The 60,948-nt window shown below is 41.8% G+C and overlaps 1 protein-coding gene across 1 annotated transcript; it reads right to left on the bottom strand.

The window, feature by feature from the left end:
- Positions 1-15,070: 15,070 nt before the first annotated feature.
- nptx1l (neuronal pentraxin 1 like) lies at positions 15,071-18,867 on the bottom strand. Its single transcript, XM_020102988.2, has 5 exons — positions 18,333-18,867; positions 17,800-18,007; positions 16,953-17,197; positions 16,683-16,862; positions 15,071-16,279 (listed from the first exon to the last, which is right to left on the bottom strand). Exons 1-5 carry the CDS (start codon positions 18,768-18,770, stop codon positions 16,058-16,060), a joined length of 1,293 nt encoding a protein of 430 aa, XP_019958547.2. The 5' UTR covers positions 18,771-18,867; the 3' UTR covers positions 15,071-16,057.
- Positions 18,868-60,948: the final 42,081 nt, after the last annotated feature.

Raw genomic sequence — 60,948 nt, 5'->3', positions numbered from 1 at the left:
GGAATAATTCATGGATCTAGATGAAACAATTCTGTCCTTTCAGGAGAACTTACATCTATGAGGTTGTGAAATGTGGTGCAGCTTGATTGCATTTAAGGAGACTATTGGGCATTGGCAGATGCCCCATTGTAGTTTTATTTGTGTGATATCCATATTGATATCAAAGTTCATCATCTCATATTTGCTCTGGTGTTCTTTTGCAGGTACAGTCTGAGGGAGTATTAGATGACTGTGAAATAGTGACTATTGAGGACAAACCTGCAATAGGAACTGTTCTGCCTCAGCTGTCATCTTAATAAATGGCAGTCACGCTGCTCCGCACCGTTTGTTTACGTAGTGTAGTTGTCACTGACATGTTTGTTTGCAAAAATACGTGATTTGTGAAACTTTGAAAATTGAATCAGCCACAAAGCAATTTGGTATTGAATAAGCTGTTAGGAAGCAGGGGGTTAGCGAGGCACAGTCTCGTTAGCATTTTGAATTACACACATCAGAGCTTGGATAAAAGCAATTGCATGTTTTCATTAGCGGCAGGCTGTTGGTTGAAATGTGGGGGAAATAGGTGATGAGAGAGAGAAGGACAATTTACACGTCATGCCTCTTCAGATCTGTAAAAATGATTTCAACAAACATACAACACTTGTATTAGTGATCAGGTTATAACAACTGGACACAAGTTTGACGTGTTAACTTTGACCCAATATCAAGAAAACTGCAGAACATGCTTCAAGGAGTAATTAGGTGAAGGATAATTTCTTCATTGACACTTTGTCATGTATAGTGAACTCCTCTTGTAGGAATAAAAGGCAGCATTTTTATCCACAATGTTTTTTAACAGTCTGTTTATGTTTGTAATGACGGTTTCCTTTGTCTGTTTTTCACGACACAGTCGTCTGATCTTCATTTCATGCTCCCTCCTGTGATTTGACTCAGACAGAAACTGGAATAATTTGTTTCTATTTTTTATTCATCAGCTTTGCAATAAATGGATTTATCCTCCCTGCTCACCATTCTGCTGGTGATGTAAGAGCACCTCCAAACACAGTGACTGATGAGGCTCCACCCTTGACTGCGCTATTCTGGACGTTTTTAATCACTACTTACCCAAAAAGTGAATATTATGTAACGTAACGATGAGTTTGGACAGTCGATAAAATGACCTTGGATTAGAACCAGGCTCCTTCATGCTGACCTGGGGGTAGAGCCAATGTCCTGGGATTATGGTAAATCACCACCCGCCAAGATCACACACAGGATTATTCACCACCACATATTTGTCGACAGGCAAATCCCAGCAGGATTTAACACACATTTGGAGTTTGGGAGATTTAAGAGTCAAGGACACATCAGTTTTTGTACCAAACTTACTTTTTTATAAGTTAAAAGAACACTACTGTGTGTCCCAGACAGACACAAACTGTCAGTATATATTACTTTGATCAGAGTCACATAACAAGCTTATCAAAGCAACTTAGTGTTGAGTATTTAATATATCCAATATCCTCAGCAGCTGTCGTATCAGATGCTCTGAAATACAGACTTGAATTCCCAACACTGACTCATCTGAGCATGGAGCAGGTGTGAATGGCATGAGTCACTGTCAAATCTCATTCACAGCGAAGGCTTATTTAATTTTGTCATATTTTATTAAAAAACTATCAGTGAAATGCATCAGCCATATTTTTTTAATATACCTACAGATATTTACACTATGACATATTAAGCAAATTCAATATAAACTGTTAAAACAGTAACAGTTCAAATGTGTTTTGAGTTGAAACTTGAAAGCAGCATTAAAAGGAGATCACACAGAAAGGGAATGTCTTGATTTTTTTTTTTGGGCAGCAGCTGAGAAAACTTGAACATTTAGTGGTAAAAACAGTTTTTGAAGGATCTCATCTGTTTTTCTCAAGACTTTGTATTCAAACGACAAGATTTTAATCTTGTCTAACCCTTGTGCCGTAAGGGAGGCAGTGAAAGGAAGCCATCAGAAAGAATCTGAGGTGATGCAGCATCATTGGATTAAATGAGGCTGGTGCAGTAAAGGCGTGGATATTTGTTGAGGTGTGGGCTGCACATCAAAGTGGAGCATTTGCAAAAGATTCTGAGGCGGTGAAAAAGATTTACAGTAAGACCATGGTTTGTTTGCTTATTCAACCTCAATGCTGAATGGAAAGCGATCCAAGGTTGTTGCATATGGCTTGATGAAAGAATATAAAGGTACCCAGGTCTGGAGTTACAAGAGCAAGTAACATTTATATGATAAGTAAAACAACTTCTGATATTTTCTCACTGAGTTTTCACTGAGAAGTTCAGGAGCTGAATGTACCAGCATGCTTTTAGGTTTAGTTTCCCAGGTTGGTGTCGGTGGAAGCGTATCACTGCCACATTGGAAAAGAAAAACAGACCAGTATCATAGTTACAAGATATTTTCACATTTTTCTTGTCACAATATAATACTTAAGAACTATTTCCTATAACGTGGTGAATTGCCCTATTGTTATAACCTGAAACTCATAATTTACAAGTTATAACTTTGAATGATGAAAAGTGTGTGGAGAAGCATCTAGATCAATGGATATGGCTCATTTACACAGTCTGATTTAGTTCTACCTCATTCTTGGGATGAAATGTGGTGAGATTCTGCTGTTTTTAGCCTGGTGGATGATTCTGTGATGACTAAGAAACAATGAGTCCAACCCTCTGGAGATAGCATCCTTTCTCATTGATCAGCTGGAGGAGCACAGATGGCTCCATGGTTACAATTACGCTACGTCTCTGCTGCATATAATCTGGGTATAATAATAAATGCATCACATCAGGAGATTTCTCCATTTCTCAACACCACGGGGACCTATAGAAACTTTAACTGTAGGGTCAGACGTATCATTCTTTATGTCCCAGGACCAGAGTGGGAAAGTCATTTGACCTAGACTTAGACTTATCTGACTTATCTGCAGGGACGATAAAAAGTGATGGATTTTTTTTACATTCCACTGATGCCTCAATCCATCAAGATTTCTCCCAGTGTTATCGATAGCCAGTCCAATTTGAGTATGCATACACCAATAAGGATTTTAAAATGCATGGGGCTGTAAAGAGGGAAGAATGAGCCTGGCTCTCTGGAGATAAAATGCAAGGGTTGGACTCATTCTTCCTTCTTAGTGAGAGCAAACTCATCACAGTGTCCTCCACCGTGCTAAATAACAGCAGAATCTCACCATGTGTCACACCAAACATTAAGTAGAACTTAATCAGATAGTGTAAATGAGCCATATCCATCTATTTATTTGCTCTCTGCACACATTTCATCATTCAAACATGGGTTTCAGATTGTTATAAAGTGGGATGTGTTATGTTCTACCAAGATAAATAATATATATTGAGAAAGAAAAGGTTTCATCACGTTTCCAGAGCCAGAGGAGACATCTTGAGATTGTTGATGACATCAAACTAATATCCATGTTTGAGCATCTGGAACGAATTTAATGACATATATCAATATATAACAATAATTTATGAAGATGAAGTTATGAAGAAGTTGACGATTAATTGAACTAGCGTTTGTTATTGGATTTTTCACTCAGCACCACTTCCGATTACCTGCTGTTGATGCCAGTGGACAAGTGGAGACACAGGAGAACTTTAGTTTGTGAAGTGGTGGTAAAGAACATCACTGGACTGCAGCTACAGTTTGATTGACAGGCAGTCGTTGGCTCCTGACGAGCTGTGGCTCCTGTGAGACCTGATAAAGTTCGCTGGGTGCTGCTGTTGATGCAGCAGTTAGCTGGCAGTAGAAATGACCTTGTGCCGAGGGAGACGTACCATATGCACACATGAATATGAAACAAGATTCTGGGAAATATGCCTGGTAAAACATGCTCTTTACTGGACTATGTTAGGATGTATGCCCAGATGGACGTGTGCACTCCCTCACATCCTCAGTAAATGATTTTTTTCTGGATCATTAGTCCTGGACGTGTTGTCCCATCTCCACTCCTGTCACAGAGGGAACCTAATTGTGCTGAAACCTGTACTGTCCAAAAGCCACATCCCATATTCAGCACAACACAGTAACTCACGGGGGAGCCTGAGGCCAGTCTCTAACGAAACCCAACTTTATTAACATTTTCTTGACAAAGCCACTACTTGCCTCGGAGGGAGGACCCAGACAGGTTGCAGCAGGAAAGGGCAAAACTGAGTGTGTGACTTTTATTGAAGGATACTGCCAATCTCGCATGTGCTTAAAGGTTAGATAAAGTAAATGAGGGTAAATTACTCTTATCCTGAATTCCAAAGCACTATTGCATAGTCTCCTTTTATTCTACAGAGAGCATGAACATGTTCTCTGGTGGTGCCATAAACAATCTGGTTATTTTCCATCTCTTCCACTTACAGTCCAACAGTTAATATATTCAGATCATGATTTATTGAAGTGGTTGACTGTTTCGAATGGTATTTTTTGAGTTCAGTATAAAAATACAGAATTTCCTCCAGTTTATGTAACAGAAGAACCTAATTTATAAACAGAGCAAAGTTCACTATTTGACTTGACACTAGGTCAATGAAGATGTTTCCGCTCTCTGTGGAAGCAGCTATTAATTGAAGAGGGATTATATTGAAGTCACTGGCTGTTGACCATTAGTGTTATGATGATCCTCCATGTACTAGTCTCCTGTGTCAATTAGCTTGACATGATCTCGTCGTTCTATTTGCACTTTGAATGGATCTTTTGCATCTTAACTTCCAGTAATATTTAAGAGGACAGAAAGACCAGTCACTCTTAGACCCCACTACTACTTCAACCTAAGGAAACATAAGGAAGACAGCTCTCTTCCACATCTCGGTCTAGGTATAATATTTACATATATTGTAGAGAATACAGTCTCATCATCATTAGCATTAGAGATGTTGTCCAATCACTCAGCTGCAGCTTCTCAGTTTTAGCTGTATATGGCATCAGCTAACCAACTAAATTACCTGTTGTCAGTTTGTGTGTGTCTTCATGATGTTTGTCAGCGATCAGTGGTAATGATGGCATTTTCCCACAATGCACTCGCATTCATATCATTTTAACAAATTAAGCTGATTTTGAACCCGGACTTTCAGTTTTTTGGAACAAGAAGCTCATTAAATGAAGGTGTGAGATATTCTACAGTTGTTGTTTCAGTGTGCCAGAAACTTTCATCAACAGTTTAATAACCTAAATTACGTATCCGGGTGTTCCCAGCTGTTGGGGCGAGGGGAGGGGTCACGATGTCTGGCTCCACAGCGTAACGACTGTCAGCCACCGGCGAGCCCCGTCCATCTGCCCAACCTCGCACACTACACTGCACACTCATTACTTCTAAATCAGGTCGTCTCTGTCACGGTTAGACCCGAGCACGATGGGAGTTTGCGCACATAGGATGTCAATGTGGGTGTGGGCAAACAGCCAGGAAATAATGCTGAAGAGTTGGAGGAGAGTCGTAAAAGGTTTAGATATACACACATGCACACTCGCACACACTCTGCAGGTTGCTCATTAAGTGTGCTACGGGGAGTAGGAATGGGAACCTGGCTGGTGCTGCAGAATGTCGAGGGATGATGGGACAGTCATTGCCAGAGGAATGTTCTCCAGCCGGCAAAGCAGGTGACTGTGCTATTATAGTCTCCCTGTCAGAAAAGAAAGGAAGGGAAGGCATATATATACATATTTTTATACTCTAGAGACTGTGGCATCTATTGTCTGAGCAGCTGCTAATGTATTGGTGATGAATGTCGATGTGTGTCTGATGAATTGGACAATGTTTCCTTTAGTTGTAAATGAACTGTCCTTGATTTCCTCCATGATGTTGGCATCATCAGGGCGGACGGACTGAATGGACAGAATAGTCTGTTCCGAGTGTGAGGTGTCATTTCAGGGTTTAGCCATTGGAGACAGAATCAGCAGGTCATGGGTCAGTGGCTGAAGGCATTAATATTTAGGTTTGTCCGTCCATCCGTCTATCTGTACCATTCTTTTGAACACGATACCTCGAGAATGCCTTGAGCGACTTTCTTCAAAATATGGTAAAAACACTGATTAGAACTTAGTGGTCAAAATTCAAAGGTCACGGTCTCAGTGACACTTTTTTTTTTTTGCATTGTGAAGATGGTACCTCGGGAACACCTCCAGAGAATCCTTTCAGATTCAGTAAAAACTTTCACTTGGACTCAAGGATCAACTGATTTGCTGGTCAAAGTCATTCTGTTTGTTGGCGGAGGCATACAACTGCAGAGTAGTCTCTTTGTAGGATGTCAGCATTATTAGAATATGACGCATATGAGGGTAGAGCTGCTGCTGATCAATCAGTCGATCAGAAAATGAGTCAGTACCTATTTTGACAAGTGATGAATCATTTGAGTCTTTTTTTCAAGCCAAGTTTTACTTGTTCCAACTTCTCATATGTGAGGATCCGCTGCTTTTCTTGTCATTCATAATAGAAAACTCAATATCTTTGACTTGTGACTGTTGGTTGGGGGCGGTATGAATACATTGCCTCGGGCTGTGTGAAATTATAACATTTCTCTCCATTTACTGAATTTTTTTTCTTCTTTTTTGCAAAACTTTGACTCTGGAAAATAAATCAACAGAATAATCTTTCTTTGAAAGTGACACATTGTGAATGTACTTCCAAGTGTATTTTGTACAAATTCTGTATTTTATGCCCCCAAATAGAGAACAAAGCATGAAAGGCTAACAGCAGGTTGTGTGTCCGTCCGTCTCAAACACACAGACTCACTTATCTATGATGACAAATTTGAGAAATTATATAGAACTTCCCTCCAAAAAACCACCTCGGGTGGTGGGTAAAGCAACCAGGGGTGTTACTGTTGTGCAGCTTCTCACACTGTCTGTACACGTAAACACCTGTGTTGTGACAGTTTGTTGTAGTGAAAGCCTCTCACACAGAACCCAGAGCTGTTCCCGCTGCCTCGGAGGTCATGGGTTATTCATGAGATATGCAGGGAGGTGATGCAGTCCCATTGTGTGGCTCATATCCTGGTGAGTGTGACAGAGGCGTTTGCATCAGGTCAACAGAAAATGTTTTGAAAAACTAGTTGACCTGAGTTCAGCTAAGTTCGTAACAGGGAGCGATAACTGTTCATGGTCACTGGTTAGTGATGCTGTTATTTGTTGTTTCTTTCATGTTGGGTATTTTGATTTTCTTGTGATCCCACGGTAGAGAAAGATTTGATGTTTTTATTGATTAATGTAGCAACTGATCTCCTTTCAATTCTTAGTTTTATGCATTGCAGAAATAAAACGGTGTTTTATTTATTTTGTTGTTTACTTTCTGTGTATTGAAATGATGATGAAATAATCCTGTAATATCTGTACAGGTTGTTGGCAGAAGGAAAAGGTGGATTGAGCTGTCTCAGTCAGTGGAGGAAACAGAAGATCTTAACAGTTTGTTACCTGAGTGCTACATGCTCACATGCTTAGTTGTTGTTCACATACCAATACAATTTCAGGTAGAAACACTTGATTGTGGCATGTGACCTTGAGTGCTGGAGATTCATTGTAGTCTTTGACTCACAACTGCCACTGGTAATTTGAAGTTCTGTGTCTTGGCTATGGACAGACACGCAGGCACACAGACTGAAAGAGCCCGAGATCGAACCACCGACCTTCTGGTCAGTGGAAGACCCGCTCTACTTTCTGTGCCACAACAAAAGTTCTGCATTGGTAATGATGTCTTATGGTAATCTCACTTGAACTATCGACACTCCTCTAAATGATTTCCAGTGGTACGTCTCAGTTTTGTCTGTTTTGTATCTGTATCATTGAGCTTTCAGAGGACTTGCAGAGTAGGGAAAGTTGGCTCCGTCTGTTTCCATAATGCAGAGTGTAAATGAGTCTTAATGAGCAAGACAGTCTTTGTGGTCACTGACCTCCCCAGAATGATGATCATTCTGAAAACGAAGCTGCCAGTCAAGATCAACTTTATAATTGCCCTCTTTGCCAGTTCAGAAAAGACTTGATGGATTCTATGGAGCTTTTTAAAATCCCTTTCCTGCCCTGACAAACAGACGAGACTTCTAGCATCTCACCCAGGTGTTTTAAAACCTGTTCGTTTCATATTATCCCGTTGTGACAGTGAAGTCTTACATTACGACAGGAACATGAATTGTGTTCTCTCTATGATCTGGTACTTTTCTGCACTCTAATCTTCCAGCTCTCCTTCATCTCTTTAGCGAAGCTCTCCTCCACAGTGTCACTTTCAGTTTTTTAATGTTTTTGTCAGTTTCAGCCTCCACTCCCCTCATAGTGATCAAGGTCTGAATGTGCTTTTGTGTAAGACCCTCATTTTGTCATCATTGTTCTGATCATTGTCCTTCGCTTTCCTTTCATCTTCTTGGACTCCCTTTCTTTTGCCGCATGGTTTCTTCTATCTTCATCTTGGTGGGACATTCTACTTTGAGCTGTTTAATTCCTTTTTCAGCTGTAGATATGAAATTGTCTTCATTATTGAAAAACCTGATCTGGTTGATCTTGATCTTTTGCATTTTTGAGCACAGTATGTCGTAAAATAGTGGAGATTTCCTTCGTGGATTTCTTGTTCTCTTTGTATGTGTTTTTCTTTTCTTTTCTTCTTGCTAGTTTTCTTAACAGCCTGGCTTGACCTTCAGTTTAGTTGTAAACTTTCTGGACAATCTTGTGTGTAAACTGTTATTTTCTTCCACCCAGCTGAAATAATTTTTGAGTTGAATTAGTTTTTGTTGAGCTCCAGTTTCAGAGGCCAGTGTCAGGCCGTCTGTTTTTACATCTGCACGCAGGAGCAGTTGTGCCAGATGCTTTTAGTTGTTTGGATTTTATCGACGGGCAGCAGCAACATATTGCTCTTTAATAAATGTGGTTTAAAATGTCTCCTCCATCTTGTGCCATACTTGATTACTTTTAGTCACCTTGAACTTTTAGTACATAAGTTGTTGAAGAATAATGTTGTGAATCACATTACTGCCAAAGGTGAGAGCGCTGAGCAATCTCTACATTGATTCCTATACAGATCACCGGTTAGGTACAGTCAAAATAGCTGTCTAAAACTGTGGGGGTTGTTGTGGTAGGTGAACAATAGGACCAACTTCAACACAATCAGTCCTCGATAAATAAATCCCTTTTCTCTATCCAAGTGTCCTTGCCTTTATGGGCTGCTGTAAAGTCCTTCAAATGCATTTTGAAGTTTAAACCCTCCTCTAACACCCCCTCCACACTCTTTCACTTTGTGAGTACACTTTGCGACATGGTGCTTTTCAAAAGCTGAAAGATGTCTGCTTTTACTTTTACATAGCAAATCACACGACCTTCAGTTGTTTTGCAGGATAAACCAACGCTGAAGTTTTATGCTGTGAATATTTCAAGCTATTAGGTTTAGACTGATATTGGTTTCCCCTTAACAGAAATTTCCTCTGTTGACTGTTGATGTTTCCACTCATTTCATACACACCCACGTAAACACCACATCAAATTCTCTGATACACACGACCAAAAGCAAACTGTACACAGCTCTGGAATGTTTGGATTCCTATTGTGCTTCGCTGGCATTATACGAATGACTTCACGGCCACCTTTTGTCAGGCGTCAGTTAAATCTAAACTCTATCCTTCAACACAACTTGCATTGCTGTGCTATGGGCAAGTCTGTTCATGACTTCCATGTTTTTAGAAACAGTAGAAGTGGAGATCACGACTCTTGCATAGCAGACCTCCTTACTCTGCTCTACCTGGAGTGTGTGGGGCGGAGTTAAGGGATGGATGGCTCTGCGGTGCCTGTTTGTGATTGACCTGATTATGGAAAACAGCCCCTGGCGTTCCTCCCAGTTGGTGCAAGGATTGCGGTGTCTCCATGAAAAATATTACTGTCGGGCCTACTTCTGTCACAAGATGCATGAAAAAGGCCAGTCCTGGCAAAAGCCCAGCCATGGCAGACTGTCAAAAGAAAGACTGTGAGAGGGGGAGCGAGAGGGAGATAAACGTAGGGGAAGACTGGGATAGAGGGAGATAAATGATGAAGAGGAGACAGAATTATGCAGCATTTATGTCATCTCAGATTTATAGTGAATGTTATTGGTGTCTGTAAAATGGTAGTTACCGTCAGGGTATTTGAGATGTGTTTGACAAGCTTCAACACATTATTCTTCCCATCACACATTTTGGAAGTGCTTCAACAAATATGGCAAATACAGCAGAAGATCCACAGTGGCAAAAACCTGAGTTCCACTTTACCAAGTCTAAAATGCATAGACTAAACAGCTCATCATTATTTGTAATTAATACAGTGAAACACAATCGTTCTCTTCGTGTTCTTATCAATGCCCTGCAGAAGTGATAAATACGTCCTACTTCCTACTTCCCAATTACACTCGATCATTGGAGAGGAAAAATAAACCTCTACTCCTCAGTGTCCAAGTGCAATAAGCAACAACCTGCCGAGGGTGGCGCTGAGCCAGAAGAAGGAAGGCAAACAAAAAGTTATGCCATTAATCTGCTCCAGCACCAGTGAGACAAGAGAAACTGCTCTGAGATGTACTGACCACACAAGCTCCAACTCCAAACTTTTACCTTTTTGAGTAATAATATCGGACTCTTGCACTGTTGAGAGGTTTTTAGTTATTAATGGATGTTAGAGATATGCAGTCAAGGTTGTGGCCTTCAATTCTTTATGCTACTCTGGTCAAGTGCACAAGCTCTTGACTCACTGGGGAGTCTGAAGGAGTCAGAGTTTGTCCATCAAGTCTACACAGGCTTTGTGGATTCAGAGAAGGATTGAGTCTGCCAAGGCTGCTGCTCCCCATCATCAATCATGAGTTAGTCTCAGCTGTCAATCCTGATGTTTCACACTGTTTTATCGCTTCAAAGCGCTAATTAAAACTAAACCTTATCAGAAAAATAAACACTTACATCTTTGTGATAGGAAGTACCGAAATTGATATTTGAAAATGATTTACTTTTTGGTTTGGTCCATGTCCCATCCACTAGCATGGAGGAGGCGTGATTTCAGACCTTTATTGGAGCTTCACTTTTTGGGGCGCTGTCTTGTTGTACATCTTTAGTCTCTCTGGTGCCAATATGCTTCAACAGAAGGGCCCCCCAGGCCTTTTCACTGTCAGAAATAGAATGTTTTTGAGAGGTAGCTGGAATAATTAAAAACTACCGTATGTATTTAGATTAAGCTACAAATATGATGTCTTTGATGTGGCCTGTCACTGTTTGCTCAGTTCACGTCCCTCAATGTTCAACTCAGACTTCATTATGTGTGTAAAGCCGCTTAAAAAATGAGCAGCTATGAAACTATTTAAAACGACCTGCCCATCTAAGGAGTGAGGATTCAAGACAAATGGTCTGAGTTTTGTGTTTCCATTTCCCTGCACAAGACGGAACATTCTCTGCATCTATTTTTTCTGAGGCTGGTTGGGTGATACTCTGCGAGGGAATTTCCCACGTCGGGGGGAAATCAGTTATTCATTTTGCGGCATGGAGAGTTGAGCGCCGCCCTGACAACAGCAGACGTAGCTCTGAGATTAAGGACAAGTATGGATGGATGTGGGCCTCATGTATAATCTGTTCCAAACTCTTCTTCCCTCCCCTTCCTGCCGTCAGCAGCTTTTAAAACAGACAACTACTCTGCTACATTATGCCGTTTATAATCGTTTAAATTGCTACAAATGGAGTGAAATGAGTCCAGCAGCAGCACAGTGGGTCGAAGCCTTGGTTTAACGAGATCTAAGTGGAGCATTAGGTTATAACTCACAGTACCTGTGAGATGAGAAGTGGATCAGAATCAACACAAAATTATGAAACAAAAAGCAGACTTGTGTTTTGTGGGAGACCTGTGATATTGGATTGTATCCGAGCCAGCTCTTTATAAATCTTATTCTCCCTGCTCCACTCTCTGAGCCATCATTCGCTAGAAATCCGGAAAGATTAAAACATGTTCCAGAGTTTTTCGCAGTGAGCAGCATATGATCCAATAAAGATATACTCATGGTTTTGCCTGTTTGTGCACATAATCTCTTTACCATTAAAAATGCATTTCTTTCAACATCATTTATCAACAGACTGCCTGTGTCAATATTACATTTTTTCAGCCAAAACAGTTCTTTTTCAGCATCAGTGGGACAGCTTCATTTCTCTCACACCCACAGAGTTTTTGTTTGTTTTCTTATTCACTTGTCATGAATTTTTCATCAGCCTTTTGATGAGACGTTTAATGTGTTTGCCTTAAAAAGCACCGGAACCGCCATCGGGCCGGGATGTTTTTTCATCTGTGCCACTTCTACAGTGGCTTTTGAAAACATGAGACGTTGTCTGTTAGTGACTGGTTGTCTGTTTACCTTTGTTTGTGTTGTGATAAAAGACCTGTAAGTATTCAGAGCAGGTTTCAATTATTTGGGTGAAACTTGAGTTCTACACTTTTGTACAAGAACATCCCATAAATTTGGCATCACATTCCTGTTGCGTCCAATTCGGAGCAGCAGTGTCAGAGAGGCTTTCGTCATTTGGTTGTGTTATGCAAGTTGTGACTCCGGATCCTCAAGCCACTAACGTTAAGTAGAGATGAGGATCAGACTGCAAAAGTCTCAACTAACTCGCTTCTTTTCAACCCAAGAGCTCCCAGATGTTTTTCACTTTTAAACTTGTAGCCTGAAAAATCAATGACGCCGCTTCAAAGAAGTGTTGTTTATAACAATTTATCAATTTTTCTGATTATGTGCAACTCTCCACATCGTTAGAATGTTTGCTCATACAGGCAGTCGTACTCCCAAACACCTGGAAACAATCTTTGATTGAAATAAGAGTAGTTCTGCTGTGATTCTCATTGCATCAAACTATCTGGTTTTATGATGAGAGAAAATTAAACTTTATATCGGCCAATTATTTGTTGCTGATGTTTTGCTCAATGAACTGAGCTCTGCCTATTTAACCGAACCCTTACCATTGTTCTCGACTCTATGTTTGGGTTTTTTGACTCTAATACTAGGGTGTCATTCTCAGCTTAACTTCATTTTCTGGTTCAGCATGAGCAGGGTTGGGTTATTGATGTGAGTCAAAGTAAAATGTATGAAAATAAGTTTGGAGCATTGGTATCTTCAACCACAACAGAGATAGGTTTTCCTTTTCGCAGAAATTACAAAGAAATTACAAAGAAACACAGTCTGCAGTATTTTAAAGCAACACCTTGAACACCTGTTCTTGCACAATCTCCACTGACAAGTGAGCAACTGACGGATAGCCGCAGTGTGAATTGCCAGAATCAGGTCCAGCAAGTTCAAGAGAAAGTCTGAGTTGAAGGATGGTGGATTTGTTACAGTGCCAGCTCTTCTGGTATCATGAGGAATATGCACCTCATCAGTCGTGTGTCGGTTCAGTCAGTGGGACAATTCTGTCAGAGCTCTGGCAAGAGATTGATGGTCTGTGTTTTTTATCTCTACCACCTGGTGTGGCTGCAGAGGGCGCTGTTGCTCAGTAAAGTTATATCGTGCTGCTTTAAGGACGGCTACATTAGTACACAATAGTAATTTCAAACAATCGCTCACATGTGATGAGTTCATGTCATGTGCGATACAAACAGAGTGAAGCCAGATGTGGTCTGGAAATAAACCACTTCACTCCTGACCTTTCCTCTAAGCATATTTGAAACAGAGTGCATGCAGACATAGACCAATTAGATCTCGGGGAAGTTGGGGAGAGGTCAACAGGCTGACTATTATCAGGCGCTACCAAATATACACCTGACAAAATCTGGGGCAAGATTCAGGTCAAGAATAAAAGAGTATTTGGACAGAACGTGGTCTGTAGGTCAACAGGGTCGGGTGGATAAGGATATGGAAGTCCATTTCTAACAAAGCCTTCGGTGGACTCTCGGGAGGAAATTATATTGTGTGTACGTGTGTTTGTCTGTACATGTTTGTGTGGGCTTATAGGTGCGTTCCTGAGATTGTACGTGACTTTGGTTTCTCCCCTTAAAGGATTTGCACTGAAATCCAAGCCCAGGTGTATCACAGTAGCTGCCTGTAATGGCTGTGCCGTTGGTGTGAGCTGTAGTCATTCTGTTGTCTGGGGAAAAAGCTTATTGATGTGAAGATGTTCCGCTGCTTCAGAGGTGGAGAATAGAAACCAATTTGCGGGACATATGACTCTACTGTGGTGGTCCCACATAACCTCACTAACAACAGATGGAGGACCTTCAGACCCTGCTTCTTCTAGAGTCAGCAGTGCAGCTATAATTAATAAGCAGGGAAACCGTATGGATTGAGATGTATGACCTCTTGTTAGTGACCTCGATAGCTGTGTGTTTACAATATAGTGTGTGGAGTTAGTCTATGTGTATTGTTGTGTGTCTTCACTTCTTACCAGATGTGGTTTCTGTTGACGCCAGCAGATGTTTTCTTGAACTTCTTGATCTTCACCTGAGATTTTGTTCTTCACTGTCTTCATTCTCTCTGCTATGTTTTTGTTAAATCTGAAATACACGTTATATCTGTGACTTATTGAAAGTAATGGATGCTCATTGCTCCACCTCATTTGCTTCTCATACCATTTGTTTCCATGTGTTCTCTGACGCATCCTTCCAGTTGTCTGTTCTTGGCCTGCCTTCATTCATCCTATTATTGACTTTAATGCCCGACCTTTCGGTAAATTTTCTGCGTACCTTGGATTTGTTATATCCTTCTTTATTTCTGTAGAAAAGACTCTTTTCATTTCTGTTACATCTACCTCCTGAGCAGCTCTCATGGGTCCCATCTCTGAGAAGTATGGCTGTAACCATACATTCCATCATTCAATCAATCATCATTCCAGCTTTTAAATCGTGAGGATTCATCTTATGTAATGATTAACTGAAACTCTTTTTGGTTTTACCAAGCCATTTCAAGAAACCATAGTGGGCTGTGTGTAATTATTCAAAAAATAAACAAAACATTCTGTCAAAATGTTGTGGTCCAAAACACAAAAAACTCAGGAGAAAATCTGTACAAGATCTCATGTAAATTCAGTAGATGAAAGTCATAATTGACTGTCTCCCGGGAATAAATGAACATGTTTGCACTTGTTAATGATTCAAGTATGACAATTTATTACAAAAACTAGAACTTTTTTCATCTGTTGGTGTTGCCATGCTTTAAGCATATAACAATACAGTATAAAATCCCAACCCAAAAGTAGGAAGGTAAAAGCAAAGATCATAGATGCTGACGCAGCATTTACAGAAGTTAAGACATGCTGTTACTGTACAGAGAACATTACCATTGAGTATGAACATCTGCCAAATGCGCCATTGCCATCAATGAATTGCATTTTACACTAAACAAACCTTATTCATCCTCATTCAAAGTGTTACAAGAAGACCTCTTTTGAAAATAATTTACAGAAAATAAACACAAACACTCTGCAAATCATAATGAATGTGCTGAGATTTTTTTTTCAACAGCCCAAGGCACTCAGGCTCGAGAGTTGGCAATAAATACATCGTCATTCTTTACACGAAAATCACGTCAAGCAGGTGGTGGTAGAGAAAGAAGAGTGAGAGAGAGAAACAACGTCATCTACTTCAAAACCTCTTGGAGATCACGTTCCTTGTTAAAGAAGTCCACCTTGTCCTTTTTCACAGTGAAAATCCCTGGCAGTCGAGACAGAAAAGACGTTCAAAGAGGTCAAGTTGTTTTTTGTCGATTTGTGTGACATCCATTGGCTATACACTACACGACCTCCTGCTGTATGTCTGACGCCGGCCTGTTGTTTCGGTCTCCGAGAACATCCTCTGCTCTCTGGACTGACAACAGCTGCTCTTTCAAAACAAAACCACAAGTAGGCCTGGTGTGCAGTCGAGCAACACAGGACGTCAAAGTGTCCACTTCCAGTGAGCCGTCGCTCGTGAGGATCTGGTAAAAATCTATCATGGTGTCCACAAATGATGCTTTCAAATATCTATAACAAATCCAGATGCTATTTATTGACACGCTCCTCATCTTTCAAATGAGTTGCTGCGACAACAGTGGCTCTGACAACTGCATTGATCTTCCTCTTCCCTGCAAGTTCAGTTGAGCTGGCGACAAGCTTCAAATGTCCACTTCGAGGCACCTCCGTAAATATCAAGGCTCGTCTCCATCCATGCAAAAACATTGCCCACTTGCGCTTTGCTGCTGCAAGTAGCTAGATTATAAATCTCTCCCACAGATAGTTTCCGATCCCAGATGTGAAAATTTGCCAGGTCTCCAACAAAGGCTTGTGTGGCGTCAAATCCTCCTCCGAGCGTGTCCTGTGGTAGAGACAAATGGATTTAATCAAGGATGATATGATTTCCTCCCCTTAGGCTGCTTCATGCAAAGAACAAAATTACTTCTTGGATTATGAAGATAATTTTTGACTGATTAAATTAAATGAGGAAATATGCGTCGTTAAACCACTGGGATTCTTGATGAGTTCCAGTTAAAGGTCTAATCACATTATTAAAGATATTATATGAATTACTGCAAAGGATGGATTGGGAAATCGAATCGATTTTTTTCACATTCAAATGGGACGATGACTCCAGTTTGGCTAATTTTCTGTATCTTGCATAAATCGCTTAAATTTAACAAAGTGATGTCTTAGTTCCTGCCCCAGCATAAGTGAGTAAAGTAAGAAAACATAACACAGCATAATTTGAAACAGATGTTTACCTGCTCTTGTCCGAGGATCAGCAGGCCTTGTGGTTTGATTGGATGATACGGAGCCAGGTTCTCTCCGCTCCCTCTCTTGACACCATCTTGGAAAGCTTCCCAAACACCATCACGAGTTGTCCAGGTCACGCAAATGTGATGCCACTTCCCGTCATTGATGAGAAACGGCAGCTTTGCAACCTTGAGTGGTTTCAAACACAAGAGACTCGAGGTTAAGGTTTGCCACCAAAATGACGGCACGGCAACATTCCCACGATGTTTCAGACCTACCTTGTCATTTATGAGTATCTCCATTGGGTTGTTTCCCCACTCGATGAGAACCAGCTCGTTGGCTTGGCCTGGAACTGCATAGGAGAAAGGTGTGCCCACTCCAGGAGACGCGTTGGACTTGAGCCACATGCACACGGTGAGGGCGTACATCTCCGGCAAACTCTTCTTCACTTTTGCGTACATGTAGTTGGTTCTCAGTGGGAACGTGAGCTGGAATTTATCCAGGGGCCTGTTTTCTCTTTGACCTGTGAGGAAGAAAACATGACTTCAGCCACTTTGCAGAATGCAGCATGTGTGTGCTCCTCATTTTTTCCCTCATTTCTTTAAACACAGATATGTCATTCCCAACGCACACATCCATGGGATTTACATAGGAATTATATGTTACACAACAAATCCACAAGCCTGACGCTCCAGATTTGCTTTAATCTCCCATGTTAAATCCATCACAAGAGTAATAGTAACGTTGATAACCTTCATCTCTCATTTTTTCCTTCCTCAGTCCACACTTCCCCGTTTTACCACCACACAAGCTATTTGCTGCATGAATTCATAGGTGTCTCAAAGCCAGAGCGCACGAGTTCTGAAATGGCTCACGGCGCAAATGGAGGGATGGGTTTTACCCTGCATGTTTGAAACGGTTTAATCTGCATGAATTATAACAGGAAACTGCAGAATACACTGGACACGTTCAGCTTTGTAAGGATAAGTAAACTTGAATTAGACTGTTGAGGTCATTACAGCCTTTAATGCCAAACTGGATAAGGTTTTTTTATTTTCATTTTCTGCCATCTGATGGCTCCTCTCCATCTCCACATCCATCCTACAACTCTCCGCACACACCCACCTTTCTCCAGGTCTGTGATCCTCTGGTGTAGAGAGGTGAGGGTGGACTCGACTCTCCCACGCTGCTCGGTCTCATTCCGGAGTCCGGGTTTGCCCTCCTCGATGCTGTTCACCCGGGACAACACCTGCTTCTCTAGGTCATCGATTTTACTTTGCAGCAGGTCTTTGAGGCTGTTCGCCTGCACCGAGTTGTTACTTCTGCTGAATTGCTGTCGGGAGGGAAGAGATGATGATTTAGCTCAGTGTAAAGAAAAAATTTCAGTGGTTGTAAATCAGGATTAGCTTCTTTTTTTTTTTTTTTAGAGGGAAAAGTTAATTTGCTTCTGTCAATTTTAGTTTTTCTTTCTTAATTTAGTATTTGCAATAATTTGCAGACTCAAAACCCCTATTATCATAAAAATTCTTATTATATTTTATTATTATTGTTGTTTTTGGTGGTACTCATTTGTCAGCACAGGAGCAGGTATTTTGGTTGATGGAGCTTTACGCACAGCCATCGCAAAATGCCCTCAGCAGCAGGAGCAGCATCCCTACCTCCAGATTTTCTAATCTCTGCTTCAGCGACTGTAAAGTCTGTGATAGTTGCGTCAAAGTGTCAGCGGGGCCCCTCGATACGTCCCCCATTGTATTTTTTGTCCCAGCTTCTTTCCTCCTGCCCCCGGGCCGCGCGTCCTCGGCGCCGCTCTGACTCTCGCACCGAGCCAACTTTGAGGTGAGTTCTCTGATCGTCTCCTTCTGGTTCATGATCGTCTCCTTCTGCTGCAGAACCGTCTCCCGCAGCTGCATGACCGTGGTCTTCAGGTCGTCTCCCGGCACACTGTTCTGCAAAGTGGCCGCGCATATGTCCATATCCTTTGGCACGGAGGTGCAAATGAACTGCGTCTGTCCTCCAAAGTCTTGAGAGCAACTCTCCAAAAACAGGCAGCAACACAGGAAAAGTCTCCAGCAGATCGCCTTCTTTGTGCCCTGCATGTTGGCGTCAGTGCCGGGTTGTGTTTTCTAGTGTTTTGGCTGATGAGCCGTTGTGAGTTCGCGCTCTCGTCCTCTTGTTGTACTCCGCCTGTGGAAGCGCAGCCGCTTTTATACAGCGAGCCTGGTTCTGCGCAGAGCTGCTCCACTGCATCACGACGGGAGGGGGGGGGGGTCTGTTCAGGCTGCTCCAGAAGCGGCGTCACATTCAAGAGATGAAACCAATTTGGCTTCCAGGCTCCGCACGCGTTAAATCTTTGATCACTTAGACTTTTTGTCATTTCTCGCTCTGTATTATTCATCTGGAAAACGCGGATTTGTAGGGGGGGGGGGTGCTTGTGTGGCGTGGTGCCAAGAGAGCCAGCTGTGGTGTTGTGCCGTTTTGCGCACACTGAACACACACACACACACACACACACTCACACACACTGGATGCAGATCAGAAGTTGCAGCAGTTTGAGGTCCCTGCTGATTCAGCACCATGGACAGCTCTGATCATCTTTACATCACTTTTAATTTTTCTCTGTTTCCTTTGTTTATTTTTTTTATAACAGATTTAATTTGACTGGTTCATCCCCACATAATGTGACCACGAACAGTAATTCAGGTCCCCACAACACCAGCGTTCCACCTCATTCCCACAGACCCTCTCTTGCAGTGGTGATCCACTCTTGCTTTCCACATCTCTGCAGTAATCATCTCAATAATTCAGTTTCTAAAATGATAATCTGTCCCCAAGCAATTTACCATATCTATTATTCAGGACGGACTATTTTATTACCTTTTTTTGTTGCCGACTCTGCTCTTATTTATTCAGTCAATGTTGAAAATAAAATGAAAACATTTTGAATAAGTAATGAAAACATATCGACTCTCAAAGTAAAATAGATTTCTTTTGAAAATTCGAGAACAGAGCGCGACAGACAAAAGTCTGCATGTGACAGAAGGATATTAGATGTCATGACATATTTACTGTCATCTGTACTTCCCTGAAGCAAAATGATTTATAGCTGCAGGTGCCTTTTTGCAGGCCACATATTAACACTGAAGGAGTAAAGTGTTGTCAGGAGTAGGGACCTCATTCCAGTACACTAAGAGCATAATTTAAGAGCTGGTGTAATACACTGTATGACTGTACAAATATCATTAAGTGGGAATGACTATAAGCCACTAGAAGAGAGTTTTAAACAGAATTAAGCTCTCAAATATTTCCTGTGACAACACATATGTCCATGGCATTATTCATCCCAGTCTACTTTATCACAATGAAACAGCTTTTTGATTTTATGTGAGTACATCAGCATGACACAGCAGTTTTAAAGTGTATTAGGTAAAGCAAACAAATATGTGACATAACTTGTAAGCGTTTCCGTATTCTTTATTTTTTGCCCCCTGAACCTTTTGTGTGATTTATTGTTTGTACAAGTGACGCAACAGCATCTTAGAGGAATGAAAAGAGAGAGAGGGGTTAAACAATATCTCTCAGTGAGGCGTGAAACTCATAAGAAAAAGTGGATTTAGGTGACGTAACTGTCCACAGTTTGTTCAACACAGATGCGGCTGGAGATGTGTTTGTGGTTTTTGAGGAAAACAAGACATTAAGCAATGAAGGAAAATACAGATCAAGGGTCAACAACAAGAAAACATAAATGTCACGAAGGAATAAAATTCAGCAGCACGAGCAGTGAATGTGGAAAGCACTTTCTTTTAGCGACATCGCTCTTGGGTAAAATATATAAACCGACAAAATACTGAAACTTTATCAGATTTTATGCAACATGAAGTCATGTACTTTAACTTTCACTTGCAGAGTAAGGAATGCGAGTACCACCTTTTTCACTCCACCATATTAAGCACCTGGTACATTTGTGCTGGTTATGGAATAAATGTGATGTCTGCTTCTTTGCAAAGTGCATTCATTATATATTATATTATATTACCTTCCTGAAGGTCATTTGCCACATTATTTACTTCAGCTCAAATGTTTTCATCAATAATGATGAGAATAGTGAAAAGACTGAAGTATAGTTTCATTTTCTTGTGATTTCATTTCTCCTACTGTGTTTGTACTGTAAATGCAAGCAGATGAGTCGAGACATCTTCTACCCAGTGGGACCGAAGGAGCGAAGCAAAATGTCCTAAGTCTGGTTGTCATTATAAATTCATTATTCACTGCCTCCTACACAAACAAGTCTCAGAGCTGTATGCTTAAAGTAGATCAACCTTCACTACTCAGAAACAAACTGTACCACTTTGCATCACCTCTACTACTCCAACCTTCCATCCTCTCCTCTACTCTCCTCTCCCCTCCACACACCCAGCACATTGTTGTGTTGCAGCCTTTTCAGTCTCTTAAATTAACATATTTCTTTTCCTCTGGATGCCACAAGTTCACCCTGCGCTTCTTATTGTGTTATGCTGTGATTTAAAGTAAAAAAAAAAAAAAACTGCAACAGCTGTTGAATTTATAATGCTGTTAGCTGTGGAGTGCATGAAATAATAATAGGGTTTGGATGAAATGATTATTTGTTGTTCAAGTCATTGCGCCAGACATGTGTGACACTAGAGATACTATCCTCATACAAACAACTGTCACTATCACAATCCGACGCTCAGCATCGTCTGGGTTCTGTTAGAGCTGTGCCACTGGGCCGCTGTCCACCTGTTGTGGTGAGCAGCATCTCCTTAATAATGCATTCAAACACAGTGGAAATGCATTCTCCAGCACCAGAAATCAATAGTTGTAATTTCACATATTGGCGACCTGCCTTGGTTCACTTTCTCTCCCTGACTTCTACCACCTTCTGCTGTAAAGTGGTATGGGCCATTTGAAGGAAAACAGCATCCAAAGCCTCTTAGTTTGACAATATCTGTGCCAAAGAGCATTTTGACATTAGAGCTGGGTGTCTAACTTCTTTTTGAGCATTGACCAAAATGTGACTGCAGCATTGATCACTTTACTCTGGAATGGAAATGTGTCTCTTCTTCTCCAAAACATAAACGTAGAACAAGTCGTAACATACAGAAGTAGAAGGACACTTGGAGAGAACATACCTGCAACAAGGCCCAAACGTGTTGAACCCACATTCTCAAGACCCGGGTTTTTATTTCGATCTGCACCAAATTGCACACACTCATAAATGTCAGTTTATTTTGGTGCAGTGCTGAAACATTGCAGCAAAATTGAATGGATCCAAACCATCCTAACAAAAGCAGACAAAAACATTTACCTACCTATTACATCTTGGCGAGATAATCGTAAACAGTAGATAAACATTGAATATGATTAAAATACTTTAAACTGCTAAAAAAAACTGCATTTTCAGGTTCTTAGTGATTATATTTAAAAAATAGTTTTCAATATTTTAAATTTGCAATGAGAAGTTTTGAAAATAAAACTGCAAAAACCCATTTGATATGTTGGCACCAGTTCAAATTCTGTATTATATCTACTGGTAGTTGACATTGAAAGTGCTGCTGACTCTGTTTTTCATGTATAAGATAATTACAGTGGAGATAAATACTCCACATGCGTACCACAATAATCACATTAAACACTGAACCTTTTCTGTTTCAATCATAACAGTTAGAGAACGAGCTGAGCAGCTGCAGTGTAAAATATTTGTTGTATGCCTCAAGTTACAGCCACTGTAACCAAAGGTCACGGACATCTAGCATTTTCCATTTCAATTGTAACCGCTGGCAAAACTGTGTCTTATAACCACTAGAAGGTATTTCATCATTTCTATGAACGAAACCATAATTAAGCTGCTCTTTGTGCAGGGGGCCACAGCTATTCTCTCCATTCTAGAGGAGGAAAACACATCTGCCATTTTGGGGTCACTGGAACTTTAGTGTGCAGTCGCTGGTTAGAGCGTAGAAAATGTCAGGCAGCACGTTGTAAAGAAATAGCCCAGAGAGGCTAATTAAGACAAAGACATTTTTACTCATCACTTTTCTTTATTTCCCTCACGGTCTGCAGATGGAGTTTTTCATGCTGTGTGATTGCTTTCCTTATGTTTTATTAAAGGTTGTGATTTAATTATTGTTCCCGCTGCATGAGCTGAGCAACCATCTGAAATTGATATAATGCATCATCTGACACTGGGATCGTTTTCTGTGCTGATGTGACAGAGTTTTCCGGCTGCAGGAGACGACGAGGAACAATGTGCACTGTGAGGTCTTTATTTTCCCTCCATCCGTCCTGTTGCCCAGAGTATGTGATGATTGGATACAGTATCTCTAAATCTACTGTCGTGCACGGCCAGTGAGATCCTTTTACGACTCACTCATTCATCATTTAATTCCTCTGATCTCGTCCGCTGTCAAATACAAGCAAACTGCGACACACTCACATATTCATGGGAAGCTTTATGACCCAATATCTGTGTGCGGATAAACAAACTGGCTTCTCGTTATGTAGCTGGCTCATCGCTGACTGCCTCTGCTCTCATGTACATGTTTGGACTATATAGATGATCAGTTTTTATTACTTTAATACTCATATTTTCCCATTTCTCCTGTGGCTCTGTTTGCTTTTTTAAATATGTATATTTTATTCCCTTAACTGTCTTTAAATTGCCTTTTTAAATATTAACTTCAAATTCATAAAACTGTAATTAGGAGCATTAGGAGCTCACTGGCTATTGTCAGTTTCTTTTAAATTCATAAAAAAGTAGGCAAATACCAGTGACCGTCAAAATAACAACAACGCTGAATTCAATTAGTAATTATGCACATTAATCAATATGAGGAGTGTCACTTAGCTTGTGAAATTAATTGTTCATTCATAATATCTTCTGCAGCTGTCGTTGGGATTTCTAAATGAGAAAATAAGAAGATAATCACATAGCGGACCTAATTCTGACCATCAGTGATGCCAACTAGCGATCTGGAGGTGTGATCCTCTTGACCTGCTGGGAAGCGTCCAGGAAACCGAGGTCTTTGGAGAATGTCTCTGTCCATTGCAATTCCTCAAACTTCATGGTAGTTAAAATGAACCTTTTAACATAAAGCAGTCATATTGTTTGAGACAGTTTCTGATCATTTCTGCACGTCGCTCAGCTACACATGCAAGTCCTCTAAACAAGGACGTTTTCATTAGTTTATCTACTTGCTAGATTACTGCCGCATACTGTTCTAAGCCCTCAGAAGGCAGAGTATAGATTTGTATTATCCATCAGTAGGAGAACTTGGTTTGTACAGTGCATCGATCTCTCTTTGTCTTCTCATTGCCCTTGCTATTGTATTTGACTGTTGTTTTTGGAATGAATCCAAGCGGCACCGTAGCCTTTCAGCACCTGAAGCGATCTGAATCATTCTGTGTCTGACGCCTGATTCAGACTCAGACACGGCCGTGCAGATTTGATTTCAATCTCGGTACAGATCCCTTCACCGCTGCTGAAGGCTGACCGCAGTCTCTGCCTTTCTTACATTTATTGCTTAACATCTAATACTTCTTGATGCCGCCCCACAGGAAATCTTCCTTCTTGTAAAAGATTGTGTGATGATTTTTTACAGCAAATTGACAAACGCTGTAGCTGCTGTGAATTTTGATTCAACAACATACCCAAACCACCACACTGCATACACAGTATTTTACATTTTCCCTTGGGATAATCCACAATTGGTTTTCTGTTTTGCATGTTAAGTGACAGATTTAGGTGAGGGTTCTGTATAATGTACCAATGATATGTAAATGTAGAACAGTACAATGTAAATTCAGGCCTCTTACTCCGGCGTCATCTGTGTCTCTTCTCACCTTTAGTTAGCAGCCTTTTTGGTTTCCTGAGGTTGTTTTGTAAGTGTGACTTTACCAGCCAGCCTTTTGTTACCACACAATATGGTCTATAGTGTTGTGTATTCTATATGTTTGTGACATGTGTTCATGGCAATAAGCAGCCAGCCAGGCATGAGAACTGTGTAGGTGGGAGCCTCATGCTTGTGCACTGTTCACTTGTCAAAGGAGCCGTGGATGCATGAATTGCTGTCAGGAGGGTGCAGTCTAATGAAGGGATGTACTCTTGCTGAGCAACACAAAAGGAAAGTGACTGACTTGCTCAAGGCCACTGTCTGGCACCTTCTCTCTGCAGGAGAGATGGAAGACATCATTCTGGATCACGTCTAGCAAGAAGAAGAAAAAAAACACACAGTAAAGGTTGCAGAAGAAAAAGTTATGCCTTACAAACTCTTAAAAAATTCAAACCCTCTCACACTGCGTCAGTAGAGAGAAGATCCCTTTTTATTATCGACACGATTACAAGTGCAGAAACACACAGAGACACTTTGTGAAATGCAGCCGAGTTTGTGTTCAGTTGTTTCAAGCACATTTTTCAAATGTACTTTTGCAGTTATCTGTGAAAGGAGAGTGATGATAATGATCATCCATCCATTTATTTATCTCTAACGCTTGTTGTTTAAGGGTTGTAGGGATGCAGGAGCTAATCCCAGCTGACATTTGGCAAACGGCATGTTACGGCCTGGATTCAAACCAACCTTCTTGCTGTGAGGCGACAGTGCTACCCATTTCCCCACCGTGCCGCCTGCAATATCAATCAGTTGCCACTTTATTTTAAATTCATACACTCTAATGCAATGTAACACAGAAGTGCATCATGTTTTGGTGACATGTTAATGCACAAATGTAATAATGATGAAAGTAAGATGAAGTGCTCACCAAAGAGGACATGGATATTTATGCTGAATGTTCATGGCGATACATCTAACTTCAGACAAAGTGGAGGCTGACTCAAGGCCCAACATTGCTGTGCTGCTAGCATGACTAAACATTTTAGAACCTCAGGGAATAAACTAAGAGGGGAACTCAGAGAGCACATATACATTGCATGCACATTTATCAAGGTCAGATACATCCGGATCATTATACACCTCCACACCAAATTTCGTTTTTTTATAAAGAAAAAATAACCCTTGTCTAATATAAGTATAATGTTGTAGAAAGTGTTTAATTAAATGCACTCCAGAGGTTAATGGCCACGTCCCCGACTCATACTCCACCCTTCCACCTTATCCTGCTCAACATCTTCTTATTGCAGGACATAGTCTGGAGGAAGTCATATGGTCCATGCTGAAGCTTCCATACATTATCAACGGGTAAAAGACTTGAGTCTAAAATAGCCCTCTGATGTTTTATAGTGGTGACTGCAAGACGCCAGCACGCTATGAAAGTACAGCCGCATGCACACAGTCACGTACTGTAAGATCTGAGAGTACTTGGTCATATACCAGTGTTTCATTTTTACCTAATGTCGTTCAACATTCCAAACTTAAACCGCGAAGTACGCTGCACTGTGCTGTCAGATCACTTGACCTGACACAACTATATGTAGATTAAAGATCCAATTTCCCCAAAGCTCAGGTCGGACGTGCAGCAGACTCACGGCTGCATTTGATTACTCCTCATTAATCCACATCCATAAGTATTGTGGGCATTAAAGGCTTCCAGCTGCATGTGATGTCCGACAGGCACGGCATGGACGAGTCCATTCTGGAAGTGAATTACGGCACAGAGGATATTACTGTGATGTAATGTGGACGAGGATTATATGAGGCCACGCAGGAAAAGATGTATTGATTTTTTTTTTTAAGCACATCAAGGTCGCTTCCTCTCTCCATGTTGTTCCGTGTGTTTGTGTGTTTGTGTTTGTGTGTTTGTGTATTTGTGTATTTGTGTAGAGGGCAACTGAAGATAAAAACAGCACAAATAAAATGTCTTTCTTGACTCTGGCATAACTGAGCTAGAGACGTCACGACTCACATTTACATAGACTCAGGTACTTTTGATGCTCTGTACAGTCACAGTGAGACACGTTCTGTACTGTTCTATGACAGACTGGATGTTTTTCCCTGTAAACTGCAAAACATTGCAAATTTAGAAATGTTGTTGAATTCCAATTCACACTTTAGGAATAATAAATAACCTGGAATGGAAAGACAAACGATTTATGTACGTTCCCACCGGCCACTCGGGACTGGGCCGCTGTCAATGAAGATGAAGTCTGTTTACTTTCACGAAGCTAAATCAAAGGAGAACTCACAAAAATGTGACAAAACAGCCAAAGAAATTAATGAGCTTACATTTCTGTCTGGTTGGTTGGTTGGAAGGAGGAGGAAACATCAGAGGAGCAGCTCAACCAACCTCCCTGTTTTCTGTCACCTTTCACCATAACTGCCTTCAGACATGCACTCAACTCTGAATAATAATCCAGAGTCAAAGGCTCCGGACTTTGTATAATGTCCGAATGAGCCTGTGTGAGAATACAGCAGGAGATTATTCACCGCAAGCGAGTGGGTGCATGGCTGACCTTTGTTATGCAAAGCATGTAAAACTGAAGAAAACAAAATCAATGAGGAGCCAATCATGTAAAAGATGCAGACGGAAAATATCAAATTTGAAAGACGACAGAATTCCAGAGCTTTCGATGATACTTTTGGTGCTGTGAACACTTTATACGCTACGTCCTGCCTCGGCATGCTGCACCAGCCGTCACGTGTGATAGCCAAACTCTGGAGAAAGTCCTGACCCAGTTGTGCAGACATTTCATGGAGTTTGTGTCTAAAACCGACAGTGAGAAAAAAGACGCTGCGAGAGCCTGAAATTTCAGAATCCTCATCGCTACAACCTTTACGCTGCAGAGCATGGAGAAATTCTGTACGACTCCAAACTGTGCGTCTCAGAAATCGTGTCTAAAACTGTTTGAAATCGTACGGTGTGCGCCGAGCTTTAACAGAGTCGTGAGATAAAAGTGTGAGCCTCTAATGGTCAGAGAGAGAATGACTCATCCCTTTGGCGCTTGCAGTTGATGCTGATCGCCAACGTGATAACAAACACTGCGAGCCCCGTGACGAGGGATAAATCAGCGCTTCAAAGATTTTCCCACATCTCTTCTCTGAACTTTGTAACTCAGCAAGCTTGCTTAGAAGTGTGTGTGTGTGTGTGTGTGTGTGTGTGTGTGTGTGTGTGTGTGTGTGTGTGTGTGTGTGTGTGTGTGTGTGTGTGTGTGTGTGTGTGTGTGTGTGTGTGTGTGCAGGATCAGTGGCTCCACATGAAGGCTCCCCCCCTGAACCACTGCCAGAGAAGAGCCAGCCTCGCATCTGTGTGGAATAATAAAACCGTGTCAAAAAGTGCAGGCAAATATTTCTGTGCACCGACGCTCTCTCTGAGGAGAAAGGACAGCAGCAGCACTGCCCAGATTTCACTGTGATGTTCTGAGATTTTCCATCTAAGAAACGTCTCATTCTGTTTTAATGGCTTCGTTTTATTGTGTTAAATTGAATGACCGGTCCCCAAAGAGATCAACTATCACCACACAGACACACACACACACACACACACACACACACACACACACACACACACACACACACACCTCCACCAGGCTTCTCTCAGCCATGAACCAGAGAGCCCCCACTTGCACAGCAGCATCAATAATAAATCTGAAGCCCCACCACCACTTGCTTCTAAAAATAGATCTCCTTTTTTGTTGAATATTTCATTTGCCCCTTTCTATCCCTCCAACTCCTCCTTCTCCTTCTCCTTCTCTCTATTCATTGTCTTTTTAATGGATGATGAGCAAACATGTCAACAGATGAGTCTCCACTTCCAACTTCCCACTTATATCCCATCAGGTATTCTGTCCCCCCCCCCCCCCCCCCCAAACTGCGTTTCAGCTGACCCACATCTCCTCTCAGGCCTTTTCAGTTCGTCTCAGTCTGCTTATCATCAATACAGGCCGAGGTCTCAATCCATCAAACTGCTGAAAGTTTCATTTCACTTTTTCATTTGAGAAATAAAAACATTTTTGGGAAATCTTTGTCCATGAGAAATGAACTGTATTTGCTGAGTCATTATGAATGATTCAGAATAAGATGTGGCATTATTGCTTTGTTGTCAGATTGGATGATTCTGTTTCAATCAAACCTCTATTTGCTTCTTTAGAGCGTGTTTTATGTGGAATTCTTTTTTTAAAGATTTTTAAGAACAGGTTTGAGTGTTTTGAAGTTTTTGAGAGACTTTTTGTATTTTGATGGATCATATGTGAATCTTCCTGTTTCTGTTGTGTCACTTTTGCAGTCATATTTTCATTAACGTTTGTGGGAGACGTCTCGGCCACTGAATATCAGTCGCTGTGTTTTAGTTTCTATATAAAACCAAAAACTAGGAAAGTACATTTTCTTACAAATAAGAAATAAATCAGATAACTTGATGTGTTCCTGCTTCCTCACAAGTTCTGACAGAAAAACAGAATTGCTGTTTTCTTCCTGCCCTGTTCGACTTTGACTATAAGTTTCTTTTTAAAAGTTGCGTTCCTGCATTCACCGTTTGTCCTAAAACAAGATGACAGCATTTACCATAATCAATGTGCTCGAGCTTTAATCCGTCACCGGCGAGGCTGAAAGAGACAAAAATGTCCGTCGAGACAAGTGGAGCTGCTGAAAACCACAGTCAATCGTGCATCACACATTTTAACAGTCTCCTCGTTTCTCATAAACAGTTCTCTTCCCACTGAACAAATAGGAGTTCTCCTCTTTTTGTGGGAAGTGATCTCCGAGGTGGATGAGTGCACCTCAGCAGCTGCTGCCTCGCTCAGGCTGCTGCAGCCTCCTCCTGCTGCTCAGACTTCTCAGAAGCACTGAGGAGAAGGAGACAGGACACTCTGCTGAGAGTTGACTTAGTGTTTGTTATATAATGTGTCCTAATGGGGCACATAGGTACTGTACCTGCTGATAGTGCTGATGCTGGATTTGGCCGTGCTTACTCATCACTGCCTTCATTTGTGATGTCTGACAGGCAGGGTTTGTCTTGATGAAAACTTTAAAGCATATTAAAACATCTGGAAACAAATATTTTGCAGTGCAGAAGTCACAGGAGACCATTTTAGTGACATGTTTAATTCTCAGTGTGGCATCGGATGCTTCTCTGTTGACTTCGTCTCTCCCTTCGCTCATTATTCATGTCTTTTTTCGTTCTCTGCAGTGGTACATTAGCTTGTAACAACAGTGGACAATTAATTTATTATCATTGTTTCGGCTTCATTAATCATTCCAGGTTATTGTCTTAAGACGTTTGCAAAAATATTACCTCGGGCACACACTGTAATGCAGTATGCAAATGGGGCCTCTTAAAAGGCAAAAAGTTAGTGTGAGAATAAAGTCGAGGGGAAACATCACAAGATCAGGTTGTTGCCTGTGTTGAAATAAGGAATGTGGTTATATTTTCGTTCAGGTTTTAAAATAACACAATGCAGAATTTGGGGAATTTTTGGCTCATCAGCACCAACTCATCATAGGTATCAAGTCTTTGAAAAGAATGTTTTAAAAGTAAATCAGTCTTTTCCGGTCAGAGAAATGTTGTTCGACTATCGCTGGTTATATCTGAGTGATTCAAAGTGTTTCATAGTTTCTCATGAAACTGAGATTGGTAATCAAATTTTTGGATCCAGGACGTGATCTGTGAACTCAGCTTCTCTGTTCTTACTGGTTATTTAAATGTTTTATTCATTCCCGTGAATTTTTCTTTCATTAAATTATGACCTTAGTCCTGTAGTACAACTTTCCTCCTGTAGAAATATGACTTTATTCTTGTAATATTATGATGTACAACAATAGTATCGTAATGCTACGTAGTAAAATGGTCTTTATTCAGTTATACTTAAACTTTTCTCAAAAAGCATTTGCAGGAAATATAAATATCGGTCATACAAGCCCAGGTCTGTGATGCCGGTGGGGACTTTTCAGAAGCACTGGATCCAGTCTTCCTACTTTAGAATCCATCCCAGCGTAAAGCCCTCTGGTCTCAGAAGACTGAACTCTCTTCTTTTTTTTGTCTGTTGGTGAAGAGAAGAGTTTGAAAACAGACTCGAAATCTAAACCTAGTGTCAGTTCAAGTTCTCCATCAGATTCAGACTGAGGCTCTCTGACATCTTCTCATCCATTAACTTGATGTTACGGCTTTAAAGGATAGATGTTCCCGCTCATTAACCATGATGCCGCACTCTGCTGTGTCACAGGCATGAGAGTGGGCGAGGGCATGGTTTCCCATCAGCCTTCTTATCGTATCACATCAGCGCCATCTTTGAACATTGTGTTTCAGGAGTAACTGATAAATGCACAGGTCGGATTTGCTTGTATAGCTTCTTTAACTCTTTATGGAGAAAGAGAAGAAAAGAAGAAGTGAGAGAAATCTTAAAACTAAAAAGAAAACTCAATATAATTAACATTTTGACAACAATAACGAAATATTTTTACCCACGCTGTTGTTTTGCTATAGAAACAATACAACTATACAATAGTACAATTTTTCTTCCACAGGATTAAGTGGAGACCATCTTCATTTATAGTCTAGTCAACAAGTATTTCAATTTCCTCCTTCCTTTGATTGCTATTGAGTCCTGTTGTCTTCTGTGTTTTCTAGTTCATCCATGTGGGAGTCATGAAGAAGGTGAGGGATGGCAGACCAGAACATACATTGTCTGCTGGGACCAGGACACACAGCTCTGCAGTGATCGATGGAGACAACACTAGTAATGGCCTTAACAACCAGTCAAGGAGGAGGATCAGTGGCCATCGATCCGAGCAGCCGGGGAACCAGTGTATGTCCGTTAAAGGTAATGTTTCACTGATCTCTGGGCCCTGTGTGGTCAGTATTACACAAGGTCAGCTGGAAATCCCTCATCGCTGGGCATCCTCGCTTATTTACAACCGCTCCTCTTTTCTTACCTGCCTTTCCTTCTTTCTTCACTCCTCCACCTCTCCCATTCTCTCTTTTCCACCCCCTGTTCAACCTGGATTTGATATCCCTGCTTGCGGATATTCATTCAAATTTCCTGCAGCTTTTAGACCATGTAAACACAAGCGCTGGATTCCATTGGTATGCTGCCTCCCTAGCCCATGTTATTTTAGGCCTGCTTTGTACATTTGCTCAACAAGTACTTCAATCACATCAGGAGTTCAGAGAGAGAGACGCTCGCTGTCGCAGCTTGTAGCTACACAAGTGGAATTTCATCACTTAAAGTTCTTGGATGTTTGTGCAAATGCTAAAAGCTGGATTCTCCCAGTAGACTTTACAGGGCATTGCCATATTCTCCTGCAGTACATCTTCACCAACAGCCTGCAGGTGCTCTATGTGCACATAAAACACTGCCTCTATATTTACTCTTTAAAAGCCCTGTTCGCTCTGCATCCAGGATGCTTTTGGAATAGCGGAGGACCATGCAGAACAGCATCTTCTGTAAAGTGGACACTTACAAAATGTACTTTGCCATTTTGGAATGTGTTCACCGTGCACTGCAAAAGATCTTGCAGTCAAATGCATTCCCATTACAAGCAATGCAGTTACTTGGACAGTAACGATTACTGACATGCCCTGGCAATGGGTACAGATGAGTTTTTATAATGCAGACTCTAAGTGTAAAGTTTCTTTCCTGCTTATTTCATATGCAACTCAATAGTCTCAGCCTCAGCAGGGCTAATTTAATATAGTTCTCAGCACAAAATGCTTCAATGTTATTTCCAACCTAATGCAGGAATAAAGTAGGTCTCTGAGGCTTCGCTGCCTGCCTACACTGGAGACACACCTCAGAGCTCAGGAGCCGTCAATCCCAACTCAATGAGCCTCATAGGTGCCAGTGCCACTCTGCCTCTTACAAGCCTTTGTGCCTGGATCAAAGCAAGCCGTCTGCCCAGGATTCGAAATGCAATACTGCACATTTCTGCAAAGTCAAACTGGCCAGTGTCACAGCTCACTGAAGGTTCAATATTATCGGAGGACCTGAGTGTGGACACTGGACGGTAAGGTGTGTGTATTAAAATATGTGTTCCAGCAATTGCATGCACAGACCCTGTGTTTCGTCATTAATTAGTGGATGCATGTGCAGCCGCATCCACTCATCTCTGCCATCTGTCCTTTTTGAAGAGATGGAGTGGTGTCATGGACTTTTTTCACGGAGGAGGATTTAGCAAGATATTCCCGATGCACTGCACTTCATCTGTTATTTTTGAAAAACATTTAATTTTCAGAAGATGTTTTAGTTTGCCGGCAAAGCTCCTAAAACTGTGACTATGAAAACTTAACCATGTGTTTCATGGCACTGTCACATGTAACAGCTGCACAGGCTCATGCATGTGTTAGATGGAGTTCACCTGCACACGCTTACATTGTATATAATACTTTATCTGTGATTGTGTTTAATTTTTTAACTCGATGTGTGACTTAGTTCTAAGCAATCACAAAGACTTGACAGCTTTGTGCCTCAGAAATAATTTCATGTTTATATATTTAAAGTAATTCATGTTAAAATCAGGGTTGGATTTTAAGTGAGTAAGTTGCACAGGTCCCGAAAGTTAACCTTTGTTTTCTCTACAACAGATTTTTGTGCCACACAGGCATACATTAAGAAAGAGTGGGTGATTCATTTAAATGATGGATATTAGAGAAGATCTTCTGCAGAGTTGCTTTATTCCCAGAACAAGATTCAACAATATTAGCATTTATCTCATTCTCCTGTTGTGGGATGTCCACCCATACAAGTTAAGTTTTTGATGAATATTTGATGCAAACCCAAGTCAGAAAAAAACAAGCAGACAGCAGCAAGACAAATGTGCCAGGTCCTGAGAAGTTAAACTTTGAAAAAGTATCATCGGACCATTTGTTTTTCTCCTCACTACCCTGAGCGCCATGGAAACTCTGTGCTGCGGTGACTCACTGTGTGTCTGTGTGAGCGGGCATCTGTGTGTGCTATTTAAGGCGGTGTGTTCGGGATGCATGGCCCCGTGTCTGCCTGATCTCTGGTGGGAGAGGTAGCTCTGTCTGAGCGGTCATGACCCCTCCCCACACACACACACATAATACCACAGGTGCGGTGGAAGGAAATGCAAACTGAAAGAGCTCAGTGCCCACTCCTTAATATCAGAGGCTAATGCATCTGTGATAGAAACACCTGCTGGCCATCGCTTTCATCTCGTGCCCTAAAATGATCCGGTGCCCTTGTTTGTTTCTGTCTGTTCAGTGACGGCTGTCAGAAAAACTCTTTTGAACAGCAGCACAGTTGTAGTGCACTCAGATCATTTCATAATGGCCTCTCATTTCAAAACTTAAGTTCAATCAACTTGCACATCTCTTTAGTTTTCAAGTGCAGAGAGAGTCTTTCAAACAGTCTTTCAAACAACTGCAAAAAGTAAACGACTGACCGAGGAAGGAACGATATATGTGCACTGTTAGACAAACTGCTCTGGGCTCTGACCTGACTTTCACTGTCCCCACTAACTCCTGACCTATCCCGACCTATCGATTTTATGTTGTCCTCCTGCTGCTTTGTTTATCTGACCCCGGCCATGCTTCAATCTCTCAGGAAGACTTTACTCTGCTCGCTGCACCTGGTTAAATTGGACAGAACACTTTCCTTTAAAGACAAGTGCAAATCGTCAGCGTTGCTTTTCAAAGACAGACTTGAAGGAATGCATCAATCTTGCCACTAAGGTAAAGTGAGGAAGCTTTTCAGGATTCCAGTTCTTCAAATAATGATCTAGCTGTCATAAGGCTAGGGATTGTCATGCAGCTGGCATGATTACAGGGTCTTACCTTCCTGATGGACATATAAGCTGCCGTAATGGTGGTGATTAGATATTTAATATTGTGACCTTTCTCTTCCCTCTGTCTTTAAAGGTCATTCTCTGATTGGACAAAACAGGTTTCTGACTTTGTGTATTGGATTTTCTGTCAAAATCCAGCATGTTTCTTTGCACTTCATATCATGGCAGCACAGAGCAGAGTGTCCTTGAAACATATGGTCCATCTCTAATTATAGTGGAACTCAAAGAAAGGCCTGAAGTAGCCTAAAGCACATACCCATAATTAAAGAAAACAGTCCCCGTGTTCATGTGAGTGATAAATAATAACTTTGAATTCAAGATTGAATTTTATACCTGGTTTCCACACCACCGCCACCCAACTCAGGCACAGATGTCAGAACCATGCATCCTAAAGAGAGAGAGAATGATATAGTTCAGGAAAATGAAGCTACCCCACGATTTAACGAGAGGCGTGTGCAGGTTCTGCAGGAGGAATCTGATTGCCATTGTTCCCCCTGGTAGAGCAACCTGATAAATTGTATTAAGATCAATCTGCATTCAACGCTCTGTGCGATCTCATTTCGATATGTAAAGAAAAATCTGCTGTGTTTGCGATAGCAGCAAGATCTGTTGCCTCAAACCAAGTGCTTCCAATTTCTTTCCAAAGTGCATCGAAACATGACGAGTGCACGTTATGCAGTGTGGAAAAGAAAGCTCACGAGAAACAACTCAAATGTGTCCGAATACACAAATCTGATCATCCGGATCATGATTTAAACTCCTGGTGGGAAAAGGTACGATTGTCATTTTGACCAGAATTTTACAAAGTCTGTTATCATTCAGACGCAGTTTAAGGTTTCTCGACCTCTAGACCCAAACACATAATTTAGCTTTGTCCTTGTTGCATTTCAATGTGCTTTGAGGTGTGAAGAATCTGGGAGTTCTTCACTCGCAAAAAATTTGAGGAAACTCAAGCAAGATAAAAATACCAGAAGAACCATGAAGTTGTGTAGCAGAGATTTGTTGTTGTGTTCTCATCCTGTTTTTTACCTTGGAACCAATCAGGCATATGTCATTATTCCTTGTGAGGGTCCTGACCCCCTATTTGTAAACCACTGGGCTAAAACACAGTCGCTGGTGAAGCTTGTACTTTGTATTTTGAGCTGTACATGATTTTTGATTTTAAATTTCACTCAAAATGAAATTTGGAGAGAGAAAGGGAGACAACCCTGCATGTTGTTAACACAGGTCTTGACATAAATCAACACTCATTGTTTGGACCTCTCTGGTCTCCTCTTGTTTCTCTCTGGGCAGGATCACTTCTTTTATCGGATACCACAGCAGCATTAACCCTGGAATAGCTGTTTCTGTTTGCTCATGAACTTGTAAATCAGAGATATACAGCTGGATTGGCAGAACTTAATCTAATAGTTATACTTGCACTAGCATGTATCCACACCAGAGACTGTATATAAAGATGGACGATGTATCTCCACTTCCTTTCACTATCCAGAAACAAAGCCACAATATCTTAGATATGAACTTGCAGAAAAAAACCTGATGATCGGGTGTGAAGCCTTTAAGTCATGAGTCAGTCTCAGCTGTCAACCATGACCTTCTACATTATTTTTATGGCATCAAATAATAAAACCAAACTTGAAAATGAACACTTGAACAATCAGTGTGAGAACAACTACCTGAAATGACATAAACCATCTTTAAGAAAGATTTATTTTACGTGTAGTTTGACCTTTTGGTTTGGTCCATGTCCCATCAGCTAACAGGGAGAAAGCAGGATTCATGTCCACACCATCTTTTCACACGTCATCACCTCAGGACAGTGGTGTCCTTAAATGTTTCTGGAAAACGTTGTTTCTGGATCAGCAGCAGCTTTACAGAGCTCCAGAGTAACCCCACTGAGGTGTGGAAGAACGGCCTCATGGGCAGAACACATCGATGCGAACCACACAGAGAGCTGATTCAACATGATGCCATGTGCATGGTGAGCAAAATCTGATACAACTGAACTGAATCCATTAAAAATCGACTAAATGTCATCAATAAACCTGTAGAGCCCGACTGCAGCACTTGTAACAAGAGCAGAACCAAAGCCTCTCCCAGCAAAACCTCTGCCACAGACAAGACAAATCCCCCTGCTGAGGCAGTTTCTGCTCTGATATATACACAATTCACTACACAGCATCTACGCAATCCAATTAAAGCATTCTTTAGCTGAGGCATCTTCATTTATACCAGCTCCAGCCATGTGTTTTCACATTCACATGCACCGCACTTATGTTTATTCATGAGTTTATATTTCCATCCAGAGGAGTAGAAAAAAAGTTTTCCCATGAGAAGTGGCAAGAGTTGTGAGTGTGCAGTATCAGACTCACACACTAACAGAGAACTAACAGATTCCCCCTTCTCCCCCTTCTCCCCCTCTCTTTCTCTGCATCACCCCCCAAAGCTGTGTCCATCCAGATTTGGACGACGGTGTTGTATTTTTAGCAAAGGAGTCTCCTCGTCAGCGCAACCGTGTGTGTGTGTGTGTGTGTGGGACGTGCTCTGTTGATCCTCTGAGATGCAGCTGAGCGAACGCCTCTCCGTCACCTTTTATCTGCGTTTCACATACAGCTGGAGGCAGAACAAACAGGCGCAAAACTTCTGCCCAGTGAAATCATTATTTGAGAACTTCAGAAAAGCGCCAGTGAATCAGTGTGGCATTCTGACTCTGACTGTATATTGCAAGTGCAGCGTTTGTTTGCACATCGATGACAAACTCCACCATGCGATTCAATCCACCCACAGCTCAAGTCATCCATACAGTTTTCACAGTGTGACGGTGTTTACCCACAGTCACGACGCTAAACTGTCACTGATGTAAAAGTCATGTTTGGTTATTTCTTCCCCTTTTTCTTCTTCTTTAGAAAAACGTAATCTGTTTCCCTCTGTTATTTTGACATCAGACATCATCCTTACGTCTCATAGCTCCAAGAATTTAAACTTATTTTAAAGGAGGAAGACTTCTTTTTTTGAGCATTTCAGTTCTCCTCTCATTCAAAGCTCTGCATTGCAGTGGTGGAAAAGGAAGAATTAGCATTTGTTCTCGGTAACCATGGTCTTATTCTGGAAGTCCAACCATCTTGTGAATGAGGACGGCAGTAAGAAAATGCTGGACACTGGCACATACACATAATGAATAACTTCTGCTTGTTTGACGCCGACCGGCCATTGATCATCTCCAGCACATCAAGGGTGAAGTGAGGGACAAAGTAAAAGGATATCTGAAGGTTGTCCTTTCATGTGACTACATTTCCTCGCTCTCACTTGTTCCTGCATCTCGAGCCCTCATGTATCCACCAAAGAAAATCTGGGCAGATCAAATTAAACGTGCAGGCTATAAAAATAGATATGAGGGGTTTCATGTGTTTCTCTGGTTTGTGTGTCTCTGCGTCTCTCCAGGATTTGTGTTGTCCACTATGTTACAGTGCCATAGCTCCAGAACTCTGACCTGTATAATTCACACAAGTTAATTAAAATAAATTAAGATAAAATACAAATACAATAAATAATTCTTATCTGGTAAATCCATCCATGAATTAATTACACTTATTTATTCTTTTTTTTTTTTTTTATCCAGGTCTAGGTTATCTTTACGTGATTAATGATTTATATTTTCAGTACATATCATTATGTACTGCTGGGAAATGAGACGTGATTCAAGGATCAATATGCACGTACCTGCTATTCTATTAAATATTCCAGGCATTAAATTACATTCTGGAATTTAATGTGCCTTTGACTTTAACTTAACTAAAAACCCAGCTTTCATCCCTGCGCAGCACCATGTGTGTGTTAGTGAGGCGCGACACCAGAGGCCTATGACCTTCGCCACAGCCCAGCAACCAGATGCTGGCATCACGTGGTCTCGTCCAGCTGGAGGGATCAATGGCCTACATAGCAGCTGGTCAGATGGGAAGGCTTAACACAGTCCAGCAATTAACCTGCCGAGATCAGAGATGCTTGTGTTCAGCGAGTCGACCTGGGGACGTTTGATTCATCACCTCAGAGAGTTTGGAAACCAACAAGTCCTTCCTATGTCACAATCCCTCCACAGTGACACATGGAAGCACTGTCTGACTGAAACTGTTCGGTTAAGATTTAATTACATTTGTTCATAATCAGGAGGTTTGGAAAACGGCTCGATAACCACTTGGTGGCTGGCTGTGGTATATAGGTCATAAGTCCTGTTTCCTCCCGCTTTACAGTTATTGTTGCCTTCACCAAGGAGGTTAGGTTTTCATCGGAGTTTGTTCTCTTTTAGTTAGCAGCTAAAAGACAACATAAAATATTCCCGGACTAGAGTTGGATTCTGTGTTCATGTTGGACTCTGCTCGTTCTGACCCCTCACCTGACTTGATGGTCACAATTAGGGCTACAGAGTGTATATCTTGTCACTCATAGCTGAGATAAAAAATAGCAGAGCAAAGGATCAAACCAGGTGAATAACAAACCAAGTTTCATCTCGCTGTGTTATTTGTGTGTGTTTCAAAAAAGTTCAAAGGGTGACGATGAGATAAATTTACTCCTGTCTGTTTACACCACAGTTTTATAAAAGACTGTCGAGGTGAGGAGCGGCAGGTCTGTGCTGTAGTGTGTGTGTGTGTGTGTGTGTTTGTGTGTTTGTGTGTGTGTGTGTGTGCGTGTGTGTGCGTGTGTGTGCGTGTGTAGAAGCTGCTCTCATTGTGCAGCCTATTCTGAGTTTCTAAGGAGACAGATCAATCAGTGCTGTCTGCAGAAGCGAACCCACTGCAGGTCTCCATGTTGAGGGTGTGGGTGTCATGGTAAAATCCTCACTCTCACCCACTTCTGCAAGTATGAACTTGACTCATTCCTCTCACAACACTCTCCTCCTCCTTATCTGAACTCGAGCCAAATCGCAGAGAGAAGCTCACTTCACGACTAAAGATGAGCTCGTGTTTTGTGTTCTGTTTGTTTCAGCTCAAATGAAATCATCAGAATCTGCACACATTTCCTCCTCCCTCCTGACAAAGCTGTGTGTGTGTGTGTGGTCAGGATAGCAGTGCTCAGATGTAACACTTCAGAAAGAACACGCTCTCCTGACTCGTGTGACGACAACCTATGCTGCCAGTTCTCATTCTGTGGTGCATTGTTTCAAATTGATTTTTGCAGGAGAGCCGGCCTGCAGATTGATAATTCAGCAGCAGTTTGACAGCTGTGTGGCCGGACAGAGACCGGACACACACAAAACTTGTATTTCTTTTTTTTATGTGCAGCCAGGCAGCTGTCACCCTTTCCCCTGAATTATCAATCAATTCACTGCCGATAAAAAATGTATTTCGTTATTTAAGGTCGGCTTTTTTCACCACCCCCTCCTCCCTCTTTATTTCGGAGGCAGTGTGTAAGTCATTACAGGAGAGCGACGATGGAGAGAGAGGGAACAGAAAGAGGGAAAAGAGAGGCTGAGGGAAAAAGAAAGAAAAGGGGGTGACATTCACCAGTGGAGAGAGAGAGAGAGAGAGAGAAAGAAAATTAAATAGAAGAATTGATGCGAGAGGGGCTGGCTGTCTCAGATGGAGAGGAGGGAGAAGGTCAAGGGGATGAGGGTCCGCAGCTCCACAAATTACCGCTCAGCTAGTCTTTGGCGTTCCCCGATAATTTGCAGCCCAAGGGGAGAAGAAGATCGTTAGTGATTGTAGAGGATGGATATGAGAGGGGGAAATATATTGCTATGGACTTTTCTCTGGGTTTCAGTGGCAGATCTATAAAAAGAGTGCTTATGGGAGAAGAGGCCAGGGTCAGACGTCAGCAAGCCTTTGAGATGGTCGGCCATCTCGCGCACTCGCTTAGTTAAAAACACGTACACTGAGTATATACTGAATCAGCATTAATGATATGGAAATAAGCTAAACAAGGCTCCTTCTTTGACACCAGTGTGGGTTGTGGCTGTGTAGGGATATACTTTAGTCGTATTCTGTATGTATTTTACATGTAATTACTGCTTTAAAGATATAATAAGTCACAATTCTTCATTAAAATGTCTGAAACCAACTAAACCTCTGTTATCTTTTATGAATCGTCTCATAGTGTTCGTTTCTCTCGCTTCCAGGGACGCTCTTATCAGTGATGTATTTCTTTTTACATGCGGACCTCAGCAACTAAGAAACCTAAACTCGGCCTCACCTTCTGTGTTTATATTAGTTTCAGTTTAAGAGGTGTGATGAGGAGTACATGTGTTTGAAACTGGCTTCATGTTTTCTGGTTCTGTTGCAAACTCACCCGTGGGTTTGAGCATATGGACATCCAGAGGGCGTTAAAATGCAAAATGAGTGTGTAAGAAAAAGAAAACAATAGCAGCATTGTCAGTTCTGTTGAGTGTAGGTGGCTGGTAATGAACATCTGGATCTGTGTTGAACTTAACTTAACTGTACTTCTCTCTAAAATGGCACCAGAAAGACACAGATTACATAGAAATATGAACATGGAGCAGATTGTTTTCCCCCTTAAGTGAAAGTTATGGATGTTTTTTGGGTTGTCCATCCATTCATCCATTCATCTTATTGCCGTGAACGCGAAATCTCAACCGCACCTTGACGGAATTTCCTCAAATTTGGTACAAATATTAATTTACTCAAGAATTAACTGATTCGATTTTGGTGCCCAAAGGTCAAAAAGTACTTTTTTTGTCTAGTGAATGCAAGATCTGTGAAAACACCTTGAGGGAATTCTCCCATATTTAGCACAAACATTCACATGAGCTTGGAATTTATCTTAGTAGCTTAAGGTCAAAGGTCAAGGTCAAGGTGCCCTTATAAAGTATGATTACGTTTTTCTTAAACATGAAAAGGTCTTCAACTGTCTTCAACTTTTGAAGAGTTGTCACATGGACTCAAAGATAAAGTGATTACGTTCCAGTCGCCAAAGGTAAAGGTTACAGTGACCTTTATATGAATCTGGAAAGAAGGTATGTAGAAATATGTACACAGAAACTGCACTGGTTGGCGGGGGGGGGGCACACAATCGCAATGCTGTAATTCTAGTTATGTTGATACTGGCGATGTTTTCACTGATTGAGTGAAACGTAACAGAAAATAACCGTTTGTTTGCGTGTTATAGGAGTCGTAACAACTTAAGCCACATTCTGTGGTCTCTCCTGAATAACAGCCAAGGTTTGAGTGAGTATCATGAAGGATGAAAAGTTATGCCAAAATGGTTCAAGAGGTGGAGAAAAGTGAGCGGTCTTTAGTGACTAATTGCGCCATCATCACCCGAGCTAATGAGAACAGGCAGTGGATATGTTGTTCTCCCTGACGTCTCCTGTCCTCTGTTGAACCTCCATGGACCCGGTGCCAGCTGCAGCCTCAGATCCCAGAGGTGCAGATCCAGACAGACTGCCCTCATCCCACGCTACATTTTTTTCTTGCCAGGGAGGAATGAAATGTGAACGCTCATTAAAATTGACTTTCACATTAAATGGTTGCTTCACCTAAAAGACATTAAACTGTATATTCTCTCACCAGTAATGAGATCCAGCCTGGCAGATAGTTTTGGTTACGTTCGTCCAGGTTTTGTGACATCTCCTCTGACTCCACTCAAACACAAGAGCTGTGATTTCGGCAAAAGAAATTCAGCTGTTAAAGGTAAATAATCATTTGTGTAATGATTTGGTGCATGACTCAAGCTTTTCTGCATCATTAATAAGATGAGTCATGTCATTATCACTCTGCTCTCAATGAGCGGTGATAAAGTAATGTAGCGCTCCGCGTGTGTGTGTTTTCTCTCCACCTACATTCATATGCGTCCTCGTCTTTTGTCTTTGCTTGTCAGGAGGCTTGTAGCAATCACCGAGATCTGTGAGGTCAGCAGCGTAGGTCAGATTTCTACAGGAACTCAGAGAAAAGGTCCAGAGAGTGACGGAGTGTCCATCTGCTCAAAGCTATTGAACGCTCTGACAAGCACTTTCACTCCTGTGCCTTCTCTGCTTCAGTTCTCTACAAAGAAGTGAACGTCAGCTGATATATTGGACGTGTGCAGCGTCTCCTGTAGAATATCAGAGTTTAAGTGGGTCAAAGTGTTGCGTGTGTGTGTGTGTTTTTATGTTTACGCAGCAGATTGTGTCTCTGCAGATAAATGACATGTTAATGAGGCTGATTTACGTCATCATTATCCACAGTGGCTGCTTACCTGGGGTTTGTTTTGGGGAAAAGTGCACATACTCATTTTTGTTGCATTGATAGGAGCTTTTCCAGGTTAAACACTTGTCAGGACCAGGAGACCTCATGGGGACCTCAGCCCAGGCCTAATGCGAATGATTTCTGTGGTCCTGTTTAAGGTTAGCTGTACGCTGTACGACCTGTAGTAAGTTATGGATTGTTCATGGTTAAGTTGAGGGATAATGTTTTGGTTTGGCTGTCCACAATGAATTTAAGTCAATGCAAAGAATAGCTGCGTAAACCTGTGTGTGTGTTTCTGTGTGTTTGTGTGTGTGTGCATGTGTGTGTGCTGTCTTGGTGTTGAGCTTGCTTCCTGAACCTCCTCCAATCTGTAGATGATCTGAGTGGGAGGAAAAACACGCAAGCTACAAAAGACTGCTTGAAAACACACCACAGCCTGGGCCACAAAAACACATGCAGACATCCATGCACTCAACACACACACACACACACTTACTCACCCACCCTGAGCCTAAGCCGCACTCACGCTGAGTGAAGCACATCGCCACACATCGCTGTTTCCTCATGGGTGCTCTCATACGCCGTCACCCCCGGTCCTGACTCAGCCAAGCGTCAGCCCTGTCGCTCTCACCTCACTGCACCTGGATTCAAATCACAAGACCGTATCATCTTAATTTATTTCTCCTGGAGAAATGTAATTCTTTCACATCATCATGTTACCCTCCCCTGCAGATTTTAAATAGCTGAAACCCTGCAGCGCACACTGACTGGAGCAGAATTAAAGCACTGCTCTGCAGGGTGTGTGTGTTGTCTTGTCTGTGTGTGATGTTTGTTTGTTTTGGTGGTGGTGGTGGTGGTGGTGTTATGGCATATTTTGGCGGAGGCTTGTACTGTTCTCTTCACTGGCAGGCTGACATGCTTCTGGAACAGATGGTGCCGACTGAGCTCATGAGCACCACCATGCCCTTGGACAAGACAGGAAATTTCTCTTCCCCTCATTTCTCCCCGATTCTCCCTTGTCCTCCCTTTTTTTTAAAAATCTCTCTAGTCCCCTTTCTTTTGTGGGACAGGGGGAATGCATGATGATGCTTTTAAACTGGACATATGTGGCCACTTCAAACCCATAAATGTTAATAGCCATAATTGTAACTACACTCTCCTATCAGTCTGTCCTCTGGTTTGTTTTGGTTATTTTTCATTTGTAGTGTCCCACTGCTGTTGACCTCTGACCTCCCACAACGGAGAGGCTGAAAGCGTAGCTTAGCCTCAATTGAGCCCCCGTCATCCCCGTCCAAGCTGATTATTACTACTCGTTGATAAACCAGGGCCGGACATGTGACGTAACCGACGGCCAACTTTCTCCAAGTCCTCTCCAGATGTCACAGCTGCAGGTTGTGCTTTGCTTTCTGACGCAATTGTGATGCATTGCTTTGTCTCAGTGTGTGTGTGTGTGTGTGTGTGTGTGTGTGTGTGTGTGTGTGTGTGTGTGTGTGTGTGTGTGTGTGTGTGTGTGTTAATTCTCAATCTTGAATCTGTCTGTCCACCCTGTCTGCTTTAGTCATCAAGCCGCCTACTCAGCTGGCTGCCCCTCTCCTGTTTGTTTACCTGCAAATCTTTTTTTTTGTTAATCTATCCATCAACAGATATCTCACCTACCTGCCACTGTGTGTCTTTCCCTCTCGTTCCCATGTATCTGTCAGTCTGGGCCACTCTCCCTGCATCCTGTCAGCAACATGTCTCCATCTGCATAATTAGTTTTGTCTCCCTGCCTGTCATTTCTAACAGGAGGTGATTGACTCGGCTCTCCGCAGGGACGGCTTCCGTGCACCGCTTTTGTACGACGGGATGACACATTTCCCACTGTATTTTTATCACGCTGCTCTGTTTCGCTGCGTGGTCCATGTTTCATTGTGCTGAGGTGATAGCTGCCATCCGTCATGAGTATTCACTGAGTTTTTCATTATCTTACAGCCCTCGGTGGATTTATATCTTTCGAGACCATAGATGTTTGATAACGCAAGAATCAAGAGGTGAATGGCAGCATCCAGAATTTGCAGGGCTCTGTGCTGTGCTCAGCAGGTGTGTGTATGTCTCTGCCTGTGGATGTGTGTGTATGTGTGTGAAAGGTCGAGACACAGATAGTGTTAGTGGACACAGAGGGGATGAGCTACAGAGGCTGTCAAATGGAGAGATTATTACTGCAGACAGACTGTCTGGTTTAAAAAAGAGACGTGACGTTATTTGTCGAGTGAGCTCTTGGTCCAACCTGGGGCCGGATGCATAAAACTAGAAACATCAATGATCAGAAGTCCTTGCATCGATCTCCTTTATTAATCCCAATCGTTGTGAAATCTGCACAAACACCATTTCCACTCCCACATTCAGCCATAAATCATCTGTTTGTATATGAACACTGTCGACAGTCTCTAGCTCAATGAATGAGTTTCTCCAACACGCCATCATCACATGCAATCAATGCACACAGCCGTGGCTTTTTATAGCATTTGCATCATCAATTGATCACATTTACTCTCACCAGTTATTGGCAGTGATGTCTCGATCATCGTCAGCCGGCATTAAAGGAAGATAATAAATCATTTTGTTCAGTTGAATGGATCAAAGACACCGTGAGGAGGATTTCTTTCTCTATTCATATAAAGAAATTGTGACATTAAGATGAGAGACAGTTTCATGTTGCATTTTTCAAACAAGGGAAAATGCATTTAAATTGCCACTTTGAAAAATGATCATATTATCTCAACAAAAGGCTAAAATAGAAGATTTAGAGACTACGTATAAGAAAATGATAATAACAAACGGATACATTCTAGCACTCAGACCTTCTATAAAATGACAAATATTGACACTGTCAAAAAATCCTAACTCTTTTAATATATTTTTTTTGAAAGTCCATTTTTGATAATTAGTTGAAATCCACAGTATCATGTAGAATGGTCTGAAGCATATTAATATATGTCTGTATTCTTGCCCAGTGTCAGCTGGGATTGGCTCCAGCCCTGACCCTCAAAGGATAAGTGGTGGATGGAAGATAATGGGTGGATTGATGGAAGGATGAATGGATATTGTCAGTATGCATTTACCCAGTACATCTAACTTCTGAAATCGCAATTTAGTGCAGCTTTGGCGCCCTGGATTTCCTTTCCACTCATCACTGCATTAGAGTATATCAGCAGCAGGCTGTCAACATATGGTTTTATGTGCATTCCCTTTCAACATCACATTCATAAATACTTTTTGAAGGCTCCCTCTGGTTGCCTGTCATCTCTCTGCAGTCTGCCAGCAGCTGCTTTTCACAAACTGTTCAAACACCACGAGGCGTCTCTTCCTGTCAGAGGGCAGCGAATACTGGCAGGAGGGAGTTTGGGTTTATCTAATCTTCACTGTCACATAATGCAGTCTGATTGAGTGGTTGAATGCAGACGCTGTTAATCCAGCCTTGTGTTTTATTCCTCACGACCCTTTTCTGTGCTAGCACAAGCACAACATCAACAATGGCAGACTACAAAAACAACAAGTACGGACCACGGGCTCTGAAATCTTTTAAAAAGGGTGGTCACAAGGTTTTATTTGGTCTCGTTGGTCCCGCCCTCGCCCCCTGACTCTTTCTGCTAAACCAGCGAATCATTATTGTCAGAGGCGTTCGAGATTAGGCATTGGCTCCAAACCGGCCCTTGGTGGAACAGGGGTATGAGGGTATCGGCCTCTCTCCGCAGACAAAGGGTAGCATGTGACGCAGTAATTGACCGTTTCCATCCCGCCTGCAGACGGAGCCCAGGATCCTCATCAATTACAGCGCCTTGATTAGTGCAGAGTGCAAACATGCTCTGCTCTTTGAAGGCATAATGATGCACTCTCCTCCCCCCCACACCCTCACTTTACACACTAATGGACTGAGCCACAAGCAATCTCACTGCGGCTTCGTGTACAGTAATTGGAGGATCCTGTAGTGTTCATAGGGCAGGCTTGAGGGGAGAGAAAATGGGGCGATGCTGCGTATAGTGCAATCAATCACCTTGCAAGGGTCATATCTCAGCCAACGCACTTTAATACAATTACATATTAAATCACATTATTGTTAAAATACAGTTTAGTCACACAGTTATCAGTCATGCTGCATTTTTATGTGTGATTCTCTGCCTTTGAGCGTGATCAAAGGAGTAGGACATGATTCGACGACAGGGCATTAACTGCATGCGCCCCATGGGAAGCACTGTCACCTGTGTGTATGAGTCTATGTATTAATGTGTACTTGTCCTCCTCTGCTGCATATTACTGCAATGTCTCGCAGCCTCGTGGTCGTGTTGAGTTTATTAGCCAGCACTGGATAAATGCCAGGTGTGTTTAACTAGGCCAGGCCTCAGTGGCTCTCTGTAAGGACTCACATGTATTGTGTAACCGTTCTACCTTTTTTTTAGAAAGCACTGACTGAGCCTGCAGGTTTATGATATTGTCCAAGGGTAATACACACTTTGAAGATACTAACTGTCCACTCTGTGACACTGCCTGTTTCAGTGATGTGTTTGTCACTTTGTCGTTATCATCTCTGTGAATATAATGAATCTCAGTGTGGCTCATAAAACGCTGTCTCAGAGATCATGATACAGCATCGCTGACTTGAGCAAATGTTTTTACACGATCTGGTTTCAACTTCTCCAACCTAAGGATTTGCTGCTTTTTGCTTTTTTATCACTGCAAATGTAAACATCTTTGGGCTTTTGAATGTTGACTGAGGCAGTCAACTTTGGATTTAAGAAAACATGACCTGTAACGTTGCAGTTTGTTTTGGAGCAGGTCCCTGTTTGGTTTGCATTCACTTGCACATGCAGGTGAGACGATCAGCGTCTTGGCATTGGCAATGTAACGCACAAAGAAACACAGATGTAGGGAAGACAACTGTGAGTTGATAAGAAATGCAAGCAATGTAGGTTTAAAGTATAAATACTGCCCTATTTACTTTGCGAATGTAAAACTGGATGTAGGCTCAGATCTTCACACAAACGAATGAGGCCAAAAGCGTTCACAGTAGCAATCAATCTACAGAAAGTTTGTTGCTGCACTACAATAAAAAGAAATTGAACTGATTTAGGAGGTACTTGATTGATTTTATAGATTTGAGTTTAAGGGTACCTTAAATTGATTAATAAAATTAAATAAATCAGTGACGAAAACTAAATTCTGTTTTCAACTGCATGACTTTTTCTACGGGGAGAAAACCTAAGTAAGTAAGGGATTATTTTGTGAAAGGTTTACAGCTGAAGCACAAAGACAGCGTGGGTCCAAACACAAAGTTCAAACTGTGGTTTTCACCTCCTCCTCTCCTCTTTCTCTTTTTTGATTCCCTGAATGATGCCAGTTTGAAATAAAATCCTCGTGATGCAGTAAACGTCTTTGCCCTCCATCTTGACACACAGGTAGAGACATCTGCTGTTTGTGCACATGCCTACACAGCGACAAGAATACACACATGCTCAAGCCTTTTCTTGCACACCCACACACACGTAGCAGAGTGCTGACAGTGTGGTCCCAGGTTCAATGCTAAAGTGCTGCAGATGGCTCCTCGGAGAGCTTAGAGTCCGATTCCTCTAATGATGCACATGCCACCCGGGACACGGCTGCAATTTAATGAACGTTTGAGGGGAGGTGGGGGTGAGTGTATCGGAGGGAAGACGAGGTCAGAGACAAATAAGGTTGAAGAGGAGGCACAATCAGAAGAAGGTGAAAAGGTTTAATAGGACTGATGAATTTCTCACTTTCCAATTCTAAAGGTTGGCTGCCGAGTGTTGTAAAGGATCAGTCGTATTATTCAACAGTTAAACTGACTGTAACAGGGCAGATTCTAATATAAATGATGTTATGCTTGAATCAGTACAATTTATTATAAGTTGTAAATGCCAGCCCCAAAGTTACAGCCTACCAATCATCTTGGCTCAGTCCTTTTTTCTTCTTGCAGTTCACTTCTCATCTCCACTTTGAGCTGTATAATTGATGGTGTCACTATAATTTCCTGTCTCCTTCTCTTGTATGCAACTAAAACTGGGATTCTCCTCTGGTGTTTTAATCCCCCAGCTGTCCAAGTACATCATGCATGACTGCCTCCATTCTTACTGGGTGTGCGTGTGTGTACGTGTGTGTGTGTGCGTGTGTGTGCGTGTGTGTGTGTGTGTGTGTCAGTGTAAATGAGCGTGTCTCCCTGCAGCCAGGATTAGCAGGCTGTGTATTGCTGAAGTCTTTCCAGAGTATCCACAGTGGGAGAGAGGAAATGAGGCGATCAGTGGTGGGGCTATAATCAGCAGTGACGGCCCGCCTCGCCATCGCCCAGCAGGTGAATTGGAAGGACAATCCACCTGCCTCCCATGTTGTTGTTGTTTTTGTTTTATCACACTCAGCTCATCGGTTTCTGGGCTTTTATTGTAACCTGTGACGGTGAAACTGCATGAAAACCAGTTATATATTATAATATGTAACGGCTCAGGAGAATTTCTGAATCTTGCATTAATCCTAATAGAATATGCTGCTGCATTACATGAATCACAACTACTGGGATCTCTTATTAGTACTTCCTTTTACTCTTCTTTATCTGCCTTATCTTCTCCAGGGGGGCTCCCTCTTTCTCTTGCTGTTGTGCATTTGCAGCTCATTCCTGAGCATGGAGGACCCTCAGCCGCTCATCAAACACACGTCCTTTGCTTAACCTCACATGCCCGAATCCCCTCTGCATTCAGGGGCGAGACAATTCACGACTTAATCCCCTGACGACACTTCCATCATGTCTCTCTGACAGTTGCGTTGAAAGAGGCGGGTGATTGAAGCAGATTACCATACGTGTGGAAGGGAAAAAATAGCTGTGAGAGGTTGAGGTCATGATACCAGATAACAATGATCCACTGGTGTTATCATTAAAAAACATTTGAGCTTTAAAGAAAAGCTACAGTGAATGAAGGGGTGGAGGTTTTAATCAGATCAGATGAGTGGAAGAGGATGTCACAAGGGTCAATAAGGAGTCACACTAGATGCATGGAGAACACGTTTTGCTGTAATACCCTCTGACACTTTTGACATTTCCTTGTGCCCTTTAACACGTATCTATATCTGAAACTCTGGGATTATATTTAAACCACATATTGGACATTTGAGCCTCAAAGGATTTGATTGAGATTATTATGATTGTGTGCTTTACGTTTTTCATGTGGAGGTTTGTAATCAGACTTCCACATGAAAAACGTAAAGCACACAATCATAATAATCTCAATTTAGTTAAAGAAACAATCACATCCCTAACTTTCCCTTAACTAAGGAGAAAGGCTTACATGTATATTTAAGATGTCCCATTTGCATTTATTTACAAATGGGTGTGGAAATTGTTTTTGCATTACGTTCGTCAGTCATACAGTAAAGAAAGAGCTTTACTCTTCTGGCTGTTTCAGAAACCTGGCATCTTGTAGGAATTATTCTGCTTCAGCACGTCCATGGGAACACTGAGCAGGTGCCGTCATGACGTGCATCAGTGTCCTTTGAAAATGAGCCAGGGAGAATGTTTGGTTGCCTTACACAAGCATCAGCAGTGTAATGTTATATAATGTAATGTATGTTTGAACTAAGTCGTTTTAATTTATCATTTCATGATTATATTTATTTTGATATTTAGATTTTGATAATTTGATAATAATGGATTCAGTAGAAACGGTTTGTACGCAGTGATGAATTCTTACGTCAACTCTCTGCATCTGTCTGTGTTGTATTTTTTTCACTGTACACAAAATTCACTTAAAAAACTTATTTGACTAAAACTCATTTTTGAGACACAAGGCCTTTTGATAGATTACCATCACAGACTGAACTAGATTAAAGTGCTTTATAATGACATTTTGTGAAAGGAAACATCTCTCATCTCTCCCTCTCTTTCATATAAGGACACATGCGATATGTAGGTGTCAGCATGTCTGTCGTTTGTTGAGGTTTGTGTAATCTTCACTGCTTTATACTGACCTGACACCTGCCACACTCACCAGACTAACCGCGACTGTGAGGAGATGGAAGAAAGACGGAGTGAGATGATCATGGTGATAAATACCACAGGGGGGGGAAATCTGTCAAATGTGAATAAAAGGAGAAAGAAGAATAAAGATGAAGATCTGTGCACCTGAGAACATTAAAGTAAAGGAACATTTTTACAATATAATATATGCGTACATCTTTTTTCTTCACTTGTTTGTTCTTTCCCTCACACAGAGTCTGGAGTTTATCCAAGAATTATAAGTTTGAAGGCAAACCCATGTGTTCTTCTTTCTTTTAGTCACCAGATCTTACCTTTAGCTGCAGTATGTCCTGAGCAAACTCTTGACTATAGACCAACAGTGCCCTCAGTGGTTATGGCATTATTAATGACCCCAAGGCTTCCCGGTGAGATTGTTCCAGAAGTCGCAGAGAAACATCTGCAGCCACTTCACTTCTCATCCTCCAGATCTGGGGTCTCCTTAAGCACCTGCCTCCCCTCAGACCCACGATCTTCCTCCTCCTGTCTTGTCTCCAGTGGAATCATCAAGAGCCAAGTCTCCTCCTGAAAGTTATCCTGGCTGTCCAGGTGTATGCTGGATCTTCTTCACCCGGAGGTTATTGATTTCTTCTTCTTAACTTCAACCCTCTGCTTACACTTCAGGGGTGTCTTAAGGTGCATGGATCATCTCCCTGACAACCGAAAGACTGCAGATTAATATGCAGCTGCTCATTTAAGATGTTTGTTTTCATTCATTTCGATCCTCTCGTTATTTCCCTTTTTCTTTTTTTTTTTAAAGTCACATTTTTTAAAGTTAGATAGAAAACAGACATATAAAAAGAGAAACAGATTTTTTTAAAAAACGGATTTAAAACCACAGGAAATAAGGTCCCTGTGGACTGAATTCTAATCCTGGTAGAGACATGCAGATTCAGAAACATGTCTATTTACCACATCTCCACTCCCTTCAATTAATAAGTTTTCTCAGAACTTTGGCTCATTCCCAGTTTGGTGGTGTTGAAAGAAACTGGTGCAGCAGTCCACACTGAGAAGACTCACTTTCACACCCACTGATTATTGTTACTGATAATAATAATCGGTAACAGTCACGTTAACTGTCACAACTGCATCAGAGAAGAATAACCTCGGCTCTGAACTACAGTCACAGGAAGAGTTTGACATTTTGGGAAACGGCTCGTTAGCTGGAAAATGAAATTATATTTTATTGGCCTTTTGCCTTCATTAGACAGCGACAGTGGAGTGAGACAGGATATACGAAGGGAGAGAGAAGGGGAGTTATGTGCAGTAAATGGGACTGACGGCTGGGAATCAAACCGAGGACCTGCTGCTCAGGGCATGAATAATGGATGGGGCATTGACCAAACTCATAGAACATGTCCAATTGTGTCCAATGTCATTGGTGCAAGATGGCTAATTAGCATTGTCTCGACCTATTGATTAGTATGTTCTTATGTGAAACAGCTCAGGGCAGTACACTGGTATTCCTTAAATACAAAGAATATGTTGAGTTAATGTTGTTCATTAGTACAACTCATGCATCATCAACATCCACCACATAGATCCCTTTGGGGCATTGTATTTGCTGTGCATGCTGCTCCGCTCTGTAAACTCCAACAATACTATTGTAACTAATCAGCCTCAAAGTCATCGAACTCCAGGAAAAAGACATTGTGTTCAGGATCTCATCTCCTCCTGCACTGGGTGCCAGTTTTGCTGGGTCTCTCTGGGATTTCTTCGGGGATGGTGCAGTCAGGCATGGTGGGGAATGGAAATGAAGGGATTATGATGAGCTGTTAGCATTAGTCCTACATAAAGATGCATGTAAACATTTAAAAAGAGCACGAGCTAAGCAAATTAGGCCGCCGAAATGGGTCCACCTTTATCTCCTCGTCTCGTTCCCCAGAGCCTGTGATCTGAGTCTCTGCGGACTCTGTCGTCATCGGGGAGAGATGAGAGGATTGAGGGGCTTATGTCCTTTTGGTGAGATGAGAAAGTAAGAGCCCACTCAGACCGAGACAGAGAGGAAAACACGATCTGTGGCAGATTAAAGTTGAAGGTCATCAGGAGAACATTTCAGATCACTGCTTTTCAACAGACAAAGCTGTGTGAGTCACAAAAGCATCATCGCAGCAGTTGATTTCTGGTAATCGGAAAATGAGCAAAAGCTTTACATTCAGCAAGGCTAAACAAATGACTAGTTCTCACTGTGATGAAAGATATCGGAAAGAAGATTGAACCTTTTTTTCATTTCTGCAGAGTGGAGGAGATTGAATTTCAATATTATTTAATTTGAGAGCACCCTCAAAAGTTCTTCCTAAACTTTTGAATTGTTAAACTGTCTTAAACTGACTCCTCGTGGACGTGGTTATGAATCCAAAAAGAAATATTCACAATCAGCACTTTTCCTCACTTCTGTCTAAACCTAATATTTCCATTAGCTGATATTAACCCTCATTAGTTTGCAGACACATCATCTTCTTGGTGTGTGTGTGTGTGTGTGTGTGTGTGTGTGTGTGTGTGTGTGTGTGTGTGTGTGTGTGTGTGTGTGTGTGTGTGTGTGTTTGCATCTAATTTGCCAGTCTGTCTGAGCCTGTTTGCACGCTCACTTACATGTGTACGATAATGTGCGATGTTGCTACAAGCTCTTAGAATATGGAGCATCTATTAGCAGCTGTAGGGGGTCTAAAAATACATGCATAATGAATGTGACACAAAAGAAAACACACACACACACACACACACACACACACACACACACACACACCACTGGTTAAGTCTCCGCAGAGCTTAGGCAGTGGATTAAAACTGCACCAAAATGTCTCTGATGTGGGGAACAGACAGTTACGTAACACAGAGAAATGCTGACCAAGAAGAGCAGCCCAGCTTGAGAGTTTTGCTCTGTGCACCTGTTTTGATACTTCTGAACTTTTAAATCATTTTAAACTTCTCATCCTTTTACTTATCAATGTGATTATATAGATCTTTATAAGAAACCTTATTTTAAGGTCCCTCAAGAAAACAGGAGCAGAACTAAACTGGAGGTTATATTTGGATGTACCATCTCAACGTACAGCAGCGCATGCATACAAATTTAATCACCTAGCTCTGCTCTCTCTTTTTTGCTGCCTAAATGGGTTCCTCACAGCGGTGCCATCTTCAAGCCCAACTGCATTAGTGAAGCTGTGCAGAAGGAACTCCCCCTGCAGGCTGAATGTAGAATCAGATGCACTTCTTCTCATCACTATTCATGACATGCTGCATCGGCTTTTAGTCACTGCTCATGGCCACTAGTCTGCGATGACCACAACCACAGATTTACCCTCAATGATTTGATCTGTTATCGGAATAGGACCTGCTGAATGTCAGCCTGAGGGTGTCTGATGACGACTTCTAGCCCCCTCTCAGATTCTACATTTCTCTTGGTAGGTGCAGTTTCCTCTACAGGTGGGCGTCATTCTTTCAAAAAAACTCACTGTAAGAGGGAGATGGAGTGACGAAGAAAGAGAAGCAACACATTGAGTTAAAAAAGACTGACAGGAATTTGGATTTAATTATGTTTGAGTGGGCATGATGTTTGACTTAACCGTTAACATCTTAGCATTAATAATTAAAATGTAGATGGGTGTCGTATGAATTTGATGTCAATATTTTAGTCAAGCTCTATACCACCAGAGTTTTATGTATTTTTTTGAAATACCTCTCCCTCCCTGGCCTCATCTTTCTGACCATCTTGTGAGAAAACAGTCACACAAGCAGTTATTATTGAATACAAAGCTCCGTGAGCCTCCATTTCCTCCTGCAGCTCTCCGCTCGAGTCAAAGGGAATTCCTGAGTCGTGCTCAACCTCGGCTCTGCCGTCTCCTCACCCACACAGCCTCTCTGCCTCGCAGCTGTTTCCCTCTTCATTCTGTCATTTTTCTATTTTTCTATTTTCTATTTTCCATTTTCATTTCATCTTTCCAATACACAGTTGTTCCAAAGAGGGAAGCTCCTCACGTTTTTTTGAATCCAGAGCTGTTTTGAATCATGTCAGCTATACAACAAATCATTTCAGGGTGGAGGTTTGGTGAAAGTTTGTAAAAGTAGAGCAACTATAAATTTAAAAATTATAAATACAAATATACCTTCTAGATTTATCTTTGAGAAAATTATGTTTTCTGCTTTCTTGTTGCTTTTGCTACCTTTGAACCGAGCTAGGCTAGCTATTTCCCTCTGTTTCCAGTCATTATGCTAAGCTAAGCTAACCTGTGCGAGGACACATTTAGCATTTAGATGACTCAAATTAGGGCTGAGGAAGAAAACAATATCAATAATTACCTCAGATTTGTAAAATGCGTTTGTCATCTCTGTTCACAACAAATAATTTAAAACCTCAACCTTTACTCAGGAGTAAAAATCAGTCTTTAAACTGAAACAGAATAATAATGAGACGATACGATGAGTACGTTTCTGTGTTAGTATAATTTTTCGACCATGTCGTTGTGAAATCAATCCTCTCAGTAGATGTATTTCCCAAATTGTGGGACTATTCCTTTAAAGATTTACAAGAAAAGCACAGAACACGTATGCATATCACGTGCAGACTGCTTTCAAACAGCAGAGGCGTTGTCATGGTTACCACACAAGAGAGACACACACACAATGGCAGAGTGGATGTAGAACGCACTCCTGTGCACGCCGATGCTTGGTGCTGCTATTGTGTACTAAGTTCATTAGCTACTTGGAATAATCACCAACATGCTCCACCATCTGGAACAAGTGGAAGGCAGTGGCCCTGAGTAAATCAGGGAAGCTGAGGCCCGAAACAGGGCGTAGACTGCACCTTTTAAGAGCCAGTTATTAGTCTGGACCATATGTACATCCCAGACCAACTGTCAAACCCTGGCTCCTCTGCAGACTCCTGGCAAACTGTATTGAGCTTTATTGACAACTACAAAATAAGAATTCTACTGTAATTTATTACAACACTAGACACTTTCTGTCACGACAGGTTTCTTTTTTTTTTTTTTTTCATTACAAATAACCTGTTGCATTTGGTCATGTGTCTTTTTATTTTTAGACCAGGTTTTCGTCACTGCACCATCCCTCGTCTGCTCGACCCGTTTTCCGCTCCTCTCCCTCTACGCTTCCATGTGCTCGCTCTGCACGTTCCCACCTGCGCTCATAATCCACTGCATGCACTTTCAGTCCTCTCCCTTTGTCCTGATTTCAGACAGTCCTTATTCTCCATAGTCTCAACAAACCAGCTGAATTTTAATCACCCATTATGTCTGATTATCCGAGCCACCATGGCAGATCTCCCTGTCGGAGGTCACTTTTTGTTCCTGTTTTCTGTGTATTCACTCTTTGTGACAGAGAGTGATTTTAAATTACTGATGACACTGAGACTTAAGATTTGGATTCATACTCTTCAACTTATACATGATCTTGGAGATCTTCTATCCTTCCTCCACCTCCTGGGAGTCATTCAGCTCAGGCAAATTATCGGTCTAGTGCTAACTCTCATAAAACCCTACGAGGTAGTAGCATGTGCTCGACTGCGACTGTATTGATCCTCCACGCAATCATGCCAGGGCACGCAACAGAGTAACCGTTTTAATAAACCCTGAGCTCAGTGTGTTTTACGATAATGGCAGAGCTCATTTAGAGCGTGGGGATCCTCATCAGAGCTGTGTCTCTGGACACTTCAGTAGTTCTTTATTCTTGCAGGACTCATAAGATTCAATCACACAGGTTCTGTAATGAAATACAGAAATATTCAGTCTTAAATAATTAATACTGATACAAGTGATTTCTTATATAAGAGGAGGTTAATATTTTTGGCTTTCGATCCATACAGTTTACAACACTGTGAGTAAGAAATTAATGAGCAGAAGTGCTTTAAGGCGGTATTGGAGTTTTGTCAGTTTCCACGTCAATGTGATGAAGCACTGTGACTTAATTTACTGAGGGAAAAAACTCATTTCTGTATTAGATATTGTCTTTGCCTCTCACTCACTCCCTTGTGTTCTCGCTGTTTTCCCTTTCCTTATGTTTCTTGTTTGTCTCGAGTTTGCCCTTGTCCATATTACTGTGTGTGTGTGTCTGTCTGTCCATGCATGTGTGAGTGCGCGTGTGTAGATGCTGCTCCCACTTAATCAGCTGCACACTTGCTTCAGATCAGCTCATCGACATAACAAGCTCCATGCTCCACTCTCATGGTACCATGCTGTGGAAGCTAAGCTCCAAGTTTTTTTAATTCATCTTTCTTGTGGCCCCTGACTCCAGCTGAACTATTGAACACCTTCGCCCGCTGACTGTATTCTTCCTCGGCTGGGTACCTGTCATGTCCACAAACCGCAGCCTGAGATCCAGCACCCAGTCCGCCCAGCGTTTACCCTCTAGTCCAGCTACTCCGTCCTGCTCTGATCCCAGCACTAAGCCTCTTCTTATATTATGATATAAACAAACGTTGTAGTCTTGAAATGGATTGTTTGGTAAAGCACTGCAGCTACAGTCCTCACCAGTCGTAATCATTGGCGAGACACCTGAACTGTCACCTACAGTCGACCCGTCCTTGAGGAAATAGGTCAGTGTCCTGTATTCATCTGTTCATTGCTGTCAGGCTTTAATTCATTATGGCTGATCTGCTAAAATGTGATTTGGTCATTTATGGCCCATAGTCACAGCCCATGGAGCTGCACTGGAGATCTGAGAGAAAAAGCTCAACACTCTGTAAACAGTCCAAAAAAAGACCATTTCTATCAGCGTCTCACCCGACTCACTCCTCCAGCTACCAGGAGGTCAAACAGTCCTAACACAGTCACAATGGCACGACAGGTGACATCACAATGCCTGTTGCAGTACGATGGGAGACGGTGAATCTTTGTTCACTCGGAATGATCAATTTAAGAATGATTCAGAAGTGCACACAGTTTAAAAAGGACATGACGGAAGAACAAGGCTTTGATTTGAGCAGCGCTTTGTTTTGTTTTTCAGTTCCGTGTCTTACCTTGTTGTCATTCTGTATCTGCTAATTCGAGGAATCTCTCATATCTCGAGAAGCCTTCATCTTCTTGGCATGTGCATTCTCAAGGGCCCAGGGAAGTGCAGTGTAGAATTTATAATTTTAACACACAATGATTATATAAAAATAATAATAAATATGAATAAACATTGAATAAATTTAACACCTCACCATCTTGCAGTAGTGGGGATGAGGCAGCGTGCCTTTAACATGTCCATTTCTGTGTGATTAATGTTTTCACTTCCCATGATTTACACTTTGCACGTGTATTGTTTATGGCTCAAGGAAGTGCATTGTTGAATTTCGTGCAATTTGAACATGCAATAAGTTCGGTGTCAGCGCTCTGTAGCAGTGGCAGCTGGATATCGTGTAAGTGGCTTAAGTAACTCACAACAACTTGACAGCATGTTCATCAACAGCAATAACTATTTCTCCAGTTTGGAGTTGTGTGTTGAGCTTCAACAAACAATGAACAGATGAACAGCTCTTTGTGCAGCAGCGCTGAGTCCTGCAGGTCACTTTTACAGTTTCAGACAGAAAACTGCAACCAGCATCACCACAGGGACAAACAAGAAGCTTTAGAACGAGCGCAGCATTATTATATATAAATGGAATTGTAACTCACATTAATATTTTGACTGTGGATAAATGACTCCCGTCCTCAGTTTGATTAACTTTCACTGATTTTAGATTTTTTTTCCATTTTCTTCTGCATTAGTTTGCCACAAGTGACAGTTCGTGATGATCTGCACTGTGTCAGTGTCTGCCTCTGTGTGTGGGTGGGTGTGAACTGCTCCATACAAGGGCTGAAATGCAGAAAAGGAATCACACATTTGCAGTCCTTGAAAAACACAGATTAAGCTGTGAGGTCTTTTCAAAGACCAGTTTGGTTCTTTCTCTTATTCTGTGAGGACTTTACAAGGCCGCCTGCCTATTCACACATGGAAAGCCCACATGTAATAAAACATCAAAGCTTTCTTGGTGCTATGCTGAACTCTGCAAAGATCTATGAGTTGTGTTTTCTTGCTGTCGATACGTGTCTTGAAAATATTAAGTGGGAAAGAGGGCAAGAGAGAGAGAAAGACGGATGAATAAAGAAATAGAACTTGGTTGCAGAAAACTGACTGGAGCAGTTTCATCCCATCATGTTCTTTTTAAATCTTTGGGCAGAAAGAATCCGATAAATTAATAATAACGTAAGGTTTGGTTTACCTCCTCCTCCCCCACCTCTTTCCTCTGGGTGCTTCTCCCCCTTGTGTGTATTTTTGAAAATTGCCTTCACTGCTACCGACTGCTTCAATAATTCACTTGAAAGTTTTAAAACGCAGTAGATGATCTTGGGAACATCCACAACGAGAGAAACATGTTTTCTTCTCTGATGTTTCCTCATACTGCACCAGTGTCGGACACATGAGCCTGACTGTGAACAGACAAACACAGCCACAGTGTGAACACATATTGATTCTGCAAAGCACCAGTGATGCAAAGATGAATTATTTTTACAGTGAGAATGAAACCATCCATTCTATTTGACATGTTATTTATGATTTCTCTCCGATCCTCTGACCAGCGGATCCTGCCTGTTCATTAGTCGAGGCTAAAGGAGAAAAGGTGATTTACTATTTCTGCTTCAAAGCTTCGGAATAGTTTGTGCTCCCCCCAGTGAGATTTAACTGAAGACCCATATGTTAACTTTTATTCATTCTTTGCATTTTCGCCGAGGAATTTTTTACACTTTGTTGTTTTGTATTGTTGTTTGGAAGATTACACTAAAACTACTGGATGCATTACCACAAAACTTTGCAGGAGGGAAGCAGCATCGGTCAGGGAAGAATCTCCCGTGTCTCCCCGATTATTTTGTCATCCAGACTCTGCTGCTTTTCACCAAAGTGGTCGATCATGGTGTCGATGCTGTTAGAACTGTGATCTCAGACACATCAGTTTCAGGCACTTTCCAGAGGAACCACAGTCTTGTATTGTAATGTAAAAAATGCATGCCCTCTTCATGCATCTGGTACATGCACTGTCAATATGAATAAGGAGCTCTAGTGCTTATAAGTAGGTATTACAACCTGGATAGCAGATGCTGCTCTTCACCCCTGTGACCAGTCAGAGCATTAACATCCCCGAGGAGAGAAGCTTCACATGAATGTGTCTCAGCTCACGGCATGTTTTGTTAGGACCTCTCCTTATTTTGTTTTGCAGCCCCCACATATGAATGTGACTGATACTCCCCCATCGCTTGCACATGTGAAAATTAATGGATTTGGGTTACAGTATATCGTCATGTATGAAATTGTTCTACAGTAGGGTTTGTGTGTGCTGTGCTAGCGGATAATGGGCCTCCTATATTCCCTCTGTATAGTAACTCTGCATCCTGTCAAAGTGACAGAAAGCACCTCTGCTAGCGCTGCTGCTGATGTTGCAGATCAGAGCCTCAGGTTTTATTTCCTCGAGAGAGGGAGAGGAGAGGAGGAGAGGGATGGAGCCATGGAAATAGGCGCAAACATGGAAATATAAATAAACTGTAACCTCTCGGGTGCCACCACCCACCATCTCCTCTGCTCTGCATCTGCTTACTCCTGCAATGAACTTAGTTATTTATCCCGTTCTCTACCATTATTATCATGCTTCATCTGGTCACCTCTGGTCCAGTCTTGCTCCTCCAGTCCCTCCACATGCTGCCGGGAGCTGCTGCAGTCAGGGATGTTGGTCCTTTTGTAGAAATCAGCCACTGTCGCTGCTGTAAACTCCTGTTCTGCCTTTATCTTTACATCCTCCTCCTACCTGCCTGAGGGATGAGTCATTCCTTTTCTATGTCAAATAAACTGGATGTAGACTGCTGTGTTCAATGTATAATGCATCTTTGTAATGTACCACAATACTGTAGCACTGATGGGAAACAACTTCTTTCGTCTTTGTGTCTCTTTTGTGTTTTGTAATTCTGCTTCATGCACACACACATACACATTCAAACCCACATGGTGAGCCCAGCATGAAACACCTGTCCTATTTCACACCAGCTTCGTTCTATAATAGCTTTTTTTTTTTAACCCACACTCCATCTCCACTGCAGAGCTGCACTTTAAAAGTTGCACGAACTTCTTTAGCCAATCAGGACGAGCTCTGTAATTTTCCATGTTGAAGCCCACAGAGGCAGTCGCATGGTCCGTGTTTGCAATGCACACCTTTCATTCTTTGCTGTAATGTGTATCAGTGCACACGTTCTGCAGATTGCAAATGTGTTGCAGCACTTTCTGAACAGCGGGGGGTCTCAGTGAAAGCCTTGTGTTTCCGTGCGTCAGCCTTATGCATGTGAGTCAAGTGTGAACTTGACATGCGAGGCCTCGGGCTTTT

The sequence above is a fragment of the Paralichthys olivaceus genome, chromosome 5 (assembly GCF_024713975.1).
Source record: "Paralichthys olivaceus isolate ysfri-2021 chromosome 5, ASM2471397v2, whole genome shotgun sequence".
Taxonomy (NCBI): Eukaryota; Metazoa; Chordata; class Actinopteri; order Pleuronectiformes; family Paralichthyidae; genus Paralichthys; species Paralichthys olivaceus.
The sequence above is the reverse complement of the archived record's forward strand: the minus strand, read 5'-3'. Positions and strand labels throughout refer to the sequence as shown.

Bases quoted from the DNA above. Each gene is read 5' to 3' on its own strand.
- nptx1l (XM_020102988.2), bottom strand. From the start codon at position 18,770: ATGCAGGGCACAAAGAAGGCGATCTGCTGGAGACTTTTCCTGTGTTGC. The intron at 18,008-18,332 runs GTAGGGATGCTG...CCCTCCCGACAG, and splicing joins AGAGATTAGAAAATCTGGAG to CAATTCAGCAGAAGTAACAA. The intron at 17,198-17,799 runs GTGGGTGTGTGC...TCTTCCTCACAG, and splicing joins GATCACAGACCTGGAGAAAG to GTCAAAGAGAAAACAGGCCC.